The sequence below is a fragment of the Schistocerca americana genome, chromosome 1, assembly GCF_021461395.2.
Source record: "Schistocerca americana isolate TAMUIC-IGC-003095 chromosome 1, iqSchAmer2.1, whole genome shotgun sequence".
In the NCBI taxonomy this organism is placed as follows: Eukaryota; Metazoa; Arthropoda; class Insecta; order Orthoptera; family Acrididae; genus Schistocerca; species Schistocerca americana.
The window spans coordinates 697,867,604-697,939,692 of NC_060119.1; the positions used below are offsets into that span (position 1 = coordinate 697,867,604).

The 72,089-nt window shown below is 44.1% G+C and overlaps 1 protein-coding gene across 1 annotated transcript; it reads left to right on the forward strand.

The window, feature by feature from the left end:
* The first annotated feature begins 9,833 nt into the window (after positions 1 to 9,833).
* Positions 9,834 to 14,924, forward strand: LOC124592507 (cuticle protein 21-like). Its single transcript, XM_047131846.1, has 4 exons — positions 9,834 to 9,863; positions 12,754 to 12,874; positions 13,925 to 14,412; positions 14,787 to 14,924. The coding sequence occupies exons 1-4, from the start codon at positions 9,852 to 9,854 to the stop codon at positions 14,922 to 14,924; spliced, it is 759 nt and encodes a 252-aa protein (XP_046987802.1). The 5' UTR covers positions 9,834 to 9,851.
* Positions 14,925 to 72,089: the final 57,165 nt, after the last annotated feature.

A 72,089-nucleotide genomic window follows, 5' to 3' on the forward strand; every position in this document is an offset into this window, starting at 1 on the left:
GCTGCATGTATGTGGAGGATACAAAATGACATACATTAAGTTTCTAGTTGGTGTGCGGATTGGCAGCTAGCTCTAAATGTAGAAAAATGTAAGCTATTGCGGATAAGTAGGAAAAGCGAACTAGTAATGTTCACATACAGCATTAGTAATGTCCTGATTGACACGTTCACATCGTTCAAATATCTTTCATAACGTTGCAAGGCAATATGAAATGGAACGAGAATACGAGGATTGCAGTAGAGAAGGAGAAAGGTCGACTTATTGGGAGATGTTTGGGAAAGAGGGGTTCATCGCATATACAATCATCAGCTAGAACATTATGACCACCTACCTAATGGCCAGTATGTCCAACTTCGGCACCGACAACAGCGACTACGCGTCGTGACATGAAAGCAATGAAACCTTGATAGGTCGCTGAAAGGAGCTGGAACCACATTTGCACACACAAGTCACCTAATTCCCGTCAATTCTGGGGAGAGGAGCGATGAACTCTGACGCCACGTTCAATCACATCCCAGATGTTTTCGATCGGGTCCAGTTATGGCGAGTTGGGGACCAGCACATGACTGGAACTCGACACTGCGTTCCTCGAACCACTCTATCACACTACTGGCCTTGTGACATGGCGTATTATCTTGCTGAAAAATGCCACTGCCGTCGGGAAACACGATCGTTACGAAGGGGTGTACGTGGTCTGCAACCAGTGTATGACTTCCTTGGTCACCGCGGTGCATTGCATATTGGACCCATGGATGCCCATGCGAATGTTCCCCAGAGCATAATGGAGCCGCCGCAAGCTTGTCTCCACCCAGCTGCACAGATCATGAAGCTGTTTCCCCGGAAGTCGAGAAATTCGCGCTCTTCCATAGGCGTCATGAAGAAGGTATCGATATTCGTTAGGCCATGCAGTCCTCTTGCAGCTACGCTAACGCCCAGTAGCGATGGCCACATGCCCATTTCAGTCATAGTTGCCGATGTCGTGGTGTTAACATTGACACATACATGGGTCGTCGGCTGCAGAGGCCCGTCGTTAGCAGTGTTCGGTGCACTGACTGTTCAGACATATTTGTACTCTGCCCAACATTAAAGTGTGATGTTAGTTCTGTCACAGTTCGCTGCCTGTCCTGTTACACCAGTCTGCCCAGCCTACAACGTCCGACATCAGAAATGAGCGCTGGCCGCCCAACCCCACGATGTCTGGACCTGGTTTCAACTTGGTTTCGCCACACGTTGAAGACACCACAGAACTCGACAACCTACAAGTTGTGCAGTTTCCGAAATGCTCGTGCCGAACCTCCGGGCCAATACAATCTGCCCACGGTCATACTCAGGTAGGTCTGGGGCATTTCCCTTTCTACACATTGACACCACGCTCACTGATGCTACATGCACCATGCGTCTGTCTGACTAGCAGTCATTCCTCTCCACGTGACACTGATATTGTCTGGAGGTGCTTGTGTCGATAACAAGTCTGTGGTCATAATGTGTTGGCTTATCAGTAAGAAGCTAATTCGAGCTATTCTTGAGTACTCCTCGACTGCTTGGGATCTATACCAGGTTGGATTAAACGGAGACATCGAAGCTATTAAAAGAGGGGCTGTTAGATTTGTTAGCGGTAGCTTCGAACCACAGGCAAGTTTTACAGAGATGCTTCGGGGACTCGAATGGGAGTCGCTGGAGGGAAGGTGACGTCCTTTTCGAGGAAAAATATTGAGAATATTTAGAGAATTCCCATCTGAAGCTGACTGGAGAACGATTTTACTGCCGGTAACAAGCATTTCGCGTAAGGACGACTACAATTAGATATGAGAAATTCTGGCTCATATGGACGCATATAGGCAGTGGTTTTTCCCTCGTTCTGTTTGCGAATTGAACAGGAAAGGACGTGCCTTGAAGTGGTACAGGGTAGCCTCCGCCATACACCGTACAGTGGTTTATGGAGTATGTACGTACATGAAGAAGAAGGTGTCATACCCATGCAATGCCGAATTGTTACAGTATTACGACCCAAAGATGAGCCAACACGTTGGTAAGGGGATGATCATAACGTTTTGGCTCGTTCTTTATGTATGAAAACAAACGAAAGAAGTTGTAAGTTATAGAAAAAAAACCGAAAAAATGAGTTGCCCTAATGAGCAAAGTGGATTAAGTTAAGACTGTAAATGGTTCAAATGGCTCTGAGCACTATGGGACTTAATTGCTGCGGTCATCAGTCCCCTAGAACTTAGAACTATTTAAACCTAACTAACCGAAGGACATCACACACATCCATGCCCGAGGCAGGATTCGAAGCTGCGACCGTAGCCATCGCGCGGTTCCAGTCTGTAGCGCTTAGAACCGCTCGGCCACTCCGGCCGGCTGTTAAGACTGTATGTAACAAGCTTGTTTGTTGATTACTTTCTGCTGTAGAGTATCGAGGATTCATTTGTTGGAGTGTTATTTATATAGGGGAAGGCGGGGCAAGACGGGGAGGTGGGGTAAGACGGGGAAGGGCTATAAGCTACAACTCTATTGCCATCTGTGGATAGCTATGTCAACATCATCAATACACAGGTCCCAGTGTGTTGACATTTCTGAACCTTAGTTTCGCGGCGGTTTCTGTGAGCTTTTCAAGGTACGTACAATTGTTATACTGATCTGCAATGTTTTACACCTTTCGAGGTCCTAAAACATGTGTTTCGTGAACGTTTGCCCAGACTGTATATATAGCACTTATTAACAGTAAACTGCTGTCAGTAGTCAATGTTCACTGCATAGCGTTCATGTAGGCGTAATATAACCTGACAGAATGGTAGGGGCCAAGGCGGGCTGGGGCAAGATGGGGAACTTCCCCGTCTTGCCCATACTATTTGTCCAACCATTACGTTCTTATCGTCTCATGTGTTTACCTCGCTGCGGGTTTTGAACACGTACATTATACGTTGAATACGATTGTAAACAGAATGGTATTCGTTATTCCAACACTTCCCTAATTAATTACAAAGTATGCCTTAGGCTATATGGTGAATAAATACACAAGACGTGCAAAGTCAGTATTCTTGCCATGCTTTAACGACTGACTATTGGAAATATGGTATTTGCTGTATAATATAGATTGCCAGGAATGATCTGACTCAATAGTACGTTCCACGTGTTTTATTTCAGATGGTTCGCAAGTATCGGCGACAAACATCTAGGCAAGATTAGTCATTAGAGTCAATGGAAGGCGCTGTAATTGCTGTTATGGAAGATCATATGGGTTCTTTCAGGGCTGCTCGACAGTTCAACGTGCCACAGAAAAATGTGTGTCAGCGTCGGGGTGCCCACGACACTTGTGCAGGGACAGAAAGTGATGATGACGAGGCTGTCCACACTTGTGTACTATGTGAGAGTAAGAGGCCTAAATAAAACGTAATACCTGAATCTACAATACGCAGAACCATGTTTCGAAACCTTATCGTCACATGATTTCGTTATTCGAGTCTTTATTCAAGCTTTAGACATGAATTAATGCTAGTTCCCCATCTTACCCCGCATATGGGGCAAGATGGGGAATTGGTAGTTTATGTTTCAAATCGAGATATTTATACCTAAATGTAACAAGTTTGCAGGTTTCTTTGCATGCTATTGTAATTCAATTGTTAAACAAACAAATGATAATCAGACCTATTTGAAATTGTTTGTTTTTGTCCCTTTTGTAAGGGTTTAAAGTTAGCTTCCCCATCTTGCCCCGCCTTCCCCTATGTATCTGATCTGAATTCTGCGAGAGTTGCCACTGGTTTAATGTCAGTTTGTCGTGAGATGAGGCTGAATCTACGTTCGACCATAACTCTACTATTAATACTACTACAACTACTAGTAATATTTGACGTCTATGGCTGTCTTCAGAGAACTGCTATCATCAGTTACCATTTAAAATAAAATAATTGCAACTATATTATAAATATACATATATGTAGATGTATGTTCGAAATGATCAGAAGTTCTGTTCAGACGCAGGATTAACCAAGCCTGTCTTATATAATGGGCGTTCGTCATCTGTTGTTAATAATATGCATTTCTTTCGCTTAAGATTGATATCTGCAATAAATTATAAAGCCTGAAGCACTTTTTACGGTTATATCGATACCTGTACACTGCCTAATAAAGGTTGGGGAAAAGGAAACAAAATGAAACTTCACCGATCGATAGAGTACGTGAAGTTAAAGTAATGATTACAAAATCACGTCAACCTTACAAAGAACTTGGCCCCTTCCCCCATTCCCCTCCCCATCCTGAATGTCGTTGTATCTTCTCATGAGGCACGTTGGCCCACAACTATTGCATCTGATCCCTGATATTTTCGGTAACAGTCCCACACACGTTATATTGAATACAGATCTGGGGATTATTCTGGCTATAATAGTGCCCCACCATCGCACAGACAGTTCATAGAGACGTGTTCCATGTGTGGACGAGCATTTTCCTGTTGAAAAATGGCACAAAGATATTGTCACACGGGATATAACATATTGTGATGCAGAATGTGTGTGACATACCATTGTGCCGTCAGAGTTCCCTCAATCACTATATGCAGTGAGGGCGTTGTATCAGACAAGTCACCATACTATGACGCCAGGAGTACCATAGCTGTACCTCTCCAAAACATTTATTCACTGCCATATTCACCGACGACAACCTTCCAGCGTAGTGCAGATCCGCGATCACACTACCGCTCCAAACGTGTGTGGTGTTGTGGTCTTAACGACAGCCTACACATGGGACTGTAGTACCGTAGTGCAACTGCTGCTAGTCTCCGACCAAGGGTGGGATACACTATGTGATCAAATGTATCCGGACACCCCCAGAAACATACTTTGTTCATAATAGGTGCATTGTGCAGCCATCTGCTGCCAGATACCCCATATCAGTTGTCATTAGACATCGTGAGAGAGCAGAATGGGGCGCTACGCGGAACTCATTGACTTCGAACGTGGTCAGGTGACTGAGTGTTACTTGTGTCATACGCCTCTACGCGAGATTTCCACACTCTTAACATCGTTAGGTCCACTGTTTCCGATGTGATAGTGAAGTGGAAGCGTGAACGGACACGTACAGCACAAAAGCTTACAGGGCGACCTCGTCTGTTGACCGACAGAGACCGCCAACAGTTGAAGAAGGTCGTAATGTGTAATAGGCAGACATCTATCCAGGCCATCACACAGGAATTCCAAACTGCATAAGGTTCCACTGCAAGTATTATGACAGTTAGGCAAGATGTTAGAAAACTTGGATTTCACGATCGAGCGGCTGCTCATAAGCCACACATCACGCCGGTAAATGCCAAACGACGCCTCGCTTGGTGCAAGGAGGGTAAATATTGGTTGACTGAACAATGGAAAAACGTTGTGTGCAGTGACGAGTCATGGTACACAACGTGTCGATCCGATGCAATGGGGTGGGTATGGTGAATGCTCGGTGATCTGCCAACGTGTGTAATGCCAACAGTAAAATTCGGAGGCGCTGATATGATGTGGTCGTCTTTGTCATGGAGGGTGCTTGCACCCCTTGTTGTTTTGCGTGGCACAGCACAGCACAGGCCTACATTGATGTCTTAAGCACCTTCTTGTTCCCACTGTTGAAGAGCAATTCGGGGATGGTGATTGCATCTTTCAACACCATCCAGAACCTGTTCATAACGCACATCCATGGAATGGACTGGCCTGCACAGAGTCCTGACCTGAATCCTGTAGAATACCATTAGCATGTTTTGGAACGCCAACTTCGTGCCAGGCCTCACCGACCGACATCGATACCTCTCCTCAGTGCAGTACTCCGTAAAGAATGGGCTGCCATTCCCCAAGAAACCTTCCAGCTCCTGATTGAACGTGTGCCTGCGAGAGTGGAAGCTCTCATCAAGGCTAAGGGTAGGCTAAAACAATACTGAATTCGAGCATTACCAATGGAGAGTACCACGAACTTGTAGGTCATTTCCAGCCAGGTGCCGGGATACTTTTGATAACACAGTGCATGACACAGAAAATTTGGGGGGAGGGGGGGGCGTTTATTACCAGTTGAGCCAGTGGGTTTCTGGTGCCAGGTGATATCGATTCTTACTTCCATCTTTGGTCGTTGTCCCTATGCCTTGTTCTCTTTGCGTCTTTGAGGCAGGCTGTTTATGTTGGCGCGCGTGCACAAGTCGATGACAATGGGTCCGCGCATGAGCCGAGTCAGTCCGTGACGTGACGTGACGTGCTTTCGATATCGTCGTTGTGGGGAGTTGGCGACACCGTGTCACGTGGCACGGCAGTAAGCCGTGAGGACCAGTTGAGTTGGAGCAACGAAGAAGCATGGGCCGCTGCCGGAAAGTATTAAAGTTGTATTGACACGGCTGGCCAGAGGCGACCAGGACTTGCTAATACCTCGAGAGCTATGTGGATGGATGGCGTGTGAACTTCACACGAAAAAAAGATTAATCGCCAAGCTTTCGTGGTGGGTTCCTCCTTCTATATATAGTGAATGTTATTGTGTACTTACGGACTGTTAACTGTTACAGTTGCTCGTGTCAGTGACCAGCAAAGCATTCACTGCGGTGGTGGCGAGGCGAGTTATGTTCTGGAATGGCCATGAAATTATGTTTCTTAAGTGACTAGAAATAGCGCCTCGCATTTGTAAGTTTGGATTTGGTGCTTAGTGGCACGCTGAAGGTAGCTGGTTCACTTGAACGTCATTTCTAAATTTAGTTATAGATTTAGAATTTTTTGGTTTTACGAATTAGTGGTAGTTTTTGTTTCTTAATAATTTCTTGTGTGTATGGAAGGCAAGTGGCCATAGTAAATATAGGTCACATTGTGTTTTATGATCGGATAGAGGCCGTGTGTATTTTGGTCTGTGGCCATAGGGGCCGTGCTTATTGCATTAGCGACCTACTGAAGTGACATTAGTTTTCTATTGCCTGTCTGAAGGTTAATTGTCACATTAGATACTGCACTTTTGATTTATGTGCTGTCAGCCATTCAGCAAAGACAGATTATCTTGTAAGTTGGACCTTAAGTCATTGGGTGTGGACTGACACATCTTTTGACGTAGTATCTAGATTTTTTTTTTTTTTTTTTTTTTTGATCAAAGGAAACCAAGCTTCTTAATTCTGTTCATTGGTTAACTTGTAATATGTTTACATTAAGGCATTGTTTTTCTATATATATACTTGTGTTACTTGTATATACTACAGTGTATCTGCCGTTCATGTTTTCCTGTTTTCAGAAACGTGTTTAGTGGTCGACGCGAGCAAACCTCGCCCCGCGAGCTTGCAGTGTGATGGAAATCTCAGGATTTGAACTCAGGGACGTCCAGACCCCGTTAACGCGCAATTTCTCTATTCCATTCAACGTGAGGCTTGTTTTAGGCAGAAGATTTCCTACTGCCCAAAGTTGAGTATAAGTTCACCCTTTAGATAGTGTGTTTGTGAAATCGTAATAGATTAAGGTTTGCTCGCGTCCACCACATGTTCATCAAACTGACATTTTTGCATACAGCCTAGAATCTTCCGGATGTTGAGTGTAGTAGAATGCTAAATGTAAGCAAAACACTTAATAGTACCCTTCAGGTCAGATAGCATCATATTAATTTTGCCTTTTCAGTAAGTGTAAAACTGAGTGAGAAAGGCGATAGCCGACATTGTAAACATTTGGTTATCTGTTGTCACCGGCACGTAAAGGGGCAATTGTCACAAGTGTGACGGTTAATATTGTAAATACTAATTGTGGATAGGGCCTTGATATGCAAATGTTGTTAATTGATTATTACTGCTGATGAATTCATGTGTATGTGTAATCAATAAAGAAGTGTTGCAACTACAAACTAGTTGTGTTACTGGTATACGAGGTTAGAGTGTGCAGTCGCCACACCACCTGTTCTAGAATGGAAAGTGCAGTTGTTAAGTGGTTACAGAGTGTTTGGTGCACGATGCAGAAGTCCTCCCTTGTGGCTGTCAGAAATGGCCTACTGGAATCCTGACGAGTATGCCTGCCCTCACATTCACTTTCAGTCAAACATCGGGCTAGTGTCACATCAGAATGCCCCACAAATCTGGCTATTGGAGGATTCAATCAGCTGGCAAAATGGAGACCCACAGGAGGCCAGGCCGCTTTCAAAGTCTGTCAGGTGCTGATAACGCTGTCTAAAACGTGTACGCACATCTCCGTGTCATTCACAGTGATCACTCAACATCTGACACTGTTCACGCCCCTTACCTACACAACCAGGCCTAGTAATAACACTAAAAACGAACAACACTAATTCATTCTGGTGGCAGTTCTAAGTGTGACAGAATTGCGGCTTCAGTCATTTACGTATTCGTAGATTGTATGTGCGTGTAAGAAATTACTTTGTCATTCGACCATATCTTCTGGTTCTTCATTGTTTATGTAATGCAGGTAGCTGCTCGATCATCAAGACTCGATGAAACTCAGTTTGACGTACTTTCAGCCCCATATATCTGTAGCAGTTATGATAAACATGTTTCAAAATTGCGTTTGTGGCTTTTTCTGTACAGGTGAAGTGCTCAGAAGCTCTTAAGAGAGATATGTTTGAAGAAAAGAAAAGGATTTCGAAGTTCATTAAATTATCAATTAAAACGCGCTCTTTTTCGACAGTCTAAATTCGCACGGGAATAACGACTCTTCTTTAGATTTTGAACAAGGCACTGTAATTTGTTGTATATCAAATTCACTTTGACTGTCGGTGCCAAAATATATGAAGTAAGAATTCCTAGGTTACAATGAATCGCATTTTAATTCTTTTTTAAATTTATTTTAATTGCATCATGTTCCTGGTATTACATACATGTCTGAATCATTTGTATCAAAAATCTTTCAGCAATATGTAGGTCAATTCCCTTCCTCTGTTTAAAAATGTTTAGATCATTTATGCGAGTTTCCTTGACTGATCAAGAACCGCCCTGACTAAACGAGTAACTATGGAAGGATTTGCAGAAAAATATTTGCCATCAGTATTGGCATATTGCAAAAAAAAAACACACACAAACTTGAAGTTACAGCATTATTGGCTAAAAACGCGAACAGAAAACTTTTATACCTATTTCGGAGCAAGGGCTTTTGCACTTTAAAGAAAATGTTTATTTTTCGTGCCGAGAGCAGGAATGAACTTATATTTGTCTACGATTAAGAATACTGGAGAAGTCAATCGTAGCTCATCGCAATCGTTATTTGAATGATAGCCTTGAATAAACTAGTCGAACGGCAGGCGGAAGTGCCTTATCTAGTCAAATCTGTGGACTAACGATACACATTATTATAATCATAAAAAAGATACTAATTATTCAGGATGAGTCGGGCGGGAAAATGCAGCGCTGCTAGCGGTTTAAGCTCAATACTTAAATCCTACAGAGTTCTGCTAGACCATCTCATACATACAACTTGATTTATGTTTTTGTCGACGTAGCGTTCACGTTGTCACACATAACACGTTTGTGTACAGCAGCCTAGTAACAACACGGCCGATGCTCGAGATTTAGCCAAATACAAATCGGCCGCACCATCTACGAGGACCGGAATTAACACCATCTGTGTTTTGTCCGTAGTGCAACGAATTAGAGATAATTTCACAGGAAGATAACCGCTGCAGTCCTCCCTCTTTCGGCATTGCCTGCCAGAGTACTAGGGAGGGTCACAAGCGAAGGCCGCGGGAGAGATCTCCAGGCGTGGCAGGCGCGGCGAACCAGATTCCCCTGGTTGCGTCACCGGTGCTCGCTCTGCCAGTCAGGGATGTCCTTAGCGCCTCCACTGGGGATGGAGGGGGCAGCGGACCACTATAAATGGGCCGGGTGGCCACCACAGAGTCAGTCGTCCAGAAGCCTCTCTAACAACACAGGCATGGCTCTTCAGGTAAGGTGGCCAGCAGCAAGGCCTGGAAACCTGAAGACTGCTGCAACAAAATTGGCATTATGTGTGTAGAACAGACCTACAGGAATTTTCAAAGTGGAGTCAAAAGTAGTAATATACCTCTACATTAATTAAGAAAGACACTATGTAGCAAAAAAGCCCCCTTCATCCAAAGTAAATGCCCAGTAATTTGTTTTACCTTTTAATATTTTTGATTGCTCTGAATTAGTAATTATGAAAAGACACTGTGAGACTCTATGTCTCACATGCACCTTTCTTACTACTAACCTTATTGCTTATTACTTCTTTACTGTTTTCGTTTCGTCTGTTATTCATAGGCTCAGTTGCGTCTAACATTGTTACTTCTTTAAATTTCTCTGGCTACAGTTCTTTCATGTATATGACATCTCATCATATTAACAACTGTCACTGAAGACCTTTTCACAAAAGTTCTTTCAATGCATGTGTCTCTTTGGCCAGTATCAGTGAGTACGATTGCTAAAGAGAGGATCGTGCTTGCTTTGCACGCTATAAATTTTCGTCACAGTTATTTCCATCACTGCCATCCACAGAGGTCAGAGTCGGTCTTCCTCAGACAGTATTTCTCTCGTTTGCTTGCTTTTAGCCTCGTCGTCTGCGTTATGTGTACAATTTTTACGCTTTTTCTCTTTTATGTGTTGCGACATCATTGCAACAAGGAGATAGTGATCAAGAAAAATGTTGATTTTTGGTTCCCTTTAACGTTTGTTTGTATTGATGTCCTGTGATCAATGATAATTGAAATCAGCTTTTATTTTACCTGTATCTCCCATTAAGAGTCAAATAGTCTTCCTATCCGTGAGCTTTCGCTCTTACTGCGATTACCTGTAACTATATCAGAACTTCACGAGGTAAAGTTAAGTATCCTTAGCACCAAACTGCTTTATCCAGTCCTCATTTTACGATATTTTTCTTACCTGATCTTTTATTAGCCTCATTACACACTTTTACCCACCGAAAGTAGTTTTTGCCAGATTCTGGTCAAGATTCGAGACATGATGTTTGTTTTTAACATCCACATTTGTAACTAAGTATTTATCGTATATCTGCTATGCAACGGACTTCACTTCGCTTCCTGATACTGACAAGAAATTTTCCTCGGTATGACACTAAACTGAGAAACACTTAGCATCGACAGGATAATTCAAGAGCTACTGGAAGGAATAGCTGCGTTTCCCGGTATGCCTCTCCACACAGACGTATAATGATGGATCTAGCAGAGAATGAGTCAGTGGTCAGTAGTCAATGAGTGGCACGTAGGACTTGATCGCAGAGTTGCAGAGGCTCTTATTCATATAAGCGAAAATCTTTTCTATAGATGACGTAAATGGATTCTGTATGTTCATAAGCTGCATTACTAATAAACTGCTTATGGAACACTTTTATTTTAAAAAAATATTTCCCGAGAGTACAATTCTAGTGGCCGAGCTACCACATCATCTTACTTGGAAACACTTTTGGTCTGCGTAAATTTCAGAATTTAAAAAATCTGAAAGCTAAGCATTTATTAATGGCGTAACAGTTTATATAGCACGAAGCTAAATATAATGTGTCTTTTCAAAGTTTGTCAAATAACTATTCGCAGAAGATGACTGTACGACTTTCCAAGGAAGTTGATTTATTTTAAGATCTTTTTGGCTGTAGATAATATCGAAGATAAAAGCCGTTTTTTGTTATTTCTGGCAGACGATTTCTTAAAAAAAAAATCTTGTTCTAGGATCAGTTCGTAAAGCGAATTCCGAAAATTACTTTTATTTTCTTGTACAAAGTCAGGATTTTTCGCAAAATAAGGTCCCGTATTTTAAAGACTGGAGGACAAAATATTAAATAAAATTTCAATCCACATCTATATTTTTATAATCATTGTTTTATTTTAGGGATATACTAAGGAATACTTTAGGCAGTACTATAAACAGCTGTCTTATCAACGTTACGATGAATATTCGGACACATTTAATTTTCGACCTTTCTCTTTTTTGTTTTCTTCACAGAACCTTTATCTTTACTGTAGTTCTTCAGCATACAACAATTGTCGGCCATCATACTTTAATTTCATCTTCCTTGGGACATCTTCTCCCTCCCTCCCTCCCCTTAGTGTGTTGGTGGCAGCATTCTCCTTGTTATTCACTATAATGTCCAAGATTTTCCAGAAAGTGATCAGTATACCAGGTGTAGAAAGTGAACTTTTGCACTCATGTTAAAACCCAACATCTTGAAATTTCCAACATAATTTCAACAGTTTCACAGTAATTAGTACGTTTTTTTATTTAGTACAAAGTTTTCAGGAATAGACTTGAAGGTGTTCAATGCATTTTCTTCTCTAAATTTCATTGTATTTTCAAATACGTAACCATTCATCAGTTTGTGAATTTGAGGTCCAACAAAAACTCCAGCTTCAGACTTGGTACACATGTGATTAAAGCAGACTCCATCTTGCGGCAGAAGCCTTACAAAATGCTTCACCACTCCCAATTAGATATGTGGTGGTAGCTATATTTTTTAATAGTTTACAAGCGGCTCGCTTAAGAAGCCCTTATTCCCAGGCACAAAATAACTCCAGTTTGGCCAAATCTATACATGTCAATGTTTTAACTTTGTCTCATTACCTCACTCATACAAAGAGCAGGGCATTTTCATGTTCTCAGTTTGCTGACCCAACAAAATTCGTGTAACAAAAAATTAAATAATCTTCATTCCATTATAACACTTGCACGAGATAGAAGAAAACTAAGAAAAGTTTTGAATTCAGCGTAAATAGTTAGCTAAAATCTCATATTTACTTTAAGTTGACTGATGTACAGACTTGTGTTGTCTCTGAACTCGTCGCTCTGAAGGATCACTGTGCGTGTTGCAGGTGCTGCTGTGGGCATGCGCGCTGCTGGGCGCAGCCAGTGCTGGCTACCTGGGCGCGCCCGCCGTCTCCTACTCTGCGGCACCTGCGCTGCGGGGATCGGCTCTGGGTCTGGGACTCGCAGGTACGGCTGTCCCACTATTAGCTTCAAAGACGTCAGTTTCCATCGCTGTAATACTAGGCATACCTATGAAAGGCTCCGTTTTGTCGAAAAACATAAAATTATAATATCCTGGAGACTACTGGGCCATAAAAAGTACATTACCCTAGTTCACAACTGACTGTAGCAGTAATAAAGACTGCACTGTGAAATGAGACGTATGCGATCAGGTAAGATTGAAATTTATTCCCTAGTTTTACACTCAGCAGTAAAGTTTTGACGCACAGTCCAGCTTTAAAGAACTGACCTTACTCTCTGTTGATCTGTAGCACAATATAGGATGATAAATTTCTTTCTTCACTATAGTGTCATTGAAGTGGTTTACAAATGTCTCCATCCAGTATCACATGCTTATCATGTTGTGTTATCCATAAGAAAATATCAGCACTGCATGATTGCAAGAATATGAAAAATACTTTCCTGGTTAGCAGTGACTAAGTGACAAATTACTGTACACAATACAGCAAACCGACTACACAGTATGAGACTACAGAAATAGGGCAAACTTGTGGAGTCTAGCATATCTTATCAATACTCACGGGTAATGCTATGAAACAATATGGAATAGAAAACACTGGAAACACTTCTAAGATCTTTTCACCGTTTCGACTCTTATTATTGCCGTTACAAGATAGGTAATTACTTATACCTCTTTATCTGGTATATCAGGTCTGATCGTCTAGTGGTAAAGCACATGCAAGGAAACCAAAAGGTTGTGGGATCAAATGCTAGTCAGATCACATCTCAGTGAAGTAAAGATTCACCAGTGGCTTGTTTTCTGCATTAAACGAAAGATTACCTTTCTCTCAAAGGAATACTGGGTTGGGTTAGTGCAACATATGTCGTGAAAGTGGCATCCAATTGAAAGATACTTCCGCAGGGTGTGGAGCCCCATGAAACTATTATTATTTAATTTGTGGCACCTTTTTGCCCTTTAAAAGACTGAGATACACCAGGAAACTGTAATAATGTTGAAATACCGCATAGACCTCATATTACCTACACTACCCACAGGTTCTCCACTTGGAGCTGGTGCTGGCACTGCTGCAGCTGCGGCAGCTGCATCTGCTGCTGCGAGACTGGCTGCCGCCAGGTTTCCAGCTGCTGGTCTGCCGGCCTATGCCGGAGTCGCCCCTGGCTATGCTGGTGTAGCTCCAGGCTACGCTGGAGTCGCCCCTGGCTATGCCGGTCTGGCCGCTGCACGCTACGCTGGTCTGGGCCGCCTGGCCGGTGGGCTGCCCGCTGAACTGGCTGACCCGTACTACGACCCCAACCCCCAGTACAGCTTCAGCTACAGGGTCAGCGACGCCCTGACCGGCGACGCCAAGCAGCAGCAGGAGAGCCGCAGCGGCGACGTGGTCGAGGGCAGCTACAGCCTGGTCGAGCCCGACGGCAGCGTCCGCACGGTGGACTACACGGCCGCCCCTGGCGTCGGTTTTAACGCCGTGGTCTCAAAGAGCGCCGCTCCTCCTGGATCGCCTGCTGCTGCCGCTGCAGCCACTGCGGCCGCCGCTGCCGCCGCCTCCGCTCGAGCTGCTCTTGCTGGTAAGTCCCAACCTCAGCATTTGAGTCCAATCAAAATACGTGTGTGGCTGCAGTGCAAGAACAGGGAAATAGTAAAGTCGAGTTCATCAGAGACAGCATGTAGTTTCGTTGAGCATTAGCATTTTTGTAATAATCTATAATAGTGCAAGAAAACACAATATGTACTCCACATTTCTTAGATACAAGCTGTTGATAGTTGGAGCAACAGCGATCCGTATCTTTCTAAACCAATTACAGCTTTTCAGCAGGCTATGATATGTCATTATCTGATATCAACATTCTGTCATGTTTGAGCTGCATACTTGCTGACATGACTTATTACTTCCAGCAGGTGCAGTACCAGGTGTTGGAGGCTACCAACTGTCCCCAGCAGCTGCTGCTGGAGTGTATGGCGCGCCCCTCAAGACTGCACATGCTGCTCTTTCCACACCACACGCCAAGGTCCACTACTGATTATCCCACCGGCTAAATCTCTCTGTAAATACGACTGACACTCATGTACAATGAAAGTTTCACAAAAATGTGAATAAATGTGTTTATACGGTTTTATATGCTGTTTTTGTCTCATGTGATCTATTACTAAGCAGAGAATAGTATTAAATTTAATGTTGTTTTCAGCTTCATCACCCACGAAAGCGTTGTAAAAGCTGTAAAAGTGTGCTTGCACTATGGAACAAGTTATACATGTTGATTTGAATATCTTCAATTTCTCCTGTTGTTCAGTAGTGGTACAGAGAAGAAAAATACAGTGATCAAAATTCTTAAACCGTATGTTACATTCAGAATCTAATAAACATCGAACTAACATTTATTTTTGCCATAGAACTCGAAATGACATGAATACAATTTGCATCCATATCTGATCAAAGTTTTTTGCGAATGCATTATTTTTAAAAACTGATTTGCCTTTTTTCTAAAAAAGTACTCTTTGTATATCACCATCTAAAATCTACGTCGTTTTAACGATCGCTTCGAAACTATTCTATTAGTTTCCAGGCAAGGTGACCCAGTTGTCAACAGATAAGTCTTACATTCGGGAGGACCACCTTAATTTGCAATGACATCAGCCCAACCCAGTTTAATTTTTACACGCTTACCTCGAATTAACTAACTGAATATCTCAGTGGATCAGTCGATTAGTTTTATATTATATACTACAGAGACTTCTATTCAGACAGTTGTTCCTTCAAGAGAACCTTCGACAAAGCCTCTTAACAAGAAACTACGCCGATCCTCTCTACTCCTGCGGTACACACATTTAACTCCAAATACACATATATCCTTCAAATAAGAGTGTCAGCCTTATTAATTTTCTCTGTACCGTTTTAGCTTACATATCTTTCTTAAGTATAATCTAAGGCAGTAATTGGTCGACAAACAACTCATCGTTTTCACTCCTGTCATTTAAAATACATTTCACCACAAATTAATATCGCCAACAACTTGGAAAGCGCTATTAGTACAGCATGGTCAGTGAATGGTTTACAACATTGTTCCGTTTTTGTTTCGAGAGACATTTTCAAAAGTTCAGTTAACTAGGTATCGCTATAGTACCAGTCATCACTGTAGCTCCAAACCTGTAACAGGATTATTGTTTTTGCTGTATATCTCCGAGAAATGTCGCTCGTTAAATCAACATCGAATCGAATTCTCTTCCTCTTTCTCATAGCAACAGTATTTACAGGGAACCCCATGCTGCAATTACTGATAAGGTATTATTAAACACTTGTGGATAGAGTATTTTGGAGACCACCCTTTGTGCTTCACCCTACTCTCTGGAGCGGAAACTGTTTTCCTGTACTACATTTAGTTCCACTACACTTTCGGCATGTAACAGATAATGAAATGTGGTTCTCCATGCTACCTGAGACAGATATCCAGATTTCGTCCACTTGAGAAAGTGAGCAGCATAGGCGTAGGGAACTTGGCACGTCATCTGGCCCTGGTAGCATCTATGTGAATGTTTAAATCCACGGTCGCTGCAGCAGGATAAATTTTACTCGAACAGCGAAACAACGTTGTGGGAGTAATACACTAACAACGTTTTGTTTATTAAAGAACTCACTATCTGGATCAGTGACCGTAAGTTCTTAGCATTATCTTTGAAAAACCACACTTACAAAGTCTCCCTCTACGATTTTTACCCGCCACGCTGCCCTCCAATACTAAATTGGTGATCCCTCGATGTCTCAGAACATGTCCTACCAACCGATCCCTTCTTCTAGTCAAGTTGTGCCACAAGCTCCTCTTCTCCCCAACTCTATTCAATACCTCCTCATTAGTTATGTGATCTACCCATCTAATCTTCAGCATTCTTCTGTAGCACCACATTTCGAAAGTTTCTATTCTCTTTTTGTCCAAACTGTTTATCGTTCATGTTTCACTTCCATACATGGCTACACTCCATACAAATACTTTCAGAAACGAGTTCCTGACACTTAAATCTATACTCGATGTTAACAAATTTCTCTTCTTCAGGAACGCTTTCCTTGCCATTGCCACCTCTACGTTTTATATCCTCTCTACTTCGACCATCATCAGTTATTTTGCTCCCCAAATAACAAAACTCATTTACTAATGTAAGTGTCTCATTTCCTAATCTAATTCCCTCAGCATCACCCGACTTAATTCGACTACATTCCATTACCCCCGTTTTGCTTTTGTTGATGTTCATCTTATATCCTCCTTTCAAGACACTGTCCATTCCGTTCAACTGCTCTTACAAGTCCTTTGCTGTCTCTGACAGAATTACAATGTCATCGGCGAACCTCAAAGTTTTTATTTCTCCTCCATGGATTTTAATATCTACTCCGAACTTTTCTTTTGTTTCCTTTACTGCATGCTCAATATACAGATTGAATAACATCGGGGAGAGGCTACAACCCTGTCTCACTCCTTTCCCAACCACTGCTTCCCTTTCATGTCCCTCGACTCTTATAACTGCCATCTGACTTCTGTACAAATTGTAAATAGACTTTCGATCCCTGTATTTTACCCCTGCCACCATGAGAATTTGAAAGAGAGTATTCTAGTCAACATTGCAAAAGCTTTTTCTAAGTCTACAAACGCTAGAACGTAGGTTTGCCTTTCTTTAATCTAGCTTCTAAGGTAAGTCATGGTGTCAGTATTGCCTCACGTATTCCGATATTTCTACGGAATCCAAACTGATCTTCCCCGAGGTGGGCTTCTACTAGTTTTTCCATTCGTCTGTAAAGAATCCGCGTTAGTATTTTGCAGCCGTGACTTATTAAACTGATAGTTCAGTAATTTTCACATCTGTCAACACCTGCTTTCTTTGGGATTGGAATTATTGTATTCTTCGTGAAGTCTGAGGGTATTTCGCCTGTCTCATACATCTTGCTCACCAGATGGTGGAGTTTTGTCAGGGCTGGCTCTCCCAAGGCTATCAGTAGTCCTAATGGAATGCTGTCGGGGCCTTGTTTCGACTTAGGTCTTTCAGTGCTCTGTCAAACTCTTCACGCAGTATCATATCTCCCCTTTCATCTTCATCTACATCCTCTTCCATTTCCATAATATTGTCCTCAAGAACATCGCCCTTGTATAGACCCTCTATACACTCCTTCCACCTTTCTGCTCTCCCTTCTTTACATAGAACTGGGCTTCCATCTGAGTTCTTGATATTCATGCAAGTGGTTCTCTTTTCTCCAAAGTTCTCTTTAATTTTCCTGTAGGCAGTATCTATCTGACCCCTAGTGAGATAACTCTCTACCTCGTTACATTTGTCCTCCGGCCATACCTGCTTAGCCATTATGCTCTTCCTGTCGATCTCATTTTTGAGACGTTTGTATTCCTTTTTGCCTGCTTCATTTACTACATCATCAATTACATTCAATATTCCTTCTGTTACCCAAGGGTTTCCACTAGCCCTCGTCCTTTTTATCTACTTGATCCTCTGCTGCCTTCACTACGTCATCCTTCAAAGCTACCCATTCTTCTTCTACTGTATTTCTTTCCCCCATTTCTGCCAATTGTTCCCTTATGCTCTTCCTGAAACTCTGTGCAACCTCTGGTTTCCTATTTGATTTCCGTTCACAGTACCAGCACAGCAAGGCCGTTTTGGTTAGTGTTACAAGGTCAGATCAGACTGTTGCCCCTGCAACTACTGAAAAGGCTGCTGCTCCTCGTCAGGAACCACACGTTTGTCTGGCCTCTCAACAGATACCTCTCCGTTGTGGTTGCACCTATGGTACGGCTATCTGTATCGCTGAGGCAAGCAAGCCTGCCCACCAACGGCAAGGTCCATGGTTCATGGGAGGAGGGAGGGGGGGGGGGGTTATAAAACGTTATGAATATGAAATTTATTAAATTATGTTAATTTCGTGCCACTAAACTCGAAGCTTTCATATTAGCTCTAGTTTGTAGCTACAACAATTACCTGCAATTACACTTTTTCATTAATATCTGGCGTCACGTGTAAGCAATTAGCAGCGCTGGCTGAGAGTATCCTAATTAGCGTTGTTCTATTACATGATGGGCAGATATGTCCTGCATGTGTTCATCGTGGGATTTGCAGTATTCTGACCAAACAATGATCTTTACCTCTTAAGAAATGAGATACTAAATTTGTTATTTTAACGCTTCTCGAGCTGTTTTGACCGAAATTGTGATAAGGGTCCAGCTTGCAATCAGCTGTTAACAGGCACGTACGAAAATCAGTCTCAAATGAGTAATAAATAAAGATTGCTTATGTTATATTCGCGGTGTAGTGACATTTGCTTCGACTGAGTGTTCGATTACATCTTCTATGTTATTGTATTTCAGGTGTAAAATAGTGGATGAAGAGAAAAGTTGGCACTACATGTATCCTTTATTGTGTGTTCGTCTAAAATGAAACCATGGACGAGTGGAATAGGACATCATGTCTTATTTGGGCTGCTGGTGATTTTGAGGAAGCCCACCAACACTAATGATGATTTTTATTTAAGTGTAGTTCACACTGTTAACCAAGGAGTCTCTGTGGATACAAAAATTAGTTTTGTGCTTTATTTAGCCTCTGTATCTTATTATAGTGGCCAACGGTCTTAAAGCATTGATGACACCCGTTCATCTCAGATCACTGAAGTTAAGTGCTGTCGGGCTTGGGTAGGATTTGGATGGGTAACCGTCCGGTCTGCCGAGCGTTATTGGCACCCGAGGTGCACTCAGCTCTTGTGAGGCAAACTGAGGAGCTGTTTGATGGGGAGTTAACGGTTGCGGTCTCTGAAACTGACAACGGCTCGGAGAGCAGTGCGTTGACCATCTGCCGCTCCATATCCGCGTCCAGTGACGCCAGTGGGCTGAGGATGACACAGCGGTCGATCGGTACCGTTGGGCCTTCAAAGCCTCTTCATACGAAGTTTCATCTATGTCTACGTGGTAACTCTGCAATTCACAATAAAGTGCCTGGCAGAGGGTTCAATGAACCACCTTCAAGCTGTCTCTCTACCGTTCCACCCTCGAAAGGCGCGCGGGAGAAACGAGCACACAAGTTTTTCTGAGCAAGACCTGACTTCTCTTATTTTATCGTGATCATCATTTCTCCCTATGTAGGTGGGTGCCAACAGAATGTTTTTGCAATCGGCGGAGGAAACTGCTGATTGAAATTTCATGAGAAAATCCCGCCGCAACGAAAAACGCCTTTGTTTTAATGATTGCCACTCCAATTCACGTATCATCTCTGTGGCACTATCTCCCCTATTTCACGATAATACAAAACGAGCTGCCTTTCTTTGTATTTTTTCGATATCATCCGTCAGTCCCTCCTGATGCGGATCCCACACCGCACAGCAATACTCCAGAATAGGGAGGACAAGCGTGGTGTAAACAGTCTCTTTAGTAGACCTGTTGCACTTTATAAGTGTTCTACTAATGAATCGCAGTCTTCTGCTCTACCCACAACATTATCTATTTGATCATTCCACTTTGGAATATTTGTAATTGTAATCCCTAAGTATTTAGTTGAATTTACAGCCTACAGATTGGTGTGACTTATCGCGTAACGGAAATTTAGCGAATTTCTTTTACTACTCATGTGAATAACTTCACACTTTCCTTTATTCAGGGTCAATTGCCACTTTTCGCACCATACAGATATCTTATCTAAATCGTTTTGCAATTCGTTTTGGTCATGTGATGACTTTACAAGACGGTAAATGACAGCATAATCTGCAAACAATCTAAGACGGCTACTCAGACTGTCTCCTACGTTACTTCTGTTTTACACGATGACTTTCCGTCTATTACTACGAACTGTGACCTTTCTGACGGGAAATCACGAACCCAGTCGCACAACTAAGGCTATATTCCATAGGTACACAGTTTGGTTAGAAGACGCTTGTGAAGAACGGTGTCGAAATCCTTCTGGAAATCTGAAAATATGTAATCAATTTGATATCCCCTGTCCACAGCACTCATTACTTCATGAGTGTAAAGAGCTAGTTGTGTTTCGTAAGAACGATATTTTCTGAATCGTGCTATGTGTCAAAAGATCGATTTCTTCGAGGTACTTTATAATTTCTAATACGCTATATGTTCCAAACCCCTACCGCAAATCGAAGTTAGTGATATGTGCCTGTAAATCAGCGGATTACTCCTGCTTCCCTTTTTGGGTATTGGTGCGCCTTGAGCAATTTTCCATTCTTTAGGTACGGATCTTTCTGTGAGCAAGTGGTTGTATATAATTGCTAAATATGGAGCTATTGTATCAGCTTACTCTAAGAGGAACCTCACCGGTATACAGTCTGGACCGGAGGCCCTGTCTTTATTAAGTGACTTGAGCTGCTTTGTTACACCGAGGATACATAATTCTATGTTTCTCATGTTGGCGGTTGTTCTTGATCGGAATTCAAGAAAATTTACTTCGTCTTCTTTGGTGAAGTTTTGTTTTATCATATTATAATGAACTTCCTCTTCCTGGAACGTTAGAAAATGCTTCTGTGAGCTCTAAGGGGTCCTCAACTGAAGACGAAAAATCTTCTCAAACTCGGGAAATGTGTAGTGAACTTAGAAGTGTTTATTGATCCAGAAACCAAGGAACTGTTCCTTTCTAATTACGTACACTCCTGGAAATGGAAAAAAGAACACATTGACACCGGTGTGTCAGACCCACCATACTTGCTCCGGACACTGCGAGAGGGCTGTACAAGCAATGATCACACGCACGGCACAGCGGACACACCGGGAACCGGGGTGTTGGCCGTCGAATGGCGCTAGCTGCGCAGAATTTGTGCACCGCCGCCGTCAGTGTCAGCCAGTTTGCCGTGGCATACGGAGCTCCATCGCAGTCTTTAACACTGGTAGCATGCCGCGACAGCGTGGACGTGAACCGTATGTGCAGTTGACGGACTTCGAGCGAGGGCGTATAGTGGGCATGCGGGAGGCCGGGTGGACGTACCGCCGAATTGCTCAACACGTGGGGCGTGAGGTCTCCACAGTACATCGATGTTGTCGCCAGTGGTCGGCGGAAGGTGCACGTGCCCGTCGACCTGGGACCGGACCGCAGCGAACCACGGATGCACGCCAAGACCGTAGGATCGTACGCAGTGCCGTAGGGGACCGCACCGCCACTTCCCAGCAAATTAGGGACACTGTTGCTCCTGGGGTATCGGCGAGGACCATTCGCAACCGTCTCCATGAAGCTGGGCTACGGTCCCGCACACCGTTAGGCCGTCTTCCGCTCACGCCCCAACATCGTGCAGCCCGCCTCCAGTGGTGTCGCGACAGGCGTGAATGGAGGGACGAATGGAGACGTGTCGTCTTCAGCGATGAGAGTCGCTTCTGCCTTGGTGCCAATGATGGTCGTATGCGTGTTTGGCGCCGTGCAGGTGAGCGCCACAATCAGGACTGCATACGACCGAGGCACACAGGGCCAACACCCGGCATCATGGTGTGGGGAGCGATCTCCTACACTGGCCGTACACCACTGGTGATCGTCGAGGGGACACTGAATAGTGCACGGTACATCCAAACCGTCATCGCACCCATCGTTCTACCATTCCTAGACCGGCAAGGGAACCTGCTGTTCCAACAGGACAATGCACGTCCGCATGTATCCCGTGCCACCCAACGTGCTCTAGAAGGTGTAAGTCAACTACCCTGGCCAGCAAGATCTCCGGATCTGTCCCCCATTGAGCATGTTTGGGACTGGATGAAGCGTCGTCTCACGCGGTCTGCACGTCCAGCACGAACGCAGGTCCAACTGAGGCGCCAGGTGGAAATGGCATGGCAAGCCGTTCCACAGGACTACATCCAGCATCTCTACAATCGTCTCCATGGGAGAATAGCAGCCTGCATTGCTGCGAAAGGTGGATATACACTGTACTAGTGCCGACATTGTGCATGCTCTGTTGCCTGTGTCTATGTGCCTGTGGTTCTGTCAGTGTGATCATGTGATGTATCTGACCCCAGGAATGTGTCAATAAAGTTTCCCCTTCCTGGGACAATGAATTCACGGTGTTCTTATTTCAATTTCCAGGAGTGTAGTTGCGTGTGCGGTAATCTGTCGTATGGGTTCACCTGTGCCTCGGCGAGTGAAGAGTCAAGGATGTAATCTCGACAGGAACACTTTTTATTGTTTTATGCCCGCTATACAGTAGTTTGACGGTTGCGGCCCACGAGTCGGTCGTCGTATGTGCTGACCCAGTTTTGTAAACTACCGCAACCCAACACCTCCAGCTGATGCAGTGGCGGCTGTTAGAAATTACCCGGTGCAACGAGTTGAACTAAGACGCTCGGCGACTCGCTGAGGTGTCACACCTAACTACATCAATGTAAAGATTAAAAACAGTCGGTATAGTGCTACAAAAAGCGAAAGAAACAGCACAGTAATTTTTTCTAAAATACGAAATCAAAGCTCTACACTCGAAAAAACAAACTTTATCTCGAAAACTATATAAAACACATGTACAGCTTACAAATAACATTAACAATCCTGCTGTTTTCTCTGAACTGGTCAAAAAGGTTGAAAGTTACACAGACACTGTCTTGAAAGAAATTGAAGAAAAACATAAGAAAAAGATAACACAGCTCATGAGACAACAAACACAACAAAGGAACGTAAACAATAAACAAACAAAACACACACACCAATTTTGTCCACTTTTAATAAATCTCACAGACACACAATTAAACATTGAAGAAAAAGAGCTCTTAAAAAAAGGTCTGAAATACAATGCGAATACAAAAGTAGATGAAGAATACATAGAAAACCTTATAATACAATCAGAAGCTATTCTAAAGAGAGAGGAAAAAAGTGAAAACAGCAATGTAAGCACTGGGCTAACAAGGGAATTGATAAAAAAATAAATACATAAAATTATTCCAGATACAAAACAGCAGACTGACAAAAACAGTAAAAACACAGAATCCTAAACACTCAGAAAACTCAGAAAGAAACTCCAAACTGAAAACATCATTATTACTAAAGCAGACAAAGGAAATACAGTAGTTCTTATGCCCAAACAGCTATACATTGACGAAACACAGGAGTTTATTTCACAAAATAATATTAAAAAATTGAAATCAGACCCAACAAACAGATTTCAGGCCAAGGTAAAGAATATGTTTAAAAATACAGATTACACAGTGGATGACACAGAAAAAGGTAAATTAATACAGAAAAATCCTGCAGCACCTACCCTCCGATGCCAACCAAAAATTCATAAACCAAACATCCCAGTAAGACCCATTGTAAACTTAAAAAAAGCTCCCACTTACAAACTTGCAGGACACATGTTGAAATTACCGACATAAACTTATAAAATAGAGGATGACAGAACTATAAGGTACATGTCACAGTTAATACAACTTATAAAAGATGTAAAAATCCCAGACACAGCTACTCTACTCTCTTTTGACATAGAAAACATGTACACTAACATCCCAATAGCAGAAACAATAAATGTCATAGAACAAAACCTGAAGGACAACAGCCAAATACCAGATGAACATATCAAAGAAATACACAAGTTGCTGAAACTGATAACTGAACGGAACTACTTTCATTTCAATAATGAATACTATTTACAAGAAGATGGGTTACCAATGGGATCCCCAGTATCAGGTGCCCTAGCAAACATTTTCATAAACCATGTAGAAAACTTAATTTTCAAAACTGTTATCAAAAAGAATTACATACTTTGTTGGGTCAGATACATGGATGGCATCTTTTGTTTAATAGATGAACCTTAGGCAAAAATTGACCAGTTGCATACAGATGTAAACACAATACACAGAAAGATAAAATTCACAATGGGAAAAGATCAGAACAACCAAATAAACTTTTTAGATATTACCATTAAAAAAGAAAACAATCAACATAGCTTTGAAATCTACCGTAAACCTACAAGAACTGACACAGTCCTGCATCAGACTTCTAATCACCCACACTCGTAGAAACAATCAGCACTCAGGTACATGCTTCGTCGACTCAACACAGTACCATTCAGCACAGAAAATTACCAGAAAGAACTAGACATCATCACACAAATAATAACAAACAATCGGTACAATAGGGAACTAATCACCAAATTAAACAAAAAACAAAAAAAAACAAATACAGTCAGTGAACACAGTACATAAACACAAACAAACAACAGTACAACAAACACTACACAAACAGGCACAGTGACAGAACAATAACGACACAAAGACTACAGGACAACAAGAAACAAGATTCAAGATGGTACACAATGTCATAAAAGCACAAACTCACACATAAAATAACAAACATTTTCAAAAGACAGGGGATAAACATAGCATTCAAAACAGACAATTCAATCCAAAGGCACATTCCAAAAGTAACAAAAAGCAGGAATATACCAACTATAGTGCAACATGTGTGATGGAAGGTATATAGGACAAACCAGCAGAACGTTTGACCCCCAGTACAAAGAACATATCAGAGCATGGAAATATGGAACGAGCCACTCAAGTTTAACAGAACATTTGAGAGAAAATAAACACAAACCTACTACAAGAGAAAATGATATGAAAATAATTAGAATAAATAATGAAAGACATCTCCTAACATTACAGGAAAATCATCATATATACAAAACAAATGCTGAAAAGAAACACCTACTAAATGACCAAGTAAATATCACTAACAATTCACAGTTTGCACTGATTGATCATATAATAGACAGAAATCCCAACAAATGATTACACATCTAATTCCTCTCATAAGTATACAGTATACAGGAAAATATAATAACAATAATAATAATTATTATTATTATTTTGAAGAATAAAAAAAGAAATCTCTCTCCCTCTCTAATACACACACACACACATTCACAAAATCACAAAAAAGTTGGTAACACTTAGAAGAATAAATTAACCTCTGTATGAAAAAGATGGCAGTTCCAGTGATGTGTCCAGTGATGTGTAACGAAAACAGTAAATGAAAGTGAACTGTAAGATGTCCACCTAGTCGCCAGATGAGAAAAAGCAGTTTGATTAGATGCAGTGAATTAGAAGGTACCTGTAAGAACCTTTCCATTTCGGAAAAAAAAAAGGTTAAGGAACTGTTTTTAAATGTATAACCTACATGTGAAACCATAACCTACGTGTAAAAAGGACAAATCATGTAATATTTCAGGACACCCTCTGAAGATAACATGTAAAAAAGGCGAAACGCATCTGGGTGCATAAATAAAAATAAAAATTTCGATGTGCAGCATGCAAAAGGCATTTCTTTGAAACAACTGCAGTAGTAATATTTTAGATTTTGTAGCTACAAACAGGCCCGACCCTGCCGACGGCGTCAATGCAGAGACGGGGATTAGTGACATGATGTCATTTAGTGCTGATGTTTACTAAAGTCAATAAACCCATCAAGAAGGCTAGGAGAGCATTTATGCTAGAAAAAGCAGGTAGCCAGATGTTAACATCCCACTTAGAGAATTAATGTTTACCATTTAGCTCCAATACGACGGACGTAGAGGAATTATGGGCAAAGTTGAAACTGATTGTTAAACACGCTCTGGAGAATTATGTGTTTAATAGGTGGATTAAGGACGGAAAAGGCCCATCGTGGTTTAACAGGCTTCTGTCTAATTACATGTTGACTATCGAGTTCAAGAAATCGATCACACAGAAGAATCGTAAAAACATACCGTCGTTTGATGATTACACAAACTCTCGTAAGGACGACGCAGTACGCAAGGGGCTCCTATATGTGAGAAGAGTAAAAGAACGGCCGGCCCTGCAAAACTACAGACCAATCCCCTTAACATCGGGTTGCTGCAGAATTCGTGAACATATTCTCAGTTCGAATGTAACAAATTTCCTTGAGACCAAAAATATACTGTACAGGAAGCAACGCGGTTTTGCAAAGCATCGCTCGTGTGAAACTCAGCTTGCCCTTTCCCACATTATATAATGCGAACTCGTATGAATGAAAGGCAACAGGCAGATTGCTTTATTTCTAGATTTTCGAAAAGCATTTGACACCGTGCCCCACTGCAGACTCTTAACGAAGGTGTGAGCCTATGTAATAGGTCCCCAGATATGTGGGTGACTCGAAGACTTCTTAAGTGGTAGAGCCAAGTACGGTGTCCTCGACGGCGAGTGTTCATCAGGGACGAAGGTACTGTCAGGATCTGCCCTGGGAAGTGTTATACGACCGCTCTTATTTTCTGTCTACAGGGTGACAATTATTGGGTTATATGAAATAAAATCGTCATAAATTCTGAACGGTTTACGTTAGGGCGTTCAAACTACATGTTTGCTCGCGGGGGATGATGGGAATTAGTATACGCATGCCCACGAGTCTTGTTGTTGTCGGCCATTTCCCCGTGAAAATGTCACGGTACAGCGTGAAGGCCTACTATGCGAGCAAAAACAGCCCAACTGTGGCTCAAAGGAAGTTTGCGACCGAGTTTAAGCTTAAAAGAACCGCAAGAAGTGTGCTAACAATCAAGAATTTGATTCGCAAGTTTGAGAAAACGGGTAGTGTTTCTGATGACAGTGTTGGCAACGTCGGTCGTCCAAAAAGGGTGAAAACGCCTGACAACGTCGGGAAGACACTCGCACTGTTTCATACCACCCTCAGGAAATTGTTGAAACGAACTGCACAACAGGTGGAAATCAACCGGGAGACACTGCGACAAATTGTTGTTGAAGACCGGCATCTCTTCCCATACAAAATGCAAAACTACAGTATCAGCCAGTAAGCCCAAGGGTCATGGAACAGCGTTTGTGTTTCGTCAACACTATTGTCTCAGAATTGACGAACAGGACTTTGATGTGAATATGGTTTGGTTTAACGACGAAGTCCACTATCAAATGGTTCAAATGGCTCTAAGCTCTACGGGACTTAACATCTGAGGTCATCAGTCCCCTAGACTTAGAACTACCTAAACCTAACTAATCTAAGGACATCACACATATCCATTTGGATGGGTTCGTCAATATGCAAAACTGTCGCATTCTCATTTCGCGATCGACAGGCCTCTTCACCCTCAATGGGAGACGGTTTAGTGTGCGATGTCCAGTCACGGAATAATCGGTGCCATATTCCTAGGTGGCGCAGTGGCTCCAAAGCGCTACGTGAGGGTTTTGGAAGATGATTTCATCCCCATTATCCAAAGTGACCCTGATTTCGAGAAGATGTGGTCTCGCGGTCGTGTTCTCGCTTCCCGAGCACGGGGTCTCTGGTTTGATTCCCGGCGGGGTCAGGTATTTTCACCTGGCTCGAGATACTGGGTGTTTGTGTTGTCCTCATCATTTCATCATCATTCACGAAAGTGACGATATTGGATTGAGCAAAGTTTGGGAATTTGTATGGGTCCCGATAACCACACAGTTGTGCACCCCACAAACCAAACATCATCATCATCGAGAAGATGTGGCTCATGCAAGACGGAGCTCGACCCGATCGAAGCAGGAGAATGTTTGAAGTCCTGGAGTAGCACTCTGAGGTACGCAGAGGCCACTGACATGGGACTCGATTGGACGCCGTATTCACCGGATCCAAACACATGCGACTCCTTTTTCTGGGGCTATATTAAAGACAAGGTGTACGACAATAACCCCAAAAGCATTGCTAAGCTGAAAACAGCCATGCAGGAGGTCATCGACTGTATCGATGTTCCGACACTTCAGCGGATCATGCAGAATTTCGCTAATCGTCTGCGCCACATCGTCGCCAATCTACATCTACAAGGATACTCTGCAAATCACATTCAAGTGCATGGCAAGCATATCGAACATGTCGTAACGTAAATCTAAATATCTGTAGCGACGTTTACATCTTGACTAAAGTGTGTGCACACCACAGTTTGTAAATAATTTACGTTTTATTTCATATAGATCGATGATTGTCACCCCGTACATAAATGATGTGGCGGACAGAGAGGGCAGCGATCTGTGGTTGTTTTCCGATGATGCATTGGCGTACGAGAAGATGTTGTCGCTGAGTGACTGTACGAGGACGCAAATTTCTAGCTAGTACGATGAATGGCAGCTAGCTCTAAGTGTAGAAAAATCTAAGTTAATGAGCAGGAAAAACAAACCCACAATAGTCGAGTACAGCATTATTATTGTGCTGATTCACAGTCACATCGTTTAAATATCTGGGTGTAACGTTGCAAAGCGATATGAAACACAACGATCATTGTGATAGAGAAGGCGAAAGGTCGACTTCCGTTTATTGCGAGAATTTTGCGGAAATGTGGTTCATATGGAAATGAGACCGCATATAGGTCGCAAGTGAGACCTATCCTGAAGTACTGCTAGAGTGTTTAGAATCAGTACCAGGTCCCTGGAGAAAATGCGACGTTCTTTTCGAGGAACACTATTGAGAAAGTTCAGAGCACCTGTATTTGTGGCTGATTGCAGAACAATTCTACTGCCGTCACACACATTTCGCTTAAGGAGTACGAAGATAAGATACGAGAAAGTAGAGCTCATACGAAAGCACGTAGACATTCGTTTTTCTCTAGCTCTGTTTGCGAGTGGGACAGGATAGAAAATGACAAGTATTGGTTCAGGGCACCCTCCGCCTAGCACCGTAAGGTGGCTTGCGGAGTATCTATGTAGATGAGAATATATGACTGATGGAGGAAAGGTACCAAGGGAAGGAAGCTTTGCCACGTTGACGTAACTGCTGCTGGATGGTGGAAATGGACGCTCGAGCAAAGCACTACCAGCGGCATTCTGAACTTCTAGATTAAAGTTTTTGTGATAAATAATATTTGGCAAATGCTGCGACAATATCTTACGGTTCAATCAGTGCTTATTTGTGCCTCACACACGATAATTTCTTCTTTAATTTACGGAGCCTATCCAAATTTTCAGTCGTCCTTCCAAGACACTTGACGCGGCAAGTACAGGTTTTCAAGAAACTTGGTCTCTATTTCCAATGCTGCTCATAATATTATCATCCCTTTTTATGCCTTATTGGCAGTCGGCTCATCATACTCGTCATTGACTTATTTGCGTGATACCACCTTTTCACTTACATTTGGCCATACTTACATTTGGTCACATTTGAACAAATGTTAACTTCTGACACAGTGATTATCTGTAACTGTAATTCCGTGTTTTATATATGTGACCTTAGCTGTTCTGCATTGAGTTCCGTGTATCTCGTAATCGATACGTTTTAAATTGAAGTTAAAATCTTCTGAGTTATTAGACCGCGTCGTGTTTCTTCTAAAATGTTCGACGTTTCGACCCCTCTGCTGGGATTTTCCTCAGGATCTAGAACTAGGCCGCGTCATGTTTCTTCTAAAATGTTCGACGTTTCGACTCCTCTGCTGGGATCTTCCTCAGGATCTTTTGGTGTCCACTACTGCTTGAGTGTTCTAGATCCTGAGGAAGATCCCAGCAGAGGGGTTGAAACGTCGAACATTTTAAAAGAAACATGACGCGGCCTAATATCCCAGAAGATTTTAACTTCAGTGACAAAGGCCACGAAAGCCTACAGACTTACATAAAACGTTTTATATTACCTCGATTTATGGAATAAGGTGTTGAATGATTTCGTGTTGAACATGTTTTGACTTATATTTTTTAGAACTTAAAGTTTATTTTGTTGAAAGTATTTACATTAAAAGTGATCACAAACATCTACTGAAATTATAGGCTTATTTTGAATAAAATGGGCTCTTGTATATGGTGGTGTGGCAGTGGCGAAATCGGCTGGTGTCGCCTGTGGATCGCTGCTGGGACTGCTGCTTGCCACAAAAGCTTATTGTAAATGGAAAGTAGTCCTGGAAATGCTAGATGATATCATTTGCTGATTAATGATGGCTGAATAAGCCTTACTGAGCAAGTAACAATGGCCAGTGCTGGATTTACTTATAGGCAAGGTATGCCCAGGTCTGGGATGATGAGAGGAAAGAAGTAGACGGGACACCACATTTGGAGCCCGTATGTTTGATAGTCTTCAATAAAAATGGAAAAGGAATACAATCTGAAAACATGAAAAACACACAAGCAACACTGTCTTATTTTTGGTCAGTTATCGCCATTGCATGTATTAGCTTCTCTCCTTTACGAAAATAGTTACAGGACGCTTCGGTTGCACAGAATTTTTAGTGCAGTCGAAACCATGCACAATTTGACAATGATTGTCCATGATTTCTACTGCACTAAGGCAGTCTTCATCAGAATAAAATAATACATAATGGAAAATGAAAATGAGCGGTAGGCATCATTGTCCGGGAGGCCCCTTACAGGGCAGGACCGGCCGCCTTGCTGCAGGTCTTATGACATTCGACGCCACATTGGGAGAGCTGTGCGGCGGATGGGGATGAAATGATGATGAAGACAACACAACACCCAGTCCCTGAGCGGAGAAAATCCACGACCCAGCTGGGAATCGAACCGGGGACCGTAGGACGGCAATCCGTCATGCTGGCCAGTCAGCTATTGGGGGGGACGAAATTACATAAATTACATGTAATCACACAATGAGTGAAAAACGTCTGATTACGCATACATCCTAAAACAACAACAACAACGAAAGTTATTACCAGACATAATACATTTTTTTTTGTTTTTTTGTTTTGAAGCCCCAAGGACTCTGCAACGGATTTAGTGTTAAAATTTCGACCACGCAGGTTAAGGGTTAACAGAATTTTGAAATTATTCGAAGAGACAATGAATATATACGGCTCGATGGTTGAGTGAATGAGTCCCAAACTATTCCTGGTGATGAGCAATTAAGGAGATGAGACCTGGATGAATTGAAAGAACCAGAGGTAGTTTAAAATTTCAGGACGAAAATTAGGCACCGATTGCCTGAAACGAAGAGACGAAAGGGTGAATCTGAAAGATGAAATAGCAAAGGCAGCAGGAGATCAGTTTCGGAATCTGTCACACGGTCATTCCTACTGCCTTAGCGAATACAGGCGAGAAGACGGCGCAATGAAATTTAATATCTGTAAAAGCAATTGATTTGAGTTCATAATTATAATTTGTATCTTATTACAACTGTTTATTGCATGAATGTATGTTTCCTTTGTTTCATGTCGACGCAATACGCAGAAGGCAGAGCCTTCGCTGATGCGGTCGGAGATGCTGTGCTGTCCGCTGCCACAACTGAATCGACGGCCAGATTTTGCCGGTGACTGTTGCAAAACTCTGGTTTTTGTTGGGCATAAATCTACGATATTATAATTAAAAGAAAACTTCTATAATGGTGTAAAGAGTGAGTCTATCTACTGTTGTCTGCTATTGAGTACATACATATTAAAAACCTATCTCAATCTGCGATAACTGAATTTTGGTACGAATTTACCAAAGTACATCTTATTTTACTCATCAGTGTCGGAATAGCAGATATTTGAGTGAATATTGTTTGCACCAGCCATACACAGGATAATTACCACAAATTCTAATGTTAACTACATAAAATGGTTGCTGAGGTATGCATGGTTTTGGAGGGAACAAACTGTACGTGGGGTCTATAAGATAATGCAAATTTGGGTAAATAGTGTCACGTATACAAAAATACACGTGATATAATACACACAAAATGTGACTATATCCTAACAAATTCACCACAAACTTTTCCTTTCATGAAGTTCCACAAGAACGATGATTGTGCAAAGGCTGTGCAGCCAACACCACGCAGGATGTTGGAAGTCAATGCCATAAAAATTTGCTCATTATATTTGATCGTTATTGGATTTATGACAAAGTTTCACACGCATGACCTATTTTTAATTTCCCCCAGAACGTGCGCACTTCAGTGACGGTGCAGTCAACCTCACGTGGGAAGTTGGAAATCAGTTATTGAAATGTGTACTCAACACGTCCATCGCTCTTGGATTAATAGCTAAATTTCACACACTACACTCGCCAGTCCGGTTTTTAACTTGCTTAGGATGCAGATGATCCCTTCTCCATGCAGTACTACACACTGGCAGTAAGGAGGCACTGAGTATCTGACCAAAAAGAAATAAAATTAAATAATTTCACACGCAAGATTATTTAAATATTGCACACTTCACTCGAGGAAGCTAAACTGAAAATAATGTATGAGAGACCGTATTCCTTGTTACGACGGTTTGACTACGAAGGTGTAGAAAAAGAACGGATTAGCGATTATAACTATGATATAACTCATCCTTTTGAAATTTATCAGACTGTTTAATTAAGACCTGCACAGAGTCCGTCCACCCTCTCAGCCATCCGAAAGACGAGAGACGAGAAATGGCGTAGCGCCTCTCTTCCCTGAAAGCGAGGCGAGTATTTCCTGCCAACCCACAAAGCTTCCACCACAACAGGTACGTCTTTGACTGAATTCACTGCGAATTAGGTTGACACCATAACCTGTGTGAAACACATCTCTGAACTACAGCTGATCTATTCACGAAATCATAACCAAATAATCACTCACTCTATAACTGACAACGATATAACACAAACCGTAAAAGGGTGTGCATAATAAAGTAAATAAATAAACACAGTAGTATCCGTCCCTTCGTAAGAGGCTCTAGGCACCACAACAAAATATGAGGATGACCAGTGTCTCATCATTAATAAGGACCACAGAGTACCTTGAGATAAAGCAACGGAGCGGATCAACGATTTCCGTTTCATTACCTCTTCCTCCCAGAAAAGAATAGACTGAGTCTGCCCTTGCAATAGAAAGACTTAGTCAGGCACTTTTTTTCTATTAGCTACTACGACAAAGAGGAGACCTTAGGGCCCAGTGTTGTTGTTGTTGTTGTGGTCTTCAGTCCAGAGACTGGTTTGATGTAGCTCTCCATGCTTCTCTATCCTGTGCAAGCTTTTTCATCTCCTAGTAACTACTGCTACCTACATTCTTCTGAATCTGTTTAGTGTATACATGCCTTGGTCTCCCTCTACGTATTTTACCCTCCACGCTTCCCTCCAATACTAAATTGATGATCCCTTGATGCCTCAGAGCGTGTCCTACAACCGATCCCTTCTTCTAGTCAAGATGTGCCACAAATTCCTCTTCAATTCTATTCAGTACCTCCTCATCTGTTGCATGATCTACGTATCTAATCTTCAGCATTCTTCTGTAGCACCACATTTCGAAAGCTTCTATTCTCTTCTTGTCTAAACTATCCATCGTCCATGTTCACTTCCATACATGACTGCACTCCATACAAATGCTCCCAGAAAAGATTTCCTGACACTTAAATCTAAACTCGATGTTAACAAATTTCCCTTCTTCAGAAACGCTTTCCTTGCCATTCCCAGTCTACATTTTACACCTTCTAATTTTCCTTTCGGGAGTATCTATCTTACCTCTAGTGATATATGTCTCCACATCTTTACATTTGTCCTCTAGCCATCCCTGCTTAGCCATTTTGTACTACCTGTCGATCTCATTTTTGACACGTTTGTATTTCTTTTTGCCTGCTTCATTTACTGTATTTTTATAATTTCTCCTCTCATCAGTTAAATTCAGTATCTCTTCTGTTACCCAAGGGTTTCTACTAGCCCTCGTCTTTTTAACTACTTGATCCTCTGCAGCCTTCACTATTTCATCTATCAAAGCTATCCATTCTTCTTCTACCGTATTTATTTCCCCCCGTTCTGGTCAATTGTTCCCTAATGCTCTTTCTGAAACTCTATACAACCTATGTTTCTTTCAGTTTATCTAGATCCCATCTCCTTAAATTTCCATCTTTTCGCAGTTTCTTCAGTTTTAATCCACAGTTCATAACCAATAGATTGTTGTCAGAGTGCACATCTGCCCATGGAAATATCTTAAAATTCAAAACCTGGTTCCTAAATCTCTGTCTTCCCATTATATAATCTATCTCACACCTTCCAGTGTCGCCACGTCTCTTCCTCGTATACAAAATACTATCATAATTCTTAAACCAAGTGATTATGATTAAGTTATATTCTGTGCCCAGTGTATATCACTCTTAAATAAATGACCTCTTAATCATTTCTCATAAAATGACCCACAGGCAAACAAATAATATGCATTATGACCCAATCAGGTCCATCATTGTTACAAAAATGTAACACACCTGATCATCAAATCAGTAAAGCTCATTGACGTTACAAACATGAATTTGTAATTATTATCATCTGGTTCCTTTAAATGCTTCTGGGAAGTATTGCCCTTCATCTGTACCAAAACATATATTTCTCAATTTCTCCATGAAGGTGTAAAGTTTAGCATTATGACTAGTTGTCAGATACTTATTTCGCTCGGTAGGTGTAGATAATGTAGAGGAGAATATAAGGATATTTATTGGGTATTCAGTCTGAAAGGTTTAAAACAATGAGGCAATACTGTTATATAGTACGTGCCTTGGCATAAAAGCCTATTGCTACAAGCTCTTTGCTCTGTAATGTAATTAACGTTCATTTGAGATTCTGAAGAATTGTTAAGTATTGAATAAAGATAAGGTGTTCATGAACAACAGAATTTATGTATTAATATTTTTAAGGTATTACATTGTACTGTATGTTAACCGGGGGCCTAGAAAAGACGGAGAGGCTCCGTCCACACCGCAGCCGCAGTGGTCCACAACACCACGACGACTACCATAGTCCACTTCACCCTTCCGCCGCCCCACACCGAATCACTCGTTCTGGGTTATTGTGCGTTTTGGCCTCCGGTTGCCCCCCCCCCCCCCCCACCCCAGGGAACGTCTCACACCAGACAAGTGTAACCCCTACGTTTGCGTGGTAGAGTAATGGTGGTGTACACGTACGTGGAGAACTTGTTTGCGCAGCAATCGCCGACACTGTTCAAAGTGCCGTCAATGCGAACAGGAGGTGACCGATACCCCCCCCCCCCCTAACCAATGGCACCCCATACCGTCACGCCGGGTGATTCGCCACTATGGCGATGACGAATACACGCTTCCAATGTGCGTTCACCGCGATGTCGCCAAACACGGATGCGACCATCATGATGCTGTAAACAGAACTTGGAATCATCCGAAAAAATGACGTTTTGCCATTCGTGCAACCAGGTGCGTCGTTGAGTACACCATCGCAGGCGCTCCTGTCTGTGATGCAGCGTCAAGGGTAACCGCAGGCATGGTCTCCGAGCTGATAGTCCATGCTGCTACAAACGTCGTCGAACTGTTCGTGCAGATGGTTGTTGTCTTGCAAACGTCCCCATCTGCTGACTCAGAGATCTAGACGTGGCTGCACGATCCGTTACAGCCATGCAGATAAGATGCCTGTCATCTCGACTGCCAGTGAAACGAGGCCGTTGGGATCCAGCACGGCGTTCCGTATTACCCTCCTGAACCCACCGATTCCATATTCTGCTAACAGTCATTGGATCTCGACCAACTTGAGCATCAATGTCGCGATACGGTAAACCGCTATCGCGACAGGCCACAATCCGACCTTACACGAGGCATCACAACAAAGTTTCACCAGGCAACGCCGGTCAACTTCTGTTTATGTATGAGAAATCGGTTGGACACTTTCCTCATGTCAGCACGTTGTAGGTGTCGCCACCGGCGCCAACTTTGTGTGAATGCTCTGAAAAGCTAATCATTTGCATATCAGAGCATCTTCTTCCTGTCGGTTAAATTTCGCGTCTGTAGCACGTCATCTTCGTGGTGTAGCAATTTTAATGGCCAATACTGTAGAATTTCCTGATCACATGGAAGTGGACAATGTCTGGCCAAGGAATGTTCCCCTGGTAGAGAAATCCAATTTCCACCTCTAAGGACATGCCATTATACAGAACTATAAAGTATGGACAAAGGAAAATCCGCTTGCAAATCAACCGGTGCCGCTTCACTCTCCAAACTCTGTTGTGCCTGTTGACGGCATCGGTTATCGTGAGGCCGCATTTTTTCGATGGTGTTAATTCTGCGGGTCTTATTACTTGCACCGTCACAGGTAGTGCTATGGGAGTATTTTCCCTCCAACACCATTACAACCTTTCAACAGCGTGAATGTGTGGGTAGGAACATTTTTATGTAAGATGGCACTCCACCGCAGATTGCGTAGCCAGTGAAGCGACTTCTGCAGAGGCATTTCTGAAATTCTGGAATTATCAGCCGTCATTTCCTTACAGCCTGGCCGTCCAGATCTTAATCCGCGTGAGGCTATCTGGAAGATGTGTTCAGTGCTCCGATTACATACATAGCTGAATTGAAGGCACGCACTGCGCAGCGCATTCTGAGCATGACCACCGAGACATTCCTATCTGTAGTGGAAAATGCTGTTTGTCGATTTCAGTTTGTGGCAGAAAATAGTGGAGCTGCCTTGCACCAAATTCACAACAGTTAAAAACCGATTTCATTGTTGCTTTTTATGAAATTTTTGGCCTCAGGACAATTAAAAAGCGTTTTTTTTTTTTTCATCCGAGTGGTACTACCTGGTCGAGGTGAATGGATTTACCTAACAGTGCCACAATTATCCAATGTCAGACTTGTGCGGTAATATATATTGCACAATACGGTTGGTTTAATGTGCAACTTGCACCATAGCCGTCGTATTGCTTTCATATGTAATTTGTAGCCGAACCCATTTACGTTATGACGCTTACAGCTCATCGAGTGGAAAAATACTCATTACTTTTTATTTTCTTTCCATAACGTTTCCCACTTGCTCAACAATATTCCGTTCAAGTTTGACCCCATTTTGAGAAACGGTTCTCTTTCTACAGCGTTTTGAAAATGGAACATTAATTATAACCACCCTGTTTTTATACGCACATAATCCCAGACGCTGACTACCCCCATCGTTTTCTGGGTTCATTGCCTACACAGTGAATGTCCAGCATGTAATTCCCAGCACGCACATTGTGTTTTGATCTCATGGTGAACTATCAGGTTAACCGATTGCGGAGGAACAGTGGACTGACTTGCTCCGTCTACTGGCTTACCTCCTATGGACTCTTTTTGTGGGAGGGCGGGTGGTAGGGGAGAGCTCAAAATACGTTAGGAGTTGTCATATTTCTAGAACTTCACAGAACATTGCAAAATGTATTGTGCTTGCTTGTAATATATTTCAGCAGCACCTCTGGAAGCAGCGACAAATTCTTTCATCCTGTTCCGGCGCAACATAAGGCGCCGGCACGTCGGCCTAGAAAGTAACAGCAGAGAAGGCTGTGAGACGACGTCAGCCAATAGAACACTCACTAGGACCGCACCACGATAGGAGCGGCACCGCTACAGCTAGCCTCGGGCGCACTAGAAGACGCACACTAGAAGAGCCGCTTACTCTTTAGTCGTGACTTGCATGGAAATTCTATATTTCGAAGGACACTGATTATTTGCATGTCGCCTGCTGTAATAAACGTCGTTGATAAGATTTGCTTGAATGTTGTCTAGCCATCCGAGAAAACAGTTTCCTGGGTACCCTATATTAGACAAGTGGGCAGGATCCCACGCGTCCAACGTGTGGACCAATGTATTGCTGTCCATGGTCGCCCCTTTGAGCACTTTGAGTGTTGTAACCATTTTTTGATCCCACAGTGGAGGACAGTGCTAGAAAATGACACAAGCGCGTGCTGAAAAGCGATGCCTCCGGATTCTTAATGCGAAAACTCTTAAGGATTTTTAAATAAAACAAAAGTTATTAACATTCTACATCTTTATTCCTTATGTCTACATATTTATTTCCCAGCACAGTCACCCTGGCGACGAACACATTTCTCCCAAAGAGAGACCAGTTTGTTGACACCGTCAATGTACAGTGTTTGACTGTGTTGAAGGAGCCGCAACCTGATATCAGATTGCACCGCTTCATTGCTACCAATGTGAAGTCTTCGAAGGTGTTTTTTAAGACTGGGAAAGAAGAGAAGAGGCTAATACACTGTAGCTCCTACATGAACTCGTATTTCCGGCCGTGGTGGCTGAGCGGTTCTAGGCGCTTCAGTCAGGAACCGCGCGACTGCTACGGTCGCAGGTTCGAATCCTGTCTCGGGCATGGATGTATGTGATGTCCTTAGGTTAGTTAGGTTTAAGTAGTTCTAAGTTATAGGGGACTGATGACCTCAGATGTTAAGTCCCACAGTGCTCAGAGCCATTTGAACCATTTTTTTTTTTTGAACTCGTATTACAATATTGTGAACCACTCGATCTTATGTCCCTGGAGATGGGCACCACAGTAGTGTTATAAATCTCAATAGCTGAGACTTTAGTATTTAGATCATATACACAATGGTATCAAATAACATGAACAAAATTGACGCATGTTGTAATGGTAATGTAACTAACACACAACCATCACAAACGACATGTACACATGTGAGAGTAAACTCACAACAGTCATGTAAAACATGAACTTCAGGCACACATCCAACACGTTACGGATATCTACGTAACCTAGACTTCGGCATGAAGATGACTACAGCTTGTATATAGAGTAAGAATCATACAGTATCACAAATATAAAAAACCTTTTAAAATGTCAAAGTGACCAACATACAACAGCCATAAACTCTGTTATTAAATATTTTACCTCAAAATTCCATCAATGGTCATGCAACCTATGTCTCGGGGACTACTCCACGACACAAATAACAACCAACGAAAACTTCGATGTATAGATGATTAAGCATGGAGTACTACACCACATAGGATAATGCTATGAGGGAACTGTGTGTGTGAAATAGAATGCAAGGACACAGTCCCATAAACGTTAGTATAATACTAATATTATACTTTATCACTGCAGAACGAATAATTTTGACAAATAATGTCATTATTGTAACAATTATATCATGTGACATAAAACATGAGTACAAGGTAGTAAACCTCAGCCACTAACCTATTAGGATACAAATACTGGCATAACCTATGCTTTGGTAACTGAAGACTTAACCATATGCAAAATAGGTATCATACAAGAACAATAATATAAAATATGTTAAAATATCAAAGTAGCCATCACGCAACAACGTTCATCAATTGTCATTTAATATTCACCTCAGGCACTAGCCTCAGACATAAGAACAAATAGACAGAAACCTGGAAATCTGTGGTAAGGCACTATCGGACCAAACTGCTGAGGTCACACTACTTAACCTAATTTAAACTAACTTACTCTAAGGACAACACGCACATCCATGCCAGAGGGAGGACTCGAACCACCGACAGCGAAGCCACGAGAACCATGAAAAAACGCCTAAGAGCGCGCGGCTACTCCGCGCGGCAACTAACAACAGATAGCAAGAATTTGGTATTCAGATGATATAAGCATCGGTTCTCCCATAATGTAGGATAATAGAATGCAAGAACTGTTTATGTGATACAGAATCCAGGATTGTGGACCAATATAAAATTGGTATATCTACTCACAATAATGTCAGAGGTATGTTACACGAACTTAGGTATACAATGAAGCGCCAAAGAAATTGGTACAGACATGCCTATTCAAATATATAAATATGTAAACAGGCAGAATACGGCGCTGCGGTCGGCAACGCCTATATAAGAGAACATGTGCCAGGCACAGTTGTTAGGTCGGTTACTGCTGCTACAATGGCAGGTTATCAAGATTTAACTGAGTTTGAATGTGGTGTTATAGTCGGGGCAGCAGTGATGGGACACAGCAGCTCCGAGGTAGCGATGAAGTGGGGATTTTCCCGTACTGTCATTTTACAAGTATACCGTGAATATCAGGAATCCGGTAAAACATCAAATCTCCGGCATCGCTGCGGCCGAGAAAACATCGTGCAAGAACGGTACTAAGGACGACTGAAGAGAATCGTTCAACGTCACAGAAGTGCAACCCTTCCGAAAATTGCTGCAAATTTCAATGGTGGGCCGTCAATAAGTGTCAGCGTGTGAACCGTTCAACTTAACATCATCGATATGGGTTTTCGGAGCAGTAGGCCCACTCGTGTACCCTTAATGACTGCACGACACAAAGCTTTACGCCTTGCCTGGGACCGTCACACCGACATTGTATTGTTGATGACTGGAGATATGTTGCCTGGTCGGACGAGTCTCGTTTCAGATTCTATCGAACAGATGGATGTGTACTCGTATGTAGACAGCCTATTGAATCCATGGACCCTGCATGTCAGTAGGAGCTGTTCAAGCTGCTGAAGGTTCTGCAATGGTGTGGAGCGTGTGCAGTTGAAGTGACATGGGACCCCTGATACGTCTAGCTACGACTCTGACTGGTGACATGTACGTAAGCGTACTGTCTCATCACCTGTATCCATTCATGTTCATTTTGCATTCCTTCGGACTTGGGCAATTCCAGCAGGACAATTCGACATCCCACACGTCCAGAATTGATACAGAGAGGCTCCAGGAATACTCTTCTGAGTTTAAACACTTCCGCTGGCCACCAAACACCCCAGACATGAACATTATTGAGCATATCTGGCATGCCTTGCAACGTGCTGTTCAGAAGAGATCTCCACCCCCTCGTACTCTTACAGATTTATGGACAGCCCTGCAGGTTTCATGGTGTCGGTTCCCTCCAGCACTACTTCAACATTAGTCGAGTCCATGCCACATGTGTTGTGGCACTTCCGCGTGTTCTTGGGAGCCCTACACGATATTAGGCAGGTGTACCAGTTTCTTGGGCTCTTCAGTGTATTATAACATGACATCATGGGATAAATGATGATACTATTAAAATGTCGTACCGTGTAACAAGGAATATGAGTACAAAATAGCGAACCTATAATTTAGATCGCGAGAAGTAAATACGAAAACTAGTCTATTCTTCGGTATTCACACATCAAGTATCGGTAGTTAGGATGAAAACTGTCGCCATATACTCATTAACAACATGTACCACTTCTAACACTACAAAAGACCATAAAATTCATAAATGGGGGAGCAGTGTAAACCTGTGTCACAGGCGAACACTTAATCTTAGGGAGTTACAGGCAACAAAAACGCCTGGAAGGAACCAAAAGGTAAACAAACAAATCAGAATACAATTACCTCACAGGTGAATGATTCGGCAAACAGCTAATGACAAGTAAAGCGACTTTACTAGGATCATCTGACCAGCTGCCTTACCAAAACGGATACATTTTTCAAAGATGTAGAACAATTTGTATTACCAAAAATGAGCTGATAAAAGCCACAAGATCAACTAAAGCGTACAGGGAGGCCCCTTTTTGGGTTCACTATCGAATTCATTAAACAAACGGAATGTATATTAGCTAATCTAATCATATAAGAAGAACTATACATTTTATAATAAAATAAAAAACAACAATAAATAAAACAAGGCAACACAATCAAGGAAACCACACTAACCTGTAGTACCGTAAGTAGGACTCAAAATCCAAATTACGATTCACATTCGCCAAGAATCGCGAAAACCTGTCCAGAAAATTGTTCTGGTAGAGAAATACAAACGAGCGCCATTGTTCACAACAGAATATCAGAGGAACGGCCATAAATACTGGATAGATCCGAAAGAAACAGCGATGCAGTGCGTCTTACATCACATAAGAAAAATTTCAGCCTATCAGAGAAAAGGGTTCAGCATAAAGACTATAATACAGACGTGCAACCGTTTTCCAAACAGGCCTGCATCCTCCAGCGGTCGAATGGACGTCAGTTAAACACCAACCAGGATGATGTCACCAATAGCACTCCACAGGCTACGCCGTCGCCTTTCAGCTATGTTTCAGCTCCCAGCTATGTTCGACTCTAAGCAGCGCTATCTGAAACCTCCAACTCTACACTCTGAAACCAACAAGTCCCTTTCTTCTACCTGCTACACACGTCCCTATATTCTCACCCATCGCTGCTCAAGCATCATCTTACGGACTGGCATCCTTCAGTTTCCCAGCAACTGAGCAGAGACATTCACAGGGCAGATAATATAGATAACTGTGCACCAAAGATGTAGCGCATGCAAGGCACAGAAATACACTTATGGAAATTGAAATAAGAACACCGTGAATTCATTGTCCCAGGAAGGGGAAACTTTATTGACACATTCCTGGGGTCAGATACATCACATGATCACACTGACAGAACCACAGGCACATAGACACAGGCAACAGAGCATGCACAATGTCGGCACTAGTACAGTGTATATCCACCTTTCGCAGCAATGCAGGCTGCTATTCTCCCATGGAGACGATCGTAGAGATGCTGGATGTAGTCCTGTGGAACGGCTTGCCATGCCATTTCCACCTGGCGCCTCAGTTGGACCAGCGTTCGTGCTGGACGTGCAGACCGCGTGAGACGACGCTTCACCCAGTCCCAAACATGCTCAATGGGGGACAGATCCGGAGATCTTGCTGGCCAGGGTAGTTGACTTACACCTTCTAGAGCACGTTGGGTGGCACGGGATACATGCGGACGTGCATTGTCCTGTTGGAACAGCAAGTTCCCTTGCCGGTCTAGGAATGGTAGAACGATGGGTTCGATGACGGTTTGGATGTACCGTGCACAATTCAGTGTCCCCTCGACGATGACCAGTGGTGTACGGCCAGTGTAGGAGATCGCTCCCCACACCATGATGCCGGGTGTTGGCCCTGTGTGCCTCGGTCGTATGCAGTCCTGATTGTGGCGCTCACCTGCACGGCGCCAAACACGCATACGACCATCATTGGCACCAAGGCAGAAGCGACTCTCATCGCTGAAGACGACACGTCTCCATTCGTCCCTCCATTCACACCTGTCGCGACACCACTGGAGGCGGGCTGCACGATGTTGGGGCGTGAGCGGAAGACGGCCTAACGGTGTGCGGGACCGTAGCCCAGCTTCATGGAGACGGTTGCGAATGGTCCTCGCCGATACCCCAGGAGCAACAGTGTCCCTAATTTGCTGGGAAGTGGTGGTGCGGTCCCCTACGGCACTGCGTAGGATCCTACGGTCTTGGCGTGCATCCGTGCGTCGCTGCGGTCCGGTCCCAGGTCGACGGGCACGTGCACCTTCCGCCGACCACTGGCGACAACATCGATGTACTGTGGAGACCTCACGCCCCACGTGTTGAGCAGTTCGGCGGTACGTCCACCCAGCCTCCCGCATGCCCACTATACGACCTCGCTCAAAGTCCGTCAACTGCACATACGGTTCAGGTCCACGCTGTCGCGGCATGCTACCAGTGTTAAAGACTGCAATGGAGCTCCGTATGCCACGGCAAACTGGCTGACACTGACGGCGGCGGTGCACAAATGCTGCGCAGCTAGCGCCATTCGACGGCCAACACCGCGGTTCCTGGTGTGTCCGCTGTGCCGTGCGTGTGATCATTGCTTGTACAGCCCTCTCGCAGTGTCCGGAGCAAGTATGGTGGGTCTGACACACCGGTGTCAATGTGTTCTTTTTTCCATTTCCAGGAGTGTAGTTAAGGAACTTGAAAACGTATTTTGTGCTTGTTTCAAACGTACCCGTATAAGGTTGCAAATGGAAGAATTACGTTAGGTGCTTAATGGAATTTGACGAGTAGTACACAAAAAAAAAACACGAACCCATCATCATACAAAAAGCAGTTTTTAAGTACACTCCATTGTTAATCATTTCATTCGGCGTTGCAACTGCTCATGTTACTCATGAAATGTCCTTTATGGGATACACGTGAAAGACAGGTGTCAATAAAGTTCATCTGGGCTGTTGACCGCATTGTCAATATATAAAATTGTCAGCTCAGCACATAGCCTTGAGGAAGGACGTTTGCAATAGCGGCGGGAACGTCGGACAGTGTTATATATTGGCAATGCGGTCAACAGCCCAGATGAATTTTATAGAGAGTGACAAGGCCGCGGAACCCTACGCTTAGGTAAAAGACAGGTGTCACACGAGCAAAGGGTAATACCAGTAATGGCCATTCAGGTACTGTGATATCTCCAGTCAGAGAGGGACTAAAGTTCAGCTCCAGAGCAGAAAACGCCTTCCGTATGGATTCATTGTTAATATCCTATTCCATCACCATCAAAAGTTGGCGACACTTTTGTTTAGCGGAAAAAATAAAGTGAATGCTGCATAGATCTCGGAATCTAATCTGTTTCAGCAGTTCGACAGGAACGTTGAGAGCTAGATCTACGTCCACAAAGAAGTGGAAGTCGCTTTGCACCAAAAAAGTTAACGAGGAATCAGAAATTCGTGCTGTTGACATCCATGTTACAATTACCATTCATACCTTCGCTACGCACGGTAGCATGTTGGATTTGTAGTTGCAACTTCGGACGATATTCCGTGGTTTGTGGTAGCTACACTATCTACAGGCACACGTCACTTAACATATCAAATAAACCTTGAATGATCGTCTGATACAATAAGATCATATTTGTGTATAATATTCATTCCTTTACAAGTAAATAACTTGCAATACGCGAGAACTATTAGTTCATTAAGCTCCGATCTGTCGCGAAATGGAAACCACAGTGAAAATTCGATGAAGCTTTGCACAGATGTGTTGTGCAGTGTCTGTAGTACGGTCATCAATCTGTTCATGTTGCTCTTTCAGTTCTGAGTGCACAGTGGGCACGTAAATATGCCTATAGAATCATGTCTCCTTCCTAGTGTGAGTGCTTGCTGAGAAGTTCCGCTTCATTTTATTCAGTCCAAAAAACGAAACTGCTAAAACGAAACTTCTCGACAAAACTTCGACCGCACACTGCAGGGGCGTTTTCGATGGGAAGTGTTTGATGACCCACCATACCGTCTGGACGTGGCTCCCTCTTAGTTTCCTCTCTGCTCACATGAACCGCTGGCTAAGAAGACAACATTTTGGCAGAGATAACGAGTTACAGGTCAGTGCAGGGAATTGGCGGAAAGCACAGGCGGCTGCCTTCTATGACGAGATTTGCAAAGATGTTACAACGATACGACAAATACCTAGATCGGAGCGGCGAATTTGCGTTGCAGGTGTAGTTAATTTCAGAATAAAAAGAGTTTTGGTTACGAAATTATATAATATCAATGACGCGTTTCACCCTTCTGGGGCATCATCAGACTGTGCAAAAGTAACTTAATATGAAACCTACCCGTCATATAGCCACTTAAAACTAAAAATAGAGGCAGCTGTCATAAAAACGTATCGATTGCAATGTGGACCTTTAGACACCAACTAACACCGCTATGGTAGTACAAAATAGAGCCACGCTTAGAAAAATAAACGCGGTATGAGCCGCACAATATCCTTTTGGCGTGAACACAACTACTAAAGTGACAGAACAGGATACAAAACCGCGTTTTGTATGACTAGAGGTGCCCAGATCGCGCGTATGATCGGCGTAAGGCGCATTTACGAAATATGAAAACTGCCCAAACCTAATAAATGAAGGTACGTAGAAAGAAACCATCACAACCCCACGAAACCAAAAGTACATTAAGGTACCCCTACATAAAACAGAATAATTTGGTAAAATGATGACATAAAACAGCAAATCAAAATATGTTATTGAAACTCTCAAACTGGGTAAAATAGCTAAATTTTAGAGTGCTTGCACAGAGTACGCATACAAAACCAACTACCAAAATATCAAGGCGTCAGGGAACAGGGGCAGTTGTAAGCACTGCAGACTAATGAGGAAGAACTATTTCTAGTCATTAGAATAAAAATGTAAGTCATGGAATAAAAAAATAAGTTACAGCAGGTAACTGTTGTAGAAAAAATACGGGGTGTTCAAAAAGTCTCTCCGCAGTGCCGTATGATTTTTAGCCGCGCGTGCCGTATGATTGTTCGCCTGCCTGGGTTTTTTAACGAAACAATAAACGCACAACGATACTGCAGTGATATTCTGTACCCATTCATAGGAGAACTTGTGTTAAGTGAAATACTGAACGGTTATTTTTAACAAGTTGGTGCAACCGCGCATACAGTTCGCGTTTCAATGTCACTGCTTGCTGATCTTTTTGGAGATAGCATAATTTCACAGGGACTTTGACCTCGACGATCGCCTCACCTAACACCACCTGAACAGCACCTGGCTTTTTCTTCTGGGGTGCAGCGAAAGCAACTGTCTATAAAAACAGTCCAAAATGCATCGATGAATTGAAAACTGCAAATCCACTTTCACTGCGTCTGTTTCAGAAGAAATGTTACACCTTGTGTTTAGAAACATGATTATATGAATTCAATTGTGTATTCAACAACAGGGGGGACACTTTCAACTTTAATGTGAAAATCTGTAAGTAAAAATGAATATTCAATAAATTAATAATTTGTATTTCACTGAGTTTCATTTCGGTATATTCACTGCGGCGTCCGGCACGCGTGGCTAACAATCATGCGGCACAGCGGAAGGACTTTTTGAACACCCCGTAGTTAGTTTCAGGGTGGTTTCCACTCCGTGACGTATCCAAATTTAATTAACAAAAAGACCTCATGTTTATTTGTCCTTATTTTAAACTCCGAATTTCATTTATTATTCGATGTGATACAGTAACAGACTACACGCATGATCGCACCATATTTTCTGCTTAACCACCCTGACAGGGCATGAACCATCGTAAATCGACAGCGGAAATAAATTGAAACTAGAAAAAATTGGCTGCTTTTAATGAACTCGAATGAAAATCAGTTTATTCTGAACGCTGACAAATTAAAAAAGATAAATTCTGCTCGCCTTTTAGAATCTTCAGGTGAGTCACACCACCTGGTGAAGGCAATGCGACAATCTAGAGAGTAACTGCGTATAATGAACGTCGGAGGATTACTTATTAAAGTCGAAACGCACAGCCTGTATATACACTTTTTTGTACAATACGGCGAGTTGCTGTAAAAACGTGTTAGACGAAAATTGTTTCAATTGCACTCATTTAGAACACCACAGAGGACGTCGGGTTCACGTCACGAGAAACGACTCTCAGGGACGGAGCGTAATTAGAGCAGCGGCAGCTTCAGCCTCGCACCTGTTTCCTGATACCTCGGGTGAACAACGGAGCGCGCCCCGTTTCGAAAGACGGCTCACGATCTTGTGAGGACGCCGCTGCAATTTGAGCGGCTCCAGGTGTCTCATTTGGACGCGAAGTCGTTACGCTGCCGCGAGAGCAGCGTCGGCGGTGCCCAAGGTCTGCAGAAGGTCAGACCGGCGCCTGGGGCCATACCGGGAGGAGGAGCTGAAACAGCAGTGCTCACACTTCATTTACCAGTTATTGCATACTGGCTATTAGGAGTACACCTGCTACTCCAGCAGTCCAGCCAACAAAAAGAGTTAGAGGAAAAAATTTGTGTAGTTGCAAATTATTGTCCAGAGTTAGGGGGCAATGCCATGAACAACTTTGTAAGAGTTCTTACCGGATGGATGTGTGGGGGTGCGATGGAATTCAAAGGTCACTTTTATACGTTTTCCTTGAATAACTCGCAGCGGATTCAGGCGAAAATCAAATGAAACTTTATGATTCCAGAGAATATCTATGATGTACATATGCAGACTAATGCAACGAATGTAAAGTCTACCAAGATTGGGTTTCGAATCTGGCTCTCCTGCTCAGTAGACTGATGCGGTAGCCACTAAGCCACCCTAGCAAAGTGGCTTTGCACATTTGTGTGAACTACCGTAGCAGGTGCCCCCATAGTCCACATTCCCATTCACTCCTCAGCCCACAGGAAGCTTCCCGTAAACTCGAACGGCAATCCAGAGGCTCTCCATCTTTGTTGGAGGAGCATATAACCATCAAACGAAACGGGAGATCATGCCTGAAACCCAGGGATAGGTGTTTTAACTAAATGAAATTATATAGTTCCAGAGCGCTTCTTAATTCTCAAACATCTATGATGTATATACGCCGCCTAAAGCGATGAATAAGAATTTACACCACAGCCGGGATTCGAATCTGCGTCTCCCACACACTAGACAGTTGCAGTGGCCACTACACCATCCTGGCACAGTGGCTTTGCACAACTGCACGAGTTACCCTAGCACATCGCCCTCCTCAAACCAAATTCCAATTCAGGTCCCTGCACATTTGGCGTTCCCCCTAAACCCGAACAGCATTGCAGACGCTCTCCAGCTATATTGGAATAGCACATCAGCGTCGAACGAAACTAGGGATGGTGCCTGAAATCTAGACGTTCGTGATTAAATCAAATGAAGCTTTATGATTTCATTCGTCACTTTAGTAAGCATGTATACGTTATAGATGGATGAGACTTGAAAATGACCCTGGAACCATATACTTTGGTTTCATTAAAGCACCTATGCCTGGGTTTCAGGCAGAATCCCCTCTTTCTTTCGATGCCGAGGTGCTATTTCAGTGGAGTTGGAAAGCCTGTGCAATGTTGTTCGACGGTAGTGATTGGCTTTCCTATCGTGCGGCTGGCAGGCGGCGGACGTTTTCCGCCATCATGCAGTGACTGGAGTTCTTGCGCTAACTGGCACGACCGCATGTTATGTGTTACCAGATTCAGTAATTTTACACACCGGTAGATGGGATTTTAAAATACTGAAATCGGTCGTGGTTTGTATAAAGAAATAGCGCAAATGAAGCAGATGTATCTAAGTTAATTATAATGCTGTTCGAGTTTAGGAGGAATGTCATGAGGGCTGAGGCGTGAACGGGAATTTAGATGGAAGAGGGCGGCGTGCTAGGGTAGTACGTGCATTTGTGCAAACCACTTGTGAGTAGTGCGTCTGCCTTAGTGAGCAGGTGATCTGGCCTCGAAACCCGAGCTTGGTATAAATTTTCATTCGTTGCTTAAGTCTGCATATATACATTTAGCGAAAATGTTTCGCAGTAAAAAATGAAACTAAATTAAATTTTCTACAGGTCAGGTTCTCCTCATTTTATTTCTAGAGCTAATAATTTCCGAGCTGCAGAGGATGGAAAAATCGTAGGTTATTAAAATTCAGTGTTTATTGTTAAATAAAAGGGGCTAAGAACAAGTATTAAATGTGCATAACGCATTTAAGTGGAACAGTGCTAAAATATAAGCCGTATTCTGAGGATTGACGACCTGGAGAGAGGGAGGAAGTGGGGTGAGGGAAGTTTACGGACAGCACACGTGAAAGGTAAGGCAGGTCGTCACATTTGATCATGCACTTCCATCCTTCATAGGTTTGCAAACTTAAGAACGTTCCCGCTCTCTCTTCTCCACCACGTTACAAGAAGCAACTACGGAGTGTTACACACACAGACCTATCCACAGCGTGACTTGTGAATCACTGGCGAAGCAGTGTGCAAACATGTTCGGGGGTGTTTATTTTGTACAGCGTACGATAACATTACCTGGAATACAGAGAATAGTTAATAACAACACAACGCAAGCAAAGCATATGGGCAGATTCCAAGTAAATCTCTGCACACTCTTCTACACTGCTAGAGTCAGTATCGATTCCCACTCATCCTGTAAGGCAGTAATAGCAGTCTCCCGGGAAAGGCGACTTCCCCCACTACGCACGCTGCTCGCATTTCAGTTTACAGACAGATTACATCTCCGCAGCATTTCCTGTCCAGTTCTCTTAACTGAGTACAAAATATAAATTCAGTCAGCTCATGTTTATATAGTCGAGTTATTTTCAGTTTATTATGTCAGAATTTATTTCCTCGGGAAACTCATTACACTTCGCTACATTAGAACAACTTATTTATTTGCTAGTGGTTTCAGTAAACGATACCTATCTGGCGCGAAAAATTGGCTAATGCAAGTCATATGTCAATTTTTTGTGCCAGATGATGATCGCTGAGCGAAACCTGTAGGAAATAGAGAAATTATTCTAATGCAATGAAGTGTCATGAGTTTCCTGAAACATGTACCCGCTGCTGACAACTGTCTGAAGAATACATACATATTTCCTGTTAGTAAGTGAGCTTTCATATAAAATACGATCCTGTAAAGAATAGCAGAGAAATGTTTAGTTTGTAAGCGTGATGTAGTCAGTGACCATTGTAGTACTTGTAAGAAAGGGACTGGATTGGCAAATGTGGCACCTTGCTGCTGCTATCGTTCATAGCGTATTGCAAAGCTCCGTAACCGTGTAGCAGTCACTTGCTGGTAATTGTGTTGACTGATACACAGCCCAAATCTCTTACATTCAGCAATTTTTGGCATTTGTAGACCAGATTGCACTGAGTGGAATCACTTATCAGACATCCTCGGTTCATACTGCAAGGTAGTTGTGAATATGTCTGCTGGAATGAGACTGGTCCTGTTCTAGTTATTTTGTCTGCTAACATAAAAGAGCTTTATAAGCTGAAGATCGAGCAGCGTTAGTGATGAGGGAAGTTACCTATTCCAGAAGTGCATAATAACTGCTGTTAAGGATGACTAAGAATCAGTTTCCCATCTAGCATTGTGAAACGATGTTCGGAGATTTATGTAGAACCTGTTCATATGCATTTCGTGCCTTAGTATTATTAGTAATCCATACCTATATTCCACACTTTGTGTTAAATAACACCCCTCGGACGTACCTGCACAATGCGTCGCCGGTGATTGATAAAGGACGCTGCGCAAGAGTCTGCATAGCTTTGTTAAACGTCCTGTAGATGCGACTGATTGATTAATTGAGGCGAGGTCATCAGTCCCGCAAATCCAAAGTTACGCGTGGAAGAGAGAGGGTCCTCTAAAAGTGGACGGATGCAGTCAGAGGAGCCAAACTATAAAACGAGGAAGATGAAACACGCACTGTAGAAGGCATAAAATGATAGGACAAATCTAGAAACTGGAAAAACAGAGGATAAAAGAGCGGACTTTCCACGAGGGAGTGGTCATGAGTCCCAGACTGAGAAAACATGAAGAGAGGCCCCAATCATAATTACCCTGCCCATGCTCCAGGAGTAAAGCAAAACCTTCTATCTGAAAATAAAAACATCTTTTACGAAGGAAACTGAGGACCTGTTCAACCATCAGTGAATCGTCGTGAATACTTAATACGAAGGCCCAAAAGAAGGGGACAGTCCACCGCTATAATTAGGAGATGGCATCAGTCTGGCTCCACAAACACCTTGATTGTGCGGAATTTATTACTGAGAGCAGTAGCACACCAGCTGACATTCCACTTTTGGGCAACGAGAGATTTGACGTAGATATCTGCAGTTAGAATTGTCAAAGGGAATGTGGGGTACGTATCTCCTTCTCTAGCCAAACGGTCAGCCAGTCCATTCCCTGGGATACCCACATGACTTGAGACCCAGAGAAAGACAACTGAGCAGGCGGCACAGCCACAAGGGCTGACGGATGGTCATGGGTAGCAGAGACCAGAGGGTGACGCGAGTAGCATCGGTCGAGAGCCTGCAGGCTTTTCATGGAGTCGTTACATATTAAAGCCCTGTAGAGGCAGGCCTTAGTAACAAAATGGAGGACCCTGTTAATGGCTAGCACACTGTATGATCCCGGCAATGAAATGAGCGTTTGGCGTCATTGGCTGGGAGGCTCCTTACGGGGCAGGTCTTATTACATTCGACGCCACATTGGGCGACCTCCGGGCCGGATGAGGATGAAATGATGGTGAAGACAACAGAACATTCAGTCCCTGAACGGAGAAAATCCCCGACCCAGCCGGGAATCGAACCCGGCCCCGTAGGACGGCAATCCGTCACGCTGACCACTCAGCTATCGGGGTGAACATCCCGGCAATAAATGGTGTTGTAGGCCAGTAGGAGACGTGAAAGCGAATCCCGCTTTATTATTGCCTTGGAACCACCAGTGTAGTAGATGGCAGCGCCCTGGAACTCTGCATGGATGAAACATACAAGACGCCGGAAGACCATAGCGACGACAGAGACCTTACGACCATGGAACAAGTCGGTCCTAATCCATGGTCTAGGTACCATCCAAGGGCAGGTGTGAGAGGAAATACATGGGGCGCATTCCAGTGAGTTCCGATGGAAATCTCGACAGAGGGAGTCCAACCGACAATCCCACCCGTGGGCAGTTATCAGGAGGGTGACATCCCTCGTTTGCAGAGAGGAGAGGGTACGCGGGATGGTCAGGGAATTGACGAATGGCGAATGCGTAAGAAACAAGGAGTTGGCTCAATCGCATTTGTAGAGGGTGAATCCCCACTTCTGCGAGAAGACTGTCAACGGGACTAGTGCGAAAGGCACCAGTAGCCAGAGGCACCTCACAGTGGTGAACAGGGTCAAGTATTTTTATTTTCAGAGTGGAAGGATTCGCTGAACCTCAAACCTGACTAACGTTATCTAAGCTGCACAAGACCAGAGCATGGGAAAGATGGAGAAGAGTAGCACAGTCTGGGTCAGGAGGCGGAGAGCATTAATCTTCCGCATACATGTTGTCTTCAGGTATGAATATGGGGCGGCCACGTCAGCTTTTTATCATAAATAAGGCCCAAGAAACGGGACTGTGCTACAAAATCTAGAAGTTAATCGGGCTGTACTGGAAACGATAGGAGATGGTCCATGTAGAGTTCTGTCGGATGGCGTCTTGGAGCCGGCGCTCAACAGATGTTACCGAATGGGAGCTGCACGAGATGCAACATTCGTCGACATACAGCGCCGCGGTAAGCAGAGGCGCAACAGAGGTTAGAATCCCATTGATGGCTTTGAGGAAGAGAGTGACACTTAACACAGAACCCTGTGAGATTACCCTTCTTCTGAATCCGAGGGTACTGAGTGAAGTGCCAACTCTAAGCTGGAAAAGTCGGTGAGATAAAAACTCGTGGATCAAAATCGGATGAGGGCCGCGAAAGCCCCAGTCATGGAGGCTAACTAAAATGTGATGCAGCCAAGCCTTGTCAATATTGGTCAAAAATTATATAGAAAATAACTGACGACGTTATGTGCAAACGCTGCTCTCATATAAAGAGATTGGCGAGGAATCCGTGGCAGGCAGCACGAAATCAGAAATACACTGCGTTATATATTTCCCATCGGTCTGTGTACCGTCAGCTTTCGATATTTCCCTTTGTGCTCGACAATTAGCTAGATGCCTACTTCTAGCTAAATTGTGCCTAATGTCTTGTTCATGGATGAGGCGGCGTTTACGTTGATCAGTATGCTAGACGTCTCTTCATAAGGCACGTTACTGGAAAACTGGATACTATGAAAGGGGATCGATGTCAGTCGTCGTCTGTAGGGAACACATAAACCACAGCATATGATTTCAGGTGGTATTAAGAGGCTGCGGGCTACACCGTTGTGGATATGAACCTATCATAAGATGGATTTTGATCATGGTCTAGCACACTGGTGGACGAGTTTCTGCAACGTGAAGTCATCTAGAGTGCGTAGCTGGTCCTTCATGTGTAATTCCGATTGAAGATTGCCTGGGAGACGGATTGTTACGACATGCAGTTCCTGATCTCCAGAACGGGTGTACCCAACAACAGGTAACTTTGGCTCAGTCTGCATTGGATACTACGGGAAGCCGTTGTGCACCGTATATTGCCATCCGAAAGTATAATACCCAGGTTGATTTCCTGTATGCCACACTCGTAAGAACACAACGCAAAGTTCCTAGTGCACTGTCTTACTCGCTTTTCGTAATGTTTTTAGGTTATCTTTCAGTAGACACGTTATCCCTGCGCCTCATGTTGTTGGTGGTTCTCATAGAATTCTTAAAGTGCAAGCATGAGTAATAACATACGCAAAAATTGTACGTCGACCTGTAACAGGTACCTCATGGTAATACGTCGCATGTTAATTGTTTTACATGAGAACGATTTTTCTTCTTGTTTTCTTCTCAGTAAGTCTGGTTGAAACTTGTCTCGTTGCTCGAAATCATGCGCTCTTCTTTAATTGTTATGAGAGATTTCAGACTCTGATCGTAAAAGTGACCATATCATGATGAAATGGACTGAAATTTATCCGATGCATTAGAAATAATGATTTTCATAAAGTAATGAACATTTCAGACTCATGAACTTTACAAAAGCATTTGTATGAAAACATGCAGTGGGGTATTGGGCGTCGCAGCTATGAAACAAAGAAACGCACATGCATTCCTCAAATGCGAATAGTGATCGGCCAGTTGCCAAACGATTGAGAGTGTGCCTTGCGAGACCGATTCAAAGCTACAGCGGAGTTCCTTTAACATCAGGAGGAGATTTCCACTTCATCTGGTCAGTATCCCGAAAACGTTAACTTTACAACGTATATGAAGAATGGACAAACCTAAGATGTAACGGGTGCTAATAAAACTAGAAACCTGATCGAAAACTAGAGAAACAAAAACTGCCGATAGAGAGGCAGCGAGGAGTGGCAATAGGACGGCCGTCCAGCTATCCTATAACATTAATTATGCCAAATCCGGCAATAATCTTGCCGATCCTTTGTAGGTATTGGATAAAAGCATAAGAAAAAGAAGAAGAAAAGTAAAGAACAATACCATCAGTTTCGAAAACAAGAGTATTGTTTTGTACTTGGTTTCCGCATAGTTTTAAAATTCACAAGAATGGACAACATTTTGTGATAAAGGTCAATCCAGATGGTACTAAAGACCACAATTAATCAACGCTAGATCCTAGCCACAAAATGCATAAAGTAATTGTGCTGACTGGATCGTGATCACAGCCCCAGAAAATTACGGAATGAGACAAATCAGAATCACCATACACTAAATGGCTGACATCGAAATAAGTGTCCAAGGAATAGAAAAACAACTGGAATCAGTCAACAGAGGAAAGTCCACTGGACCTGACGGGATACCAATTCGATTCTACACAGAGTACGCGAAAGAACTTGCCCCCCTTCTAACAGCCGTGTACCGCAAGTCTCTAGAGGAACGGAAAGTTCCAAATGATTGGAAAAGAGCACAGATAGTCCCGGTCTTCAAGAAGGGTCGTCCAGCAGATGCGAAAAACTATAGACCTATGTCTCTGACGTCGATCTGTTGTAGAATTTTAGAACATGGTTTTTGCTGACGTATCATGTCGTTTCTTGAAACCCATAATCTAATCTGTAGGAATCAACATGGATCCCGGAAACACCGATCGTTTGAGACCCAACTCGCTTTATTTGTTCATGAGACCCAGAAAATATTAGATACAGGCTCGCAGGTAGATGCTATTTTCCTTGACTTCTGGAAGGCGTTCGATACAGTTCCGCACTGTCACCTGATAAACAAAGTAAGAGCCTACGGAATATCAGACCAGCTGTGTGGCTGGATTGAAGAGTTTTTAGCAAACAGGACACAGCATGTTGTTATCAATGGAGAGACGTCTACAGACGTTAAAGTAACCTCTGGCGTGCCACAGGGGAGTGTTATGGGACCATTGCCTTTCAAAATACGTATAAATGACCTAGTAGATAGTGTCGAAAGTTCCATGCGGCTTTTCGCGGATGATGCTGTAGTATACAGAGAAGTTGCAGCATTAGAAAATTGTAGCGAAATGCAGGAAGATCTGCAGCGGATAGGCACTTGGTGCAGGGAGTGGCAACTGACCCTTAACGTAGACAAATGTAACGTATTGCGAATACAGAGAAAGAAGGATCCTTTACTATATGATTATATGATAGCGGAAGAAACACTGGTAGCAGTTACATCTGTAAAATATCTGGGAGTATGCGTCCGGAACGATTTGAAGTGGAATGATCATATAAAAGTAATTGTTGGTAAGCGGGTACCAGGTTGAGATTCATTGGGAGAGTCCTTAGAAAAGTAGTCCACCAACAAAGGAGGTGGCTTACAAAACACTCGTTCGACCTATACTTGAGTACTGCTCATCAGTGTGGGATCCGTACCAGGCCGGGTTGACGGAGGAGATAGAGAAGATCCAAAGAAGAGCGGCGACTTTCGTCACAGAGCTATTTGGTAAGCGTGATCGCGTTACGGAGATGTTTAGCAAACTCCAGTGGCAGACTCTGCAAGAGAGGCGCTCTGCATCGCGGTGTAGGTTGCTGTCCAGGTTTCGAAAGGGTGCGTTTGTGGATGAGGTATCGAATATATTGCTTCCCCCTACTTATACCTCCCGAGGAGGTCACCAATGTAAAATTAGAGAGATTCGAGCACGCACGGAGTCTTTCCGGCAGTCGTTCTTCCCGCGAACCATATGCGACTGGAACCGGAAAGGGAGGTAATGACAGCGGCACGTAAAGTGCCTACCGCCACACACCGTTGGGTGGCTTGCGGAGTATAAATGTAGATGTAGATGTAGATGTAACTCAGCCCAAGCAGTACAGTCCCTCAGATGGCAATGGATCATTAAATCATCAATATACGACAGCGGATGTGAGAGTAGTGCTTCTAACTTTTTTATTCTGCTCTGAAGATCCGTTGAGGTACTATAAGTCATGCATATTACTCGGTCGACTTTCCCACTTCGCCGAGACAAATTTCAACATTCTGCTGTCACAAGGCCCCGAAATGTAGCGTGTAGCGTGGCGCTGCATAACGTAACTATGCCGATGCGTGAGAAACAGACCGTCGGAAAAATGAAAGTATAAATCCGTAGAGTTCGTCCACACATGGAGCAATCTCTCCTTGAGTATGACGACGGCAGACCACACACGAGCGCTGCGACACCTGCAACAATCTGAGGCCATCGGTTCACTGTCATCGATTATCTTCCATGCTGTCAAGACTCTCCACATACGATTTTCACCTGCTTCCTAAACTTAAAGAACACATTAGAGGACCTCACTTTTGACAGTGATTAAGAGGTGCAAGCAGAAGTGATGTTGTGGTTCCGTCATCGCAGTCAATGACGGTACGAACAAAACGGTCTCTCGTTGGGAGAAATCTGTTCGTTGGAGAGTGACTATGTTGAGAAGTACATATTATGCAGACATGAAGAATAAATATGTATAATGTTAACAAAATTTGTTTTATTTAAAAAAAAAACTTTAAAATTTTTCAGATAAACACTTCGGATGCATAAGTTTTCAGGACTCCCTCGCTAAATTTACTGCCCGAAATAATGTCAGCCGTCACACTGATAACCATGCATAATAGTCACACACAGACGCAGTTAACAACAGTGTTAGGACACGGCCAGTTTCCATTAGAATGACTAACAACTTACGGTAAGTAGCACTAGTGCCTGCCCTGTTTCGTGTAAGGGCAAGGACGACCGTATAGCAAACAGACTTCACAACGTCGCTGACTGGCCATTGGGTTTTGCCTTATCAGTCCATACACACGTCCCAAGACGCTGACCCAGCCCATTCTCTCCGTGAACCAAGAACCGACTTGTTGGGACCAAGAAACACCAGACGTCTCGTACTTCCAGCCTTTGGGACCGCACGCCCATACAGTCAGCTGCCAACCACCATTCGGATGCTGAGGCACGTCTTCCAGCCTGTGCTGATCCGTTGCTGTACTGCCAATATAAGAGCGGTCGCCCGTTCTACGAATCCGCTATCACAGGTTGACAGCAGCCAATCGTCACTTGTGTCTCAGGTTCTCGCTCCCAGACTCTGCAGTTTCGCTATTTCCCCGCATACTGCCGGAACGGCACACAACACCGGCCGACCCATCCCCCAAGCACACAGGGCCACTCGTCTTTGTCAGCGTTCTGACTGTGTCTCATCGCCCAGACGTATGTCTCAATAACAGGCTAGCCGACCGACCTAGCAACCAACCACTCTGGCACGAAGGCAGCACCAGACAGTGCGCACACCACGTACCTGGTGCCGCCTTGAAGTGTTGTCCACCGGCTGGCGGCTACGGCCCGACGCTGGCTTCAATTTGGCGCTTCTCCGCTATCTCGCAGCATAGGCCTTCCTACTGCCGCTCAGGCCCGGTCATCGACTCACAGTGGCAATGCGCTCAACTATTTTGATGCGTTGCACACTGACATAACATATTTGGTGCTGTCGAATAAAAATTCAGACACCTTCTTGGCGACGTGAGAGGAAAGCGGGTCAGGCCAATAAAAGCCGAGCGGTATTTCAACAAAGGGAACCCACCGACATCGCAGTATTACGAGTGCACCGCGACATAGTTACCTCATCCCATAACCGAGCTGGGCAGTCCGAGGTGCCAAATCATGGACACTGCAAAAAGGAAAGAGGGGCTTAGACTCGCATGGAGTGATTTTCCCTTCTCCACGCTGCATCAGTGTTGCGAGTTTGGGGCGAAGAAACCAGTACGGTAACTAAAAAAGAACGAGCCAGTCGGAAACAAATATTGCTCATTTTTCATTCGAGATATGTTAGTCTGTCGCTAACCAGCCTGGAGGAAGGACCTATGTCGGTCTATCAGCTGCTCCTCCAGCTGTCTACACATTGGTATAGAACAGCAAGAACACTTACGAGGAAACATCGACAATTCAATCTCATATTTTAAGCAGAAAAAAATACCCTTTTAAGATATTGGCCCTAGCAATCGATCGTGCGCAAAAGTTTCGGTCATAATTCTGAGGAAACGCATTTTTGACCTTGTGAATGAATAGCTTTTAAACTTAGCGCTCATTGGTTGCTTGTCACTCGCGCCGCGACGCTGCAGCCGCCTAATGCCCGAGTGGGAAGTACTGAACAACTATTCGCGCGATGTTGAAGGCATGACAAAAATAAGGGGACAGGTGGACACATCTGACAACCTTTCTATGAAATCTTGTTCGACAACACATGTATTCTACGTGAAAAATAGGTAACTACTGTGAGTGCAGAACACAATGTGTCAGTCTCAGGAACATATTCGTTCAGTATTATTTAACATTACTCTCGTATTGAGATACTTCAATTACATGCACCCCGAAAAAGAAAAATGTATAAACACAAGCAACTGAAGGACTATTATGACAAGGAGGTAATCATTTTCGATTTAGTCAGGTACGTTGAGCAACAGCGCTTGAACTGCAAATGTTGGTAGCTTTAAAATCCGAAGCAAATAACGTACAATAGTGATGTTAATAAACAATCAGCGCTCCGCTGTTTCTTTAATGATACACTCATTGCTTTCATTCTGTGGTGTCACCGCCAGACACCACACATGCTAGGTGGTATCCTTTAAATCGGCCGCGGTCCGTTAGTATACGTCGGACCCGCGTGTCGCCACTATCAGTGATTGCAGACCGAGCGTCGCCACACGGCAGGTCTAGAGACACTTCCTAGCACTCGCCCCAGTTGTACAGCCGACTTTGCTAGCGATGGTTCACTGACAAAATACGCTCTCATTTGCCGAGACGATAGTTAGCATTTGCTACGACCTAGCAAGGCGCCATTATCAGTTGCTATTGATATCGTAAATAATGTACAGACAAGAGCTACGTTCAACATTAGTGGATTAAAGTTAAGTATTCCACCAATTTGCGTCCGTTTTTCTAAGTTATAATTTCCTTGTCCTGTTCCAGACCTCACGCCAGCCTGCGTGAGCTAAAACGCGTGCCTTTCGGCTTCCTCTAAATTTAGTGGGTTGGTCTCCTGCCAAACCACAACACATTCATTTATACTGCATTTGTGAATCAGAACACGAAAATGTACAAAGCAAAGAGATCTCTGGCATAACATACAGATTAGAAACTGCGCACTTTGACACAGTGAACGTAGCATGTTACCAGTATCACAGCAGTATTTCACAAACCTCTAACTCACTCCAGCGTACAGTACTAAGGGATCTCGCATTAGGCGGCTGCAGTGGCGCGCAGTGACTGACAAACAACCCGTGAGCGCGAAAATTAAAAGCTGCACGTCCGGAGGGCCAGAAAAGTGTGTACCATCGCACTTATGGCCCAAATTTTCGTGCGGGATCGTTTGCTGGGGCTGATGCCTTGTAAGTGTTCTCTTTTCCCTTAGCGTATGGAGTCCAGAGGTGCGACCCGTGGTCTAGGGGTAGCGTTTTGATTCATACTCAAAACGTCTTCGGTCAGGACAGTGCGGCTCTCGAGCGAAGCAGACGTGCGGTGTGTGCTCTCCGCTGTCAGAGAGAGCCCGCGCGCCTTGTTTACTTTCTTCGGCCGACACTAATGTGACGCCGTAGCGCTACAAGACCATGGCAAACCAATACAGAAGATCAACCTTGAAATTCACATTTCGGAACGACTTTACCCGACCAAAGGCGCTCGAAGTCGAACGCTTTTTAAAAGAGGAAGCCAAGATCCCGGCTGCCGACATTGTCGGCATTCATTTTTCGATCGTCAGTAGCACGGTCTATGTAAAGCTCATAAACGAAACTACATGCGACAAGGTGCTTCGTGAGATGAAACAAGAACTCCGCTTCTGCCACGCAGATGGCAATGTTGGCAACGTCGAGGTTGGCCATGCCGCAATGGGACTGCGGACTATCCGCATATTCGAACTTCCATTTGAACTCCCGGCGGCAGAAGTTGTAGCGGCGCTCCGCCCCTACGGCACGGTACACGAACACGTGGCTGAAAAATGGACCCAGTTTAAGACGTATCCCGTACTCAATGGAGTACGCCAAGTGCGCATAGATCTCCAACGACACGTGCCATCCTATCTACAGACAGGAGGATGCCGGGCCATAGTTATTTATGACGGCCAGCCGAAGACGTGTTCCGGATGCGGCAAAGAAGGACACCTTCGTTCCGAGTGCCTCCAGCGCCGGATCACACAACTCCCACCGAAGGACGTTGCACCACCAGCGGCGAAGACTGTTCTACCCGTGACTTACGCGGCGGCGCTCACGACGTTCTCCACACAACAGACACGGCCGACCGCTTCAGCGGTACAAGAATCACTTTCCACGGACAAAAACCTGGATGATCCGCCGACCTGGCCAGTGGTGGAAAACAGTACTACGACTCTGGGGCTACCGAACGCGACAGACATTGACGCCGGCAAGATGGCAATTGATTCCCTTATTGTACCGACCGAAGCGTTTGTTCCGGCGGAGCGTGAGTCAGTGCCGTCTTCTGACAATGAAGGCCATGTACGGAAACAGCGATCACCGAAACGCCGAAAGCGCCGTCGTCGGACCGTGTCGGAACACAGCGGTTCGCATTCGGCCGGGGAAGAACAACTGACCCCTCAAGAAGCCAGCCGCGAAGCTGGGGCTGTTTCCACTGACTCCAACCTTGCAGAACAGACAGAAAAACATGCAGCTTTCGAACATCAGCCCATTGACAGAAACAGTGAGCAGCGGGAAGGTACCAGTGCAGGCAGCGAAGTCGCCCGGTCCCTTACTACCAAACATTCCGAGGCTATGGAACATGAACAGACATCCGCGCCCGCTTCGTGGGCCGAGGACGTCGAGACAGAAGATCCCGACCCGCGGCCAGCTGAGGCGCCGCCGGATCATGCAGCATAAGCAGCACAGGGAGGACCGCGTTTGGCGGGGGGTGACATTACTTCCGATGTTCGCTTCTCTCCAACTTCAACATGGATAACCTCGCCCAAACAACGCGTTGCCAGGCTTACCGCCTGGCGACAATGAATATCAACATGATCAGTTCTCCTGTCAAGATCCAACTTTTGAAAGAAACCATACGAGCCATGGGAGTTGACTTTGCTTTCCTACAAGAAGTGAAAACGACTGCACTCCCGCACTTTTACGGTTACGCCACACATGTGACGCCCGGTAGCCCTGCAGACACCGGAGTGGCGATATTAGCGCGTGAAGGTATTGAAGTTACCGACGTCACGTTTCTTCCCTCCGCGCGAGGAATAGCATTTACGGCACTCAACACCCGATTCATTAATGTTTACGCGCCGTCGGGTACCACAAGACGTCACGACCGCGCCAGATTCTACTCCACAGATGTCGCTCCCCTTTTCCTTGGACGATACGACCACAGCGTCTTCGCCGGCGATTTTAATTGCGTACTTCATCCCAAGGACCAAATCCCACATTACATGCCTTGTCCGGAACTGGGTGCGATGATCCAAGAACTTCACTTTTGCGACACGTGGGAAAAAGTCCACGGTAACCGTCTGGCCACACTCATCTTACCAGTCATTCGGCCAGCCGACTTGACCGCATATATGTGTCACAAGATCTCACACAAGGTGTGGTGGACGCCGAATTATGGCCTCAAGCCTATTCCGATCACAGTGCCTATATCTGCACTATACACCTACGCCCCCAACAAGTCTGGCGCAGCAATGGCTTTTGGAAGCTCAACATAACTCATCTCCAGGACCTGGATTGCCGTCGGCAAGTTGCAGCAACGTGGACTGACTGTGAACGCCGCCACCCACGATACATCTCGACCCTGGAGTGGTGGCTCCTCTGTGCCAAACCAGCAATCCGTAGGACACTTATGCGATATGGCAAGGACGTGACTGCGTGGCATCGACAGACCCTCGATATTTACTACGCGGCGCTCAGGGACCTCGACGCCTTACCCCCTTCCCCGGAGAGACAACATGACCAAAACAGAATCAAGGCTCACATACTATCATTGACGAAGCGTCGACTAGAAGGTGCAGTAGTCCGCTCGCGACGGCACGACCGAACGGTTGCAGAGGAACCCACTATGCACCACGTTGTGGCGGATAAGCGCCGACAACGTCAACATTTAATCACACAACTCAGGACACACGACGGTCGCTTATGTACGACCCAAGCAACCATAGTAAAGGCGGTGGAGGATCATTTTCGTCATCTTTACAAGGAAAGAACCGTCATTGACGAGGCCACTACTGAAGTGTTACAGCAGATAACACGTACTATCGACGAGACTACCGTGAATGCACTAACAGAGGAAATCTCACTCGAAGACGTCGAAGACGCCGTGGACAAAGGTGCGGCCAATAAATCTCCTGGACCTGATGGATTGCCCATCGAATTCTACCGGACTTTCCGTGACCTCATGATGCCTCGCTGGGTTATAATGTTCCGCGAACTTACGTCTCCAGACTGTGTTGTGCCGCCAGCGTTTGTAGACGGTCTCCTCATACCAGTACCCAAGCCAGGTGGAGGGCTATCGATTAACGACTATCGGCCGCTTACAATGTTGAACGCCGATTACAAGATTTTCACCAGGATTATGGCGAGCCGTATTAAGACGACTTTGCCGATGATCCTCGCTCCATAACAGACGTCGCAGGGGGGAGAAGCCAACATACACACGGCCACCGGTGACTGCAGGGACTTAATAGCGATCGCTTCTGCGTGCCGTCTGAGAGCGGCGATCGTTTCCGTCGATTTCAACCGCGCCTTTGATAGAGTGCACCAAAACTTCCTCCTACGAGTGATGGACTGTATGGTATTCCCCCCGGGCCTCATCGACACCCTACGGCGTCTTTGGACCGCAGCCAGCTCACACGTCCAGGTCAATGGAAGGACGGTAGGACCAGTACCCATTAAGAGGTCTCTACGACAGGGTTGTCCCCTTTCTACCTACCTTTATGCAATCGCACTCGAGCCACTCCTAGGGGGCCTTAACCACCGCCTATCTGGTGGGGGGTGGCTCTGAGCACTATGGGACTCAACTGCTGAGGTCATTAGTCCCCTAGAACTTAGAACTAGTTAAACCTAACTAACCTAAGGACATCACAAACATCCATGCCCGAGGCAGGATTCGAACCTGCGACCGTAGCGGTCTTGCGGTTCCAGACTGCAGCGCCTTTAACCGCACGGCCACTTCGGCCGGCGCCTATCTGGTATCACGCTGCGGGACGTCACCTTTCGCTATAGGACATACGCTGACGACCTGCTACTGCTGGTTCGTTCCAATGACGAAGTTCAAAGCGTACTAACCTGGATTGAGCGATACGGACAGGCCGCAGGCAGTCTTCTGAACATCAACAAGTCAGCGGCGTTGGACATTGGGCGTGGTCTCGGACCGGAAGCCCTCGCTCCCCTCCCACCAGTTTCTGATCTGCGATATTTGGGCATCACGTTCAAGAAAGATGTACGTCAAACAGCTGCAGCAAACTACCGGCGGTTATTACAGATCATACGCGCAATGGTGCGACAGAACCTGCTCCGGGACTTGAATCAGCTACAACGTGTTGAATACTTGAACCTCCACGTAGCATCCAAACTCAACCACGTGGCACAGGTCCTCCCACTACCGCTGCAGATAGGTCGCCGGCTTCAGGCGGCCTTCAGTTACTACGTTTCCGCAGGTCATATCTTTAAAGTACGATACGACACTCTTACCCTCCCAGTGCACAAAGGAGGGCTGGGATTGGTCAACGTCAGGGCGAGAGCAGCTGCCCTTTACATGAGCAACATGAGGAAACGATGGAAAAGTCAATATACCTCTCTCACGGGTCGTTTACTACAGGTTCTGATGCCAGCCTCTAACGTCCCGCCGGTGTCGGTTGCGCACGTCGCACCACAGCTCTCCTATGTGTCGACATTCATTCTTGATTACAGCTATGTCAGCTTGAACCTCTCCGCCACACGTCCACCGAAGGCGAAAGATTTTTATACCAACCTTCTGCGGGCTGTTCACGATAACGTGGTGGAAAACAAGTACCCTACGGTTCACTGGCCAAGAGTGTGGAAAACGATACACCACCACTTTCTGTCATCCACGGTGCGTTCGAAGTGGTATCAGATCGCCAACAAAAAATATGCCACACGCCAGCGACTTCACACTATCGGACTGGCAGACTCCCCTTATTGCCCAGATTGTCACCTTTTGGGTACTGATGAACATCGTTTCACTTGCGCATCATCGTCCGGAGTTTGGCGACTAACACAGAAGATACTGGCTTGTTACCTCCGGGTTACACCTGATATGATTGACCCGCAGACCCTACTCTGTCCCGATGAAACTTACTTTCCGGCTGCAAAATATCATGCGCTTACATGGTTCAAGGGACTTACCGTCGCCTATATCTTTAGCGACGGAGAGAAAGAGCAGCTTGATTACTGATGGTTCCTACAAAATGCTCACAATGCCCTCGAACGCACACCGAAATACCGTACGCTCTTCGCAAATTATTTACGCAGCGTTTTCGTTAACCCCCCACTCAGCTGGGGAGTGCCAGGCTGTGGTTAATGTGCTGTGCCGCATCACACTAACGGCTCAACGTTCTGCCTTGTCAGCCATGGCCAAAGGAAGAGACAAGCTGCTGCAAGGCTACTGTTTTCCTTGAGGCACTAGCGAAGCAGAGTGCCTCCGTTGCAGATGCCCTTCAAAGGCGCTATTGGAGATTTCAGATACCGATGGCAAGGCTCCAAGTGGAACCAGTTACATCATTGAAGAACCTTTTAGTTAGAATTACATCAGTGGTTTACATTTTTATTTTTTTGATTACTCTTTTATGCAACCTTTGTTGTTGTAACACTTACTTGTAACACTTAGTTACTAGAATTCTCATTTGTACACGCTCCCTAAATGTAATCATATAAAAAAATAAGAAAAAGTGGCAACGAATAGCCCTAACCTTGATTCCCATTCTTCCCCTGGTCTATAGGCAGCTCTCTGGGGTGGGCTTACTCAGGAGCCAACGCCTGAAGTGGATCAGATTTTTTTTGTTATAGGATGACAAGTAGCGGTGGCACTTAGGTTTCTTTTTTATTTTCTTATTTTTTATTTATTTATTTTTTTAGTTCCATTTTCCTAATGGGCTTTTTAAGGGAAAAAAGTGGTCCAAAAAGGGGGTAGCGTCTAAAAAGACAAAAAAAAAGCGGTTAAAGGCGCTACAGTCTGGAAACGCACGAAAAAAAAAAAATAATAATAAAAAAAAAGGGGTAGAGTCTTGATTCATACTCAAAACGTCTTCGGTCCAGGGTTCGATCCCCGCCACTGCCTAAATTTTGATAAATAATCTGCATTGGCGGCCGAAGACTTCCGGCAGAAGAAGTCAGCCTCATTCTGCCAACGGCCTTGTCAAAGTGGGCGGAGGAGCGGATAGAGGTTCAGGGCACTCTCTTGTCCTAGGGGTGGGAAATTGCCCCTAAAGGCGGAAGAATCAGCAATGATCAACGACATGAGGATGCAGAAGGCAATGGAAAACACTGCATTAAAGACACATAACGTGTATCCACAGGACATGTGGCCTGTAATTGAGGAAGTGTCATGATGATCTCTCCATTGGCAAAAGATTCCGGAATAGTCCCCCATTCGGATCTCCGGGAGGGGATTGCCAAGGGGGAGGTTACCATGAGAAAAAGATTGAATAATCAACGAAAGGATAACGTTCTACGAGTCGGGGCGTGGAATGTCAGAAGCTTGAACGTGGTAGGGAAACTAGAAAATCTGAAAAGGGAAATGCAAAGACTCAATCTGGATATAGTAGGGGTCACTGAAGTGAAGTGGAAGGAAGACAATGTACGGCAGAAGGTGTGTTACTGTGAACAGTTCAGTGACCGGGTTGTTCTAATCAGAATCGACAGCAGACCAACACCGAAAACGATAGTTCAGGTATACATGCCGATGTCGCAAGCTGAAGATGAACAGATAGAGAAAGTGTATGAGGATATTGAAAGGGTAATGCGGTATGTAAAGGGGGACGAAAATCTAATAATCATGGGCGACTGGAATGCAGTTGTAGGGGAAGGAGAAGAAGAAAAGGTTACAGGAGAATATGGGCTTGGGACAAGGAATGAAAGAGGAGAAAGACTAATTGAGTTCTGTAACAAGTTTCAGCTAGTAATAGCGAATACCCTGTTCAAGAATCACAAGAGGAGGAGGTATACTTGGAAAAGGCCGGAAAATACGGGAAGATTTCAATTAGATTACATCATGGTCAGACAGAGATACCGAAATCAGATACTGAGCTGTAAGGCGTACCCAGGAGCAGTTATAGACTCAGATCACAATATAGTAGTGATGAAGAGTGGGCTGAAGTTCAAGACATTAGTCAGGAAGAATCAATACTCAAACAAGTGGGATACGGAAGTACTAAGGAATGACGAGATACGTTTGAAGTTCTCTAACGCTATAGATACAGCAATAAGGAATAGCGCAGTAGGCAGTACAGTTGATGAGGAATGGACATCTCTAAAAAGGGCCATCACAGAAGTTGGGAAGGAAAACATAGGTACAAAGAAGGTAGCTGCGAAGAAACCATGGGTAACAGAAGAAATACTTCAGTTTATTGATGAAGGGAGGAACTGCAAACATGTTCCGGGAAAATCAGGAATACAGAAATACAAGTCGCTGAGGAATGAAATAAATAGGAACTGCAGGGAAGCTAAGACGAAATGGCTGCAGGAAAAATGTGAAGACATCGAAAAAGATATGATTGTCGGAAGGACAGTCTCAGCATACAGGAAAGTCAAAACAACCTTTGGTGACATTAAAAGCAACGGTGGTAACATTAAGAGTGCAACGGGAATTCCACTGTTAAATGCAGAGGAGAGAGCAGATAGGTGGAAAGAATACATTGAAAGCCTCTATAAGGGTGAAGATTTGTCTGATATGATAGAAGAAGAAACAGGAGTCGATTTAGAAGAGATAGGGGATACAGTATTAGAATCGGAATTTAAAAGAGCTTTGGAGGACTTACGGTCAAATAAGGCAGAAGGGATAGATAACATTCCATCAGAATTTCTAAAATCATTGGGAGAAGTGGCAACAAAACGACTATTCACGTTGGTGTGTAGAATATATGAGTCAGGCGACATACCATCTGACTTTCGGAAAAGCATTATCCACACAATTCCGAAGACGGCAAGAGCTGACAAGTGCGAGAATTATCGCACAATCAGCTTAACAGCTCATGCATCGAAGCTGCTTACAAGAATAATATACAGAAGGATGGAAAAGAAAATAGAGAGTGCGCTAGGTGACGATCAGTTTGGCTTTAGGAAAAGTAAAGGGACGAGAGAGGCAATTCTGACGTTACGGCTAATAATGGAAGCAAGGCTAAAGAAAAATCAAGACACTTTCATAGGATTTGTCGACCTGGAAAAAGCGTTCGACAATATAAAATGGTGCAAGCTGTTCGAGATTCTGAAAAAAGTAGGGGTAAGCTATAGGGAGAGACGGGTCATATACAATATGTACAACAACCAGGAGGGAATAATAAGAGTGGACGATCAAGAACGAAGTGCTCGTATTAAGAAGGGTGTAAGACAAGGCTGTAGCCTTTCGCCCCTACTCTTCAGTCTGTACATCGAGGAACCAATGATGGAAATAAAAGAAAGTTTCAGGAGTGGAATTAAAATACAAGGTGAAAAGATATCAATGATACGATTCGCTGATGACATTGCTGTCCTGAGTGAAAGTGAAGAAGAATTAAATGATCTGCTGAACGGAATGAACAGTCTAATGAGTAGACAGTATGGTTTGAGAGTAAATCGGAGAAACACGAAGGTAATGAGAAGTAGTAGAAATGAGAACAGCGAGAAACTTAACATCAGGATTGATGGTCACGAAGTCAATGAAGTTAAGGAATTCTGCTACCTAGGCAGTAAAATAACCAATGACGGACGGAGCAAGGAGGACATCAAAAGCAGACTCGCTATGGCAAAAAAGGAATTTCTGGCCAAGAGACGTCTACTAATATCAAATACCGGCCTTAATTTGAGGAAGAAATTTCTGAGGATGTACGTCTGGAGTACAGCATTGTATGGTAGTGGAACATGGACGGTGGGAAAACCGGAACAGAAGAGAATCGAAGCATTTGAGATGTGGTGCTATAGACGAATGTTGAAAATTAGGTGGACTGATAAGGTAAGGAATGAGGAGGTTCTATGCAGAATCGGAGAGGAAAGGAATATGTGGAAAACACTGATAAGGAGAAGGGACAGGATGATAGGACATCTGCTAAGACATGAGGGAATGACTTCCATGGTACTAGAGGGAGCTGTAGAGGGCAAGAACTGTAGAGGAAGACAGAGATTGGAATACGTCAAGCAAATAATTGAGGACGTAGGTTGCAAGTGCTACTCTGAGATGAAGAGGTTAGCACAGGAAAGGAATTCATGGCGGGCCGCATCAAACCAGTCAATAGACTGATGACCAAAAAAAAAAATGAAGTCGAGGTGGTGACACTCCCTTGTTAGACGGTGTTAGCCGCAGCACCGTCGTCTATCCAGTGACTGACTCAAGCGAGGACTTAGTCGCCTTTAATCGGTAGGGGGCTCGGTGACCTTCCGTTAGGGCCCCGTGGTGCAGCTGCTCTTCCGTCATCACAGGGACGGACTTCAGCCACTGCCGCCTTCCCTCCTGGAGGCTCCTGGTTCCCATTCGGGCTCGTGCAGCCGCTCGTCCTCCGTCGCCTGTGCAGGCAGCCATCTTGGTGCCCGCCTCTGCTGTTGGCAGGGTCTGCTGTTGGGAGTTGCACTTCTGTTCGGAGTCACTAGATTGGTCATGCCTGCCTCGGCTGTATTCCGTCTGGTAACCGGCACGTGCGGCGCAGAGTCCCTGCCCGATCAGTGGACCTGACACACCATTGACGCCCACAAGCCACCGCTTGCTGACTGGGACGCCTTCCTTTGCTGACTGTGCGCCTTCCACCTCTGGACGTAGACTGTTTACGTCTCGTGAACGCCGGCTCTCGGATAGACGCCTCGATTACTGTCTACTCTGCATAATTAATGCTTCAAGTCTGTTTTTCTGACGCCTCACTGGACGTCTAAAAGGCCAGCACACGTCCACATTGCACTGACGCTGCACCCTGCAACAGTACAGGTCACAACCCCGGCCTCTACAAATGCTTCGCGCGCCCTCTGCCGCGACATGTACACATCACCAGCGCTGGCGCCAACCGCCGAGAAGGACGGGGCTTTAACTGTGCCGCGTGCCGCTAAATTACAACACAATTTTGTGATATTAATCAGATCAGAGTTTTACCCAATGTTCCTGGTCAACTCGATGAGAAGAGTGATTTATTAAGTCGTAAACTGCAATGCAATTTAAATGAAAAATTTCCTATTGCCACTGATCTAATTGTATTGTATTGTGATCAAAAGGATCGATTGTTTCCTGATCATTGCAGTTTTCACTATTCTGAAAGTTATTAGCACATAAGTACTTAGGACACAAAAATCAAGGTAGCGCTGAAACTCCAATACAGGACCAAAAGCACAGATTTATTAAAAGATACACCATGTGATCAAAATTATCCGGACACCTGTCTGAAAATGGCTTACAAGTTCGTTGCGCCCTCCATCGGTAATGCTGGAAATCAGTATGGTGTAGGCCCACCCTTAGCCTTAATGACAGCTTCCACTCTCGCTGACATACGTTCATTCAGGTGCTAGAAGGTTTCTTGGGGAATAGCAGACAATTCCTCACGGAGAACTGCACTGAGGAGAGGTATCGATGTAAGTCGGTGAGATCTGGCACGAAGTCGGCACTCCAAAACACACCAAAGGTACTCTATAGGATTCACGTCAGGACTCTGTGGAGACCAGTCCATTACAGGGATATTACTGTCATGTAACCAGTCCGCCACAGGCCGTGCATTATAAACAGGTGCTCGATCGTGTTGAAAGATACAGTCGCCATCCCCGAATTGCTCTTCAGCAGTGGGAAGCAAGAAGTTGCTTAAATCATCAGTGTAGGCCTGTGCTGTGATAGTGTCACGCAAAGTTTGGCCGAGCAGTTCTAGGCGCTTCAGTCTGGAACCGCGCGACCGCAACGGTCGCTGGTTCGAATAATGCCTCGGGCATGGATTTGTGTGATGTCCTTACGTTAGTTAGGTTTAATTAGTTCTAAGTTCTAGGCGACTGATGTCCTCAGAAGTTAAGTCGCATAGTGCTCAGAGCCATTTGAACCATTTTAAGTGGCAGTAGGTGGCAACACAATGCACCTAACATGAAAAACTTATATTTTTGGGGGTGTCCGGATACTTTTGATCACATAGTGTACCTTTCTGTACACTGTGATGTTCATGTAAAAATATTTAACCCTAGGTTACTAAAACCTCGTAAAATTTACGATCGCAGTATGATGTAAATCAGGACACTCGGTACTTAATTTGTTATGTAACATATCGTTGAGATCTAATAATGGTAATTAACTAAAGCGTAACCGATAAATAATGACTACCTCTGAATAAAATGTGGAGTAGTAACCTTTACGATGGTTTATAAGCAATGTCACATTTTCGCCCCTTTAGTGTTCTAGGGTAAATAGCAAGACTGGTATTTTGGCATATATCCCGTCAACAGCAGCCTATATTGTGTACGTTTTGCGGCATGTATTAAATCTTTACGGTGTCAAAAATGATGTGGAGTTCTGTTGCACACAGGATGTCGTGCGTACATGTTACAGCCGTCAAACGCTAAAGGGGCACACTTCTTAGTCTTATTGGTGATTACTGTCACGGGATAAACGTATGGCGTGCAAAACGTCTTTTAACAATTATTTGCAAGCTACGGAATGCTGAGCATACATAATTTTCACAAAAATAATGATATTGTGCAACGCGACAAGAACTGCCTTCCAAGAGGAGCCATGGGAATCATAACTGCCTATCGTACGCTTATCGTGCACGCATTAATCGTATTACACGGTTTCAAATTCAATTTCAAGGTCATTCCCGTTTTATGGCAGCGTAAACACCGTAGTTAGGCCGAGCGCTAATATTGAAAAATAACAGTACAGAAAAAAAGCGTCAATACCGTGAAGGAAGGAGCAGAACTTAAGCACTGCCATTGTCCAGTTACCAACAGT

Excerpts from the sequence above, each read along its gene's own strand:
- LOC124592507 (XM_047131846.1), top strand. Across the intron at positions 12,875-13,924 it reads TCTGGGTCTGGGACTCGCAG|GTTCTCCACTTGGAGCTGGT; the intron begins GTACGGCTGTCC and ends CACTACCCACAG. Across the intron at positions 14,413-14,786 it reads CTGCTGCCGCTGCAGCCACT|GTGCAGTACCAGGTGTTGGA; the intron begins GCGGCCGCCGCT and ends TACTTCCAGCAG.